Source organism: Ylistrum balloti, unplaced genomic scaffold (genome assembly GCF_031769215.1).
Source record: "Ylistrum balloti isolate Yb309-2 unplaced genomic scaffold, AGI_CSIRO_Ybal_v1 Utg369790, whole genome shotgun sequence".
In the NCBI taxonomy this organism is placed as follows: Eukaryota; Metazoa; Mollusca; class Bivalvia; order Pectinida; family Pectinidae; genus Ylistrum; species Ylistrum balloti.
The window spans coordinates 955,807-1,027,895 of NW_026781974.1; the positions used below are offsets into that span (position 1 = coordinate 955,807).

A 72,089-nucleotide genomic window follows, 5' to 3' on the forward strand; every position below is an offset into this window, starting at 1 on the left:
TTGTTATACTTGTCTGTCCTTTTGTCTTCTTTTCAGTCCTTTTATCTCCTTTGTTATATTTGTCTATCCTTTTGTCTTCTTTTCAGTCCTTTTATCTCCTTTGTTATATTTGCCTGTCCTTTTGTCTTCTTTTCAGTCCTTTTCTCTCCTTTGTTATACTTGTCTGTCCTTTTGTCTTCTTTTCAGTCCTTTTATCCCCTTTAATAACCTTGTCTGTCTTTGTCATCTTTTCAGTCCTTTGTGATACTCGTCTGTCTTTGTCATCTATTCAGTCCTTTGTTATACTCGTATGTCCTTTTGTCTCCTTTTCGGTCCTTTTATCTCTTTTGTTAAGCTTTTGTCCGCTTTTTTCAGTCTTTTATCTTATGTTACATTCGTCTGTCATTTGGTCTTCTTTTCAGTCCTTATCTCTCCTTTATACTCGTCTGTTTTTTGTCTTCGTTTCATATCTTTTATCATCTTCGTTATATTCGTCTGTCATTTTGACTTGTTATCTGCTATGTTATGCTGTGTGTCCTTTTGTCATATTGGTCACTTTGTTTGTCTCATTGCTAATTATGACCTGTCTCTTAGTCTCTCTTTCAACTTTTTAGTCCTTTTTGCAGCTTACGTTGTAATGATAAGTACTTTTATTTCTCATGCTGGTCTATCCTCCCCCACCCTTTCTGTATTGTGCTTGTTAATCTTTTTTGACATGTTTGTTATCTCTTTTAATCCATTGTTCCCTTTCTGACAATGGTCTGTCTTCTTGGCTTTGTTCAGTTCCTTTGTTACAATGGTCTGTCACCTTTGTTGTACAGTTCAGTCCCTTTGTTATGATGGCCTGTCTCCTTTGTTATGATGGTCTGTCTCCTTTGTTATACAGTTCAGTCCCTTTGTTATAATGGTCTGTCATCTTTGTTGTACAGTTCAGTCCCTTTGTTATGATGGTCTGTCTCCTTTGTTATGATGGTCTGTCTCCTTTGTTATACAGTTCTGTCCCTTTGTTATACAGTTCTGTCCCTTTGTTATGATGGTCTGTCTCCTTTGTTATACAGTTCAGTCCCTTTGTTATGATGGTGTCTCCTTTGTTATGATGGTCCGTCTCCTTTGTTGTACAGTTCAGTCCCTTTGTTATGATGGTGTCTCCTTTGTTATACAGTTCAGTCCCTTTGTTATAATGGTCGGTCTTCTTTGTTGTACAGTTCAGTCCCTTTGTTATAATGTTCTGTCTCCTTTGTTGTACAGTTCAGTCCCTTTGTTATGATGGTCGGTCTCCTTTGTTATACAGTTCTGTCCCTTTGTTATGATGGTCTGTCTCCTTTGTTATACAGTTCTGTCCCTTTGTTATACAGTTCTGTCCCTTTGTTATGATGGTCTGTCTCCTTTGTTATACAGTTCAGTCCCTTTGTGATGATGGTCTGTCTCCTTTGTGATGATGGTCTGTCTCCTTTGTTATACAGTTCTGTCCCTTTGTTATGATGGTGTCTCCATTGTTATAATGGTCTGTCTCCTTTGTTATACAGTTCAGTCCCTTTGTTATGTTGGTGTCTCCTTTGTTATGATGGTCTGTCTCCTTTGTTGTACAGTTCAGTCCCTTTGTTATGATGGTCTGTCTCCATGGTTATACAGTTCAGTCACTTTGTTATGATGGTGTCTCCTTTGTTATGATGGTCTGTCTCCCTTGTTGTACAGTTCAGTCCCTTTGTTATGATGGTCTGTCTCCTTTGTTATACAGTTCAGTCCCTTTGTTATGATGGTGTCTCCTTTGTTATGATGGTCTGTCTCCTTTGTTGTACAGTTCAGTCCCTTTGTTATGATGGTCTGTCATCTTTGTTGTACAGTTCAGTCCCTTTGTTATGATGGTCTGTCTCCTTTGTTATACAGTTCAGTCACTTTGTTATGATGGTGTCTCCTTTGTTATGATGGTCTGTCTCCTTTGTTGTACAGTTCAGTCCCTTTGTGATGATGGTCTGTCTCCTTTGTGATGATGGTCTGTCTCCTTTGTTATACAGTTCTGTCCCTTTGTTATGATGGTGTCTCCATTGTTATAATGGTCTGTCTCCTTTGTTATACAGTTCAGTCCCTTTGTTATGTTGGTGTCTCCTTTGTTATGATGGTCTGTCTCCTTTGTTGTACAGTTCAGTCCCTTTGTTATGATGGTCTGTCTCCTTTGTTATACAGTTCAGTCACTTTGTTATGATGGTGTCTCCATTGTTATTATGTTATGTCTCCATTGTTTTACAGTTCAGTCCCTTTGTTATGATGGTCTGTCTCCTTTGTTATACAGTTCAGTCCCTTTGTTATGATGGTGTCTCCTTTGTTATGATGGTGTCTCCTTTGTTATACAGTTCAGTCCCTTTGTTATGATGGTGTCTCCTTTGTTATACAGTTCAGTCCCTTTGTTATGATGGTCTGTCTAATTTGTTGTACAGTTCAGTCCCTTTGTTATGATGGTCTGTCATCTTTGTTGTACAGTTCAGTCCCTTTGTTATGATGGTCTGTCTCCTTTGTTATACAGTTCAGTCACTTTGTTATGATGGTGTCTCCTTTGTTATGATGGTCTGTCTCCTTTGTTGTACAGTTCAGTCCCTTTGTTATGATGGTCTGTCTCCTTTGTTGTACAGTTCAGTCCCTTTGTTATGATGGTGTCTCCTTTGTTATGATGGTCTGTCTCCTTTGTTGTACAGTTCAGTCCCTTTGTTATGATGGTCTGTCTCCTTTGTTGTACAGTTCTGTCCCTTTGTTATGATGGTCTGTCTCCTTTGTTATACAATTCAGTCACTTTGTTATGATGGTGTCTCCTTTGTTATGATGGTCTGTCTCCTTTGTTGTACAGTTCAGTCCCTTTGTTATGATGGTGTCTCCTTTGTTATACAGTTCAGTCCCTTTGTTATGATGGTCTGTCACCTTTGTTGTACAGTTCAGTCCCTTTGTTATGATGGTCTGTCTCCTTTGTTGTACAGTTCAGTCCCTTTGTTATGATGGTCTGTCTCCTTTGTTATACAGTTCAGTCCCTTTGTTATGATGGTGTCTCCTTTGTTATGATGGTCTGTCTCCTTTGTTGTACAGTTCAGTCCCTTTGTTATGATGGTGTCTCCTTTGTTATACAGTTCAGTCCCTTTGTTATGATGGTCTGTCACCTTTGTTGTACAGTTCAGTCCCTTTGTTATGATGGTCTGTCTCCTTTGTTGTACAGTTCAGTCCCTTTGTTATGATGGTCTGTCTCCTTTGTTATACAGTTCAGTCCCTTTGTTATGATGGTGTCTCCTTTGTTATGATGGTCTGTCTCCTTTGTTGTACAGTTCAGTCCCTTTGTTATGATGGTCCGTCTCCTTTGTTATACAGTTTAGTCACTTTGTTATGATGGTGTCTCCTTTGTTATGATGGTCTGTCTCCTTTGTTGTACAGTTCAGTCCCTTTGTTATGATGGTCTGTCTCCTTTGTTATACAGTTCAGTCCCTTTGTTATAATGGTCTGTCTCCATGGTTATACAGTTCAGTCACTTTATTTCCTGTGTAATGATCATCTGGGGTTCAGTACCTCGCATCTCTAGACATACTAATGTTCATTCACACATCTTTCAACAGCTTAATGCCTGTTCTCATGTCTTTCAACAGCTTAATGCCTGTTCTCATGTCTTTCAACAGCTTAATGCCTGTTCTCATGTCTTTCAACAGCTTAATGCCTGTTTTCATGTCTTTCAACATCTTGATGTCTGTTCTCATGTCTTTCAACAGCTTAATGCCTGTTCTCATGTCTTTCAACATCTTGATGTCTGTTCTCACATATCTCAAGATCTTAACGTCTGTTTTCTCATTTCTCAAGATCTTAACGTCTGTTTTCTCATTTCTCAAGATCTTGATGTCTATTCTCTCATTTCTCAAGATCTTAATGTCTGTTCTCTCATTTCTCAAGACCTTAATGTCTGTTCATATATATTTCAAGATCTTAATGTCTGTTCTCTCATTTCTTAAGATCTTAGTGTCTGTCCTCACATCTTTCAATATCTTCATGTCTGTCCTTACATCAACATATTAATGCCTGTTCTCACATTTTTAACATCTTAATATCCCTCCTCATATTTTTCAACATCTTAATGTCTGTTCTTATATCCTTTAACATCTTAATGTCCGTTCTCTCGTTTCTCAAGATCTTAATGTCAGTCCTCACATCTTTCAATATCTTCATGTCTGTCCTTACATCAACATATTAATGCCTGTTCTCACATTTTTAACATCTTAATATCCCTCCTCATATCTTTCAACATCTTGATGTCTGTTCTCATACACTTCAACATCTTAAAATCTCTTCTCACATATCTAGACATCTTAATGTCCCTCCTCACATCTTTTAACATCTTAATGTCTGTTCTTACATATCTCAAGATCTTAATGTCTGTTCTCTCGTTTCTCAAGATCTTAATGTCTGTTCTTACTTATCTCAAGATCTTAATGTCTGTTGTCTCATATCTTAAGATCTTAGTGTCTGTTGTCTCATTTCTCAAGATCTTAATGTCTGTTCTTACATATCTCAAGATCTTAATGTCTGTTCTCTCGTTTCTCAAGATCTTAATGTCTGTTCTTACATACCTCAAGATCTTAATGTCTGTTGTCTCATTTCTCAAGATCTTAATGTCTGTTCTTACATATCTCAAGATCTTAATGTCTGTTGTCTCATTTCTCAAGATCTTAATGTCTGTTCTTACATATCTCAAGATCTTAATGTCTGTTGTCTCATTTCTCAAGATCTTAATGTCTGTTCTTACATATCTCAAGATCTTAATGTCTGCCCTCACATCTTTCAACATCTTCATGTTTGTCCTTATATCTTCCAACACATTAATGCTTGTTCTCACATTTTTAACATCTTAATGTCTGTTCTCACATCTTCCAACATCTTAATGGCTAAGATTGGCAATACAAATGGAACCCCCCCCCACCCAAAAAAAAAAAAAATATCTTCTCTTGTGTCATATAAAAGTAAGTATTTCATACATATCTGCCATTTGATCTAAAATATCAAGTTCTAGCTCAAGTTTTGTTGTTTTGACTTGAGCTAACCTAACATGTATGTATTCACATATGCATTACATGAATTTAGACTTGAAATACAATTATTATTCCCTATCAATTTGAACTGACCTAAAATGCGACACATGACGTGGATTTAGACCTATTGTACAGAGCATATCTCAACATTAATAATCTATTATCTCTTAATGTATTTACATGTCCCTTTACCACTAACAGGTGAGAAGATTGTAGTGCATTTGTTATCTACATGTATATTCGTTTTGACTTAAGAATTTCAATGTCATTTAGAAACATTAAATGTCTGTTGTCATGTGACTAGAAGTGAACTTCAATCCTACTGTGACCTCATTCACATGTACTCCAAAGCTTAAAATCTGTACTTGGAAGAAAAACGTGGAGAAAAACTTGCATATAAAATATCCCTTAACCAAACTGTAATCTGAAATGTAACATGAACAGCAAAGGAAAATGTGAAACTTACATATGTTATTTATGAAAAATCCCTGTTGTATTTCCTGAGAAATACTGCCAACAAACATCTGCTTTTCAAAAAAAAAAAAGGCTGATTGCTTGCTAGCTGTAAGCTATACTATTAATGCATAACATAAACCATACAGGAACCTACAAGAGAAAATTGACAAAGATATATATATATAACTAGTGGTTACAGAGAAATATTGCTATGATTTAGCATCGCATTTGATTTTTCGGCGAATTCTTGAATTTAATTCTTGGGGAATTCAACCCACAATCTTATAATAACAGAATCTCCTTTTCAATAGTATGTTTCAGCTTCTCTCATATCATTGAGGGTCTAGCCAACATATTCAACTTCTCTCATATCATTGAGGGTCTAGGCTAGTCTTATTCTTTTTAAACATTTTACTACTTATGAGTACAAAGGAATGAGTCTACCACTGTAGTTCTTCCTTATACTGAATGTTTATTGCAGAGTATATGGAAGAACTACCATGTTGGACTCACTAATTTGTACTCATTATCTTGATTTTAAGTGACACACCGTGTATACTATTGGATCAACAGCTAGTTCATTGGGATTTCCACCGAAATTTACTCTTAGGGACGTTGTGCCTCCACCCCCTGTAGTGATTTTACTAGTAAGTTTAGTTGTTTTGGATAAGTGAACATCTCCTGATACCAGGACACAGACAGGCAATGCACAGAGGAATAAAGGATGAAGAGCAATTTAAACAACCCATCATCTGATCACAGCTAAAAACCATTGTAAACCAGCAATAAGAAAAATAATTCTACTGCAAATTCATTTGGAGAGATGTAACTAACATATTGTGCGAGTTCCTCTGTAAGGATACCACTCCTATTCCAACTTATTATCCCGTCACATTACAACTATCAAAATAGAATTACATTAAGCTTGTTAAGTAATCATTTTAAATTAAGTCACAAGTACCAATTGTTGACACTGTGGGAGAAAAATGTATTCAATTCATCACAAAGTTATACATCATGCCCATACATTTTGATAAAATTTAATGAAATAGGTCACACAACAAACACATAAATCCTGTAAAAATGTTCTAAGTAATTCTCATCTGTTTTCCGTGTTAATGCATGCTTTCACTAGAAATTACATTTTGGTAAAAGGTAAATGAAGATCTTGACAGTCTATGCCCACAGGTCAGAAAGTGCACTTGGTTGACTTCTTATTGGCAAACAATTTTAATTATTTGTGCACAATGTACATGCCAATTAATGCAACGATGCATGCCGGTTTACAAAATAAGTCCAGTTAAGCAGGCTCATTTTTTCTATGTGCAAACTTTTCATCAGCTTTATTCATCCAAACCGTCTCAACAAGAATTCGGTACACGTGTTTCATTAGATATATGCATTGCAAATATGGAGATGCAATCTTGCAACAATTATTATACCTTTTTCTAAACATCTTATTTCTGTCTCGCCGAGACGAAGTGGTGTAAGCCGACTATTAAAAGAATACTAACAATGCTCAGGGACGTACGTCCCTGCAATGCTCCAGCTTCAACATCAGTGGTATTTCGAGATTAAAATATGTGAAATTTGTCAGAACGAATGTCCTGATCAAGTTTCCAGTTTACTGTCAGTTACTGTATATTACTTCTCTTAATCTTCCCACCTACACTTTCTCGGTGAGCGATGGATTAATCGTTAAGTTAATTAGATTCTTATCGACAAAATAATTAACTAAGATCATTGTCTTCGGCCTACCAGGTCTCGAATTCAACGTCGATAGGCAAGGACTCCACTTTCGTCACACAAAAAAAATGTCAGTTGAAAATCAAGTAACAACATCGTCGGGTTTTTTTTCTCCGGTCATGCAGTTCGAATATGTACTCGTAAATTCGTCGCTGTAATATTATTTTCCATTATTGTACAAACCATCAATTAAAATATCGCGGGAAATGTGAAAATGCGTTGCCGAAACGCTGATTGAATCACAGTCTTGTAAAAGATTAGGTACGGGAGCTAACTCTATTTTTCCGGAAGTCTTAGTTCAAGGGAGGTTATTCTAACTCAAGTTCGAGAAATATCCGCATAAAAAACAAACAAAAAAAACACGCAACTAAACAAATGATTAATTTTGGAATACTTTTCAAATCCCGCTCGCATAAAATAATTTAGATAGCTAAATAATAATAATAATAATAATAATAATAATAATGATAACACAAACACGCAAACTTAGCTCTATGAAAAGGGAAGTTATTTTCTTACCGGATTGTTTTGAATGAAAAACGCTTAAACCAAAACATTGCAAGGGTTTGATATGTGAATATTTTCCTAATACACATATGTCGAAGGACTGAGTCGGTGAAGATAGTGTTAGATACAGTCTCGGTCACGCGGGTGATGGGTCGGTTTGGCTGTAGATAGTGTTAGATACAGTCTCGGTCACGCGGATGATGGGTCGGTGTTGGTGTAGGGAAAGAGTTATATTCGGTCTGTGTCACTTAGCCATGGCCCTTGGTGATTTGTCAAGACACAACTAACATAATATCACAGTATAATTATTTATTGAAATACAAAAAAGCGTAGAAATGATGTAACATGAAGTAATATGTGGAGAGACTACTTATAAAATTACGAATGTTCATGTTGACAATTCAACATCATCACTAGGCAGCATTATTTGGCACTTTTCTGATTTTGTTGGGATTGGAAATCGCGGCATTTTCTTGTGATTTCCTCTTCATCGCCTTCCTTTGTTGGATCAGGATCTATGTAAAATACACAAAGACTTTCGTAAAAGAATGCACTACGTCAATGGCGAAATACAGTGCCATATTAAAAAAACTGATACCTAAGCCTTTCGCTGTTTTACAATAATAAAAAAAAATAATAATAATAACATATCCAGTTTTCAACAATTAGCATTTTGATATGTATAATTATAAGCCTATAAGCACGCATATCAAGTCAATGTGAAGCGACATGCAAATGAACAACAGAACTCTATACCGCCAGTCAGGGACACGTGTAATCATAGAACTACGCGGCAAAGGTAAGGTGAAAAACAGGATGGCTATCGATTTCCGTGTGTATTCACATACCCAGCCTTCTAACATCATATCTAGGAATAATTTTTCCGGGTCAGAGATGAAGTTATTTGGTAATCGAAACACTAATTACTACAACTAAACATTTCCCAAGGCAAACAACAAATAAGATATCGTCACAATCAAAACACATTTTAAAAGGCTACTCTAAGCTGAACTGCCAAATTACAACATATACTGCTGAGTTTCCGATTATGATATAAAAACGGTAACTGTAGTAACAAACTCCCGATAAACACGTGTAATACACTAAATAAAACATAAACATGTTCAGCATCTGTGATCAAGATATTACACCAATTCATTTTTATTTTTTGATGTCAACACACTGGTTCATACTAACAAAAATATTAGGAAAATATAAACAAAGCATCTTACATGGTAAAGATGGCAGCTTGTTTTTGCCCTTCGACTTCTTGTCAAGAGAATGCTGGATTAGTAAGCCTTCTTGTATAATTGTTTCGTCACTTCCGGCATCCTCCATGATTTGTTCTCGTTTCGTGTTAGATGGACTGTCTTGCTTTCCGGCCTCAGCCATTATCTGGAATACGAATCAATATTCAACAACTAGATTAGGTACGCTCAACCTTTACACAGAAGCTTATTATCGACCCGTTGAAAGTACATGCTAGTATCATGGTCCTGTAACACATCCGTATACACCTACACACATACTTCTAATGACACACAAAACTCGGAAATACCACCGCGTGTGAATCGTTTTCCTTGTAAATACTTTTGTCTGCTCGCTATTTTTAAGAACTATGGAGACATGATTCATCGTTATTATTTTGGTGTCTTCTTTCTATTTGATTCCAAGAATGGGTGCTGTTCATTTCACAATGAAAATCGTATATTTCAAGACATAAACAACATCATTCAGTAAAAAATCTAAATGTGTTAAGCGACATTCACAAATGCAGATGATGTATAAATCTTGCATCTATCCTATTTTCGGAAGGTCATAGTCCTTTCTTGTTTGGTGGGATTTCCAGAATATTTTGCACATGACAAACAAACCTAAAATAGGACAAAATTTCCAGTGAAAATGTCAGACAGATTGCATCAAACTCCCCAGATGTCCGGCTGGATTTACCAAATGATTATATTTAGTTGTGTGGATTTCCAACAGAATGCGATACGTTCATTAAAAAAAATCTATACCACTCTAGGGATGAGCACGTCTCTTAAGCTGACACAAGCTAAAAATGAAAATAATTAAATGACAATAAAAGAAGGCCGGAAGAGTCGGCAACAAGGATAATTTTTAGAGTACAGGCATGCTCTTAAACACTGAAAAACGCTCATCAAGCGATATGGATTTTACTGACACTAGCGAATGGAGCTGAAATGAAGTAGCTATTGTCTGGCCTTAACAATGCCGTCTTTATTTTATTATGAAATCTTGTCTGATATAAGTGTACGTGAAAAAGATATTTGAAATGAAATTGACTATATTTTTCTCACATTATTTAATCGTCGGAATGCTTGTTTACATAAAGTAAATGCAGTCATACAAAGAATTCTTGGCAGCGAGCCAAGTAGAACGTGAGCTATTTCTAAAAAACCAAACAGTAGTGTTTTCAGAAAACACAAATGGTCTTGATGCTGACAAGTCCCCATGCATGTCTGAGCTTGAAAGTTTACTGCTACACCATCCAACGCTAGATAAAAAAAAACTCCCTGTCCCTGTAAATGCATTTGCCTTCTCACTATTTTCAAGAAATATGGAGACATGATTCATCGTTGATATTTTGTTGTCTTTATATTTTACTATTTGATTCCAAGGAATGCATGCTGTTCATTTCATAATAAAAATAATATATTTCAAGACATAAGTGGAACAACATCATTCCGTAAATAATTGCTAAATATGTTTAGCGACATTCACACATGAAAATCATGCAGAAATCCTGCATCTATCCTATTTTTGGGAGGTCATAGTCTTTCTTGTTAGATGTGTTTTCCAGAATATTTTGCACATGACATCAAACCTAAAACAGGACAAAATTTCCAGAGAGGAAGTCAGACAGATTGCATCAGCTTTTCCAGCTGGATTTACCAGATGGTTATATTAAGTTGTGTGGATTTCCAACAGTATGCGGTATTTCCATTTTTTAAAAATCGATACCACAATAGGCATGTGCACGTCTCTTAAGCTTACACGTGGAATAGCGTGATTTGTCCGCCATAGAATTCTTGGCAGCAAGCCAAGTAGAACATGAGCTATTTCTAAAACCAAACAGTAGTGTTTTCAGAAAACGCAAGTGGCTTTGTTGATGACAAGCCCCCATGCACGTCTGAGCTTGCAACTTTGCTGCTACACCAGCCAACGCTAGATAACGTGATTGTTCATACATAGATAAGTCCCAATCGATAACGGGCACAATACACAACAACAAAAACATGCTACAACAAGTACAAAATATTCCATCACCAAAACGAAAACAAAACTAAAATTAAGCGCCATGAAAAAAAAACAAAAAAACATACACAACTAAGAAAGTCTTAATCAAGCAAAAACGCTTTTCATTAATGATAGATGGACTCGAAACACCACTTTTCTGAGTCTGTAATGATTTGTAACATACCTGACTTAAACAATATCTTCTTGTCTTGACTTTATATCCCTTTGTATGTGTATGTATGTGTATATATGCGTATAGATAGAATGACTCATAGTCACGGCTTTATTTTATGGATTTCAACGATACGAAATTACGTGTTTTACCTACACGACAATAGCAAGTATATATGTATATATCATGTCTAAACTTAATTCACGGATAGGTGCATTGACCGTGCCTACAGGAACAATTTCAAGATAAATGAACTAATAGTTAAGAGGGGGATATTACTATATTTAACACATACTATGCTTGTGCTTATCATATTTCCTTTAATATGTCATGATATACGTGATTATATACGAGACGACCTCTATTGATTAAAACATGTAGGACTAACATATACAGGGAAATGATATCGGGTATCTAAGTTGTTCTATTCAGCCATATCATTAGCTAGTATACACTGCTGGAACGTTTAGTCAGTGATTTTTGCAGTAATCTGTAACCAAAGTGTTAATTCATTCGAATAGCGGTATTGTTTAGAATGAACTAGATAGACTTCTGAAATAATTAAATGCAAAAAATAAGTGAATATTGAGATGAATGCACCTCCCTATCTGGTGTTTGACATCTATTTAGGTCAATTTGGACTTTTCCAAGTTGTTTTCTTCATTATTCTCTCGTGTGTCTTTTCTAAAAAATTTCAATACACAACTGAGCTAAATGGATTCGAGTATGATTTGGTATTTAACCACTGAAGTATCGCACTAAAGATATATAGATTTAAAATAGATATAATTACCACTGGCAGGAGGCCAATTATTGTAGAATATGGGTTTACAGAAACCAGATAGCTATCTGGTCTAGATACTGACATAATCACAAACATGAGTGAGCCTGTAATTTATCTACTTGAAAGCTTTAGATAAAATTGCAGTCATAGCTTAGTACTTTAAACCGTCCTTGCTAAAATTCCAAGTGTTGCAATTTATGTTACTAAAATAAATGATATTCGGTAGATTTCTAGTTACATTATCGTTGAGATATTTGGTAATTGTCAGTGATGACGTGTTATAATAGTGTAACTTGCAATAATGTCATATCTCTGTATTATAGAAAGGGGCTGTGTCAACCCACAAATTCCTTTTAGTTACAATATCGTTACAATATTTGGTATTTTTATTTTTCAGCGTAAACGAGCTATACTCATCGCGAATAAATATTAATGAGTTTATGTGTTTCTCAATACGTATAATTGAGCTATGTTCAGTTCCTTTCGATGAGGGTTTAAACAATAAAACATTTTAATCTCTTAAAGTATACCGGTGATTTTTAATAATAAACATAGATGTTAAACAAGGATTAGAAAACTAGCTAAGAAATCTATGTTAACCTCTCTTAATTCAGTCAACAGCGTGACTATCACATATATGAATATTTACTAACATATTTGATGAAATAAGCAAAACAGTAAAATAGACCAAAATTATGAAATAAGGCAGGCTAATATGGAATCAGATACTATGCAGAAATCTAATAAAATATTTGTTTCAAAATCAAATTCAGTAACGATCAAAGCAACCAATATGTCAAATTAGTACTGATATTAAAACTTTGAAAGGCAACAATTAATCAACACATGAAATAGCACCAACTATTGCCAATAAAAAATGCATTATATTTGAAAGGAAGACGGACGAAATAGGCATTGATGTTGAGAAATATGGAGAACATGTCTACAACACAAAATAACAATTTTCTGCCATAAGGTAACCACTAGCATAACTAAAAATGTAAGTACGAAATTTGTGAAACAAATTTTCACTACGTGAGCTACATTAAGTACCGAGTGGAGTATGTGATATTTACCATTACTTTCATTTAGATAATTTGGAGTATTTTCGATGTTATCACTTGTTTTGAGTGCTTGAAGAAATTGCATAATTAAACAGATTATTTTAAAGGTGAATTGAAGGAATGAGAGTCGTGATTTAGCATGTTAAGTTCGATTTAAAGTCTGATTTTTTTATGTTTTGCGTAATTTCTGCGAAAATTCTGAACTAGTATTAGAATGGCTTATTATGTAGCAATTGCCACTGTTTCTAATTCTAGTCTATCACTTGGTTTCTTTAAGGACAAATACAATGCCATATTTCTAAGCCAACATTAAAACAAAGCCAGCATTTATTGATATTTTATATCAATAAATTACGAACAGCCATAAAGCTCTTTCAGACTTCTTCTAATGTATTGTAATGAGATGGTATCTTCATTAATATATATAACAAATCTATATGTATATATATATGACAAATCAGAATGATGTTTTCTATTCACTGTATTGAAATAATACGATTTTCTTTCATTTTAAAGGCAAATAAAGCGAACATGTAATATTTGGTTATTTTAGTTTATCCTAATTTCATACACTGCGAGTTATAGCTAACATCATATTTGCTATCAATTTAGGTAAACTGAACAAATATTGCGCTGCTAGACTGGATTACCTTTTCTCCGTTAGACACCACTTCTTGTATTTTTGAAGCGAAGTCTAATGAAGAGTAGAAACACCGTGGCAGGCAACCAGTCTAATGTTGCACAGAACATCTGTTCAAAACGGAACTTGTGGGATGTCAAGCGCAACGTAATGAAATATGACGTCAATAATTACATTACCGTTTCCTGCGCTTTGTAGAACATAATATTCACTGTTGTAAGATATATAATGCCCTTCAATATTTATTAATAAGCTGTAAATGATATTTTCGAAGAAGCACTCTAAGATATTACTTGTGGTAAGTACTGTAAAAGCACACACTTGTTATCTTACAATAACTCTTAACGAGTCAGTCAAAAGACGGAGTAATGAAATGCAAACTGTCTGTCTTTAACATATTGTGTTTTAGCTTCCATGAGGTTGTGTCATCAATCAAGATCGATATTATTTTCGGAACATTTACACAGTATAGAGAAAAAACTGTCGTCAACTCAAAATCTTAAAAATAAAGGCAAGCTTTAAAATAAAAAAAATTAAACAAATACCATCGTTAAACTAACACATCATTTATACTAATTTAGGTCAAATATAGACCTATCACGTTCCCGAAGTGAAGTAGAAGATGAGAGCAGAACTAGAAAAAAATAAAGAAAGAGCATCGGACATGTTGGTCACCATATCGCATGATCGATCTAACAGAATATTTCAAAGGATATCATGACGGTGACCCTACATTTTTCCAATAGTCTTCATTAACGTTTATCTTCCTCTAGCTTTCGAAATGCATTGATAGTACATAGGTTGTGAAAATGACCTTTAACGTTGACAATACTATAATTATTTTTTGTACCTTAATGTTATTAGCCTCCCCGATGGTTCCGTGTTTGTATACCTTTAGGAACATGACATTACTAACTTGGATTAACCAAAATCTACATAACGGGTGTTGCCGAAGAAACAGAAGTCACTTACTCTAGACTTATTCGCCTTGTAATACCAGTATTTTGGAAAGGTGAGAGTATTCTTCTTCATCACCGATACACCGACATCCCTGTCATTTTTATAATAATCATATCATAATCCTATTTCATTCAAGAAATATATTTAGATTAAGTTGATAGCCACGGAAACCTTACATCAATCCTTACCCACGTCTAATGACGAGGCACTATGTGATATACACACGTCAGTATTTCATATCAACGGTAAACGAATATGAACATTCCTCATGGACGCTGGGTTCAGGTTTCGGGCATGTTTTTCATTATTGTTCGTCAGGCTTATTGCTGAAATAAATGTATTTTCTAATTGAATTTATTTCGCTTTCTAGGCATCTGTTCCCACTATTTTTCTATTATTAAAAATGACGTAAAATTGAGACCTTTGAAAAATAACAATCTTTACAGTCTTTATAATAAATAGAATGAATAGACTTTAAATATCGTCGAGAAGAGTTCTATCAATATTGAACATTAGCTTGTAATCATTTAATGTTTATATTTATTTTATTGCAATACATTATTACAAGCTTGATGGTGATCTTCATTTTATTGATGTGATATCTTTATTTCAAATATGATAGACAAACAGAATCGTCAAAATAATACAACTGCTTTTTGGCATTTTTACTTTTCAAACAATACTTTTTAAAAATTGATTTTAGTGTAGTCGCGTATTAACTTTTATGTAACTGACTGGCCTGAGGTTTATGTAATTCAGAATTCATATCGGAGAGAGATCAACAGTTTTGTGAGATTATTCACAAAAAGTCACATTATCCCTTGATAGATAATCAATAAAATACTACTAGATTTCCCATTTCATATAATGACATGAAACATGTCAGAATTGTTAGTCTGTAATCAATCACACATGGGTTGAAAAGTAATGCTCCTAGATTAATTACTGACTAAGGATACAGATATTTGGATTTGAACTTGGAATGACTGGTCAACAATGACCTAATGAGATGTAAACTGTTCAAGTTTAAGCGATGAACCAAATACATATTTCTGTAAGGCAGGAGACTAAATCTTCTCTTAACAATACGATAAGAAATATGTCTTTATGGATAAGGTGTATACATTTTCTGAAGCACGGTTTAAACACACACAATGACTCTAACTGTATTTCACGTATATATAACCCGTGATTACTGAATGTATCAAAGTTCCTCTCAATGTTTACTTCACACGTAAAGGTATCAATCAGCCCATCCCACACAATGGAACAAACCTACGTCACGCCAGGAGCGGTTTATAATGTTTTTTTATAGCTTAGCATTAACTCATCGATTGAAGTAGTGTCAAACATACTTTAGAATAGTAATGCGTGGAAATTTCTTAAATGATATCACAAATAAATATAGAAAGAAGTACAAATGTAACAAGGGAACCCCAATTCATTTAACATAAATAGGCATCCTAACTCTAGATTTGTATTTAAAGGTGCTATTCACTTGAGTATCTTTGGTAAAATCTTAGAACATATAGTTTGGAAGAAAAACTCAAAATGTCTCACAACACTATCAAGATTTTAACACAGCTTAGTGATAGCTCTATGCGAGATGGAGAAAAGCACCTAGATAGAAGGTGTAAAGTAGATCAAGTGCCATGTCTGCTCAATGAACGAACGGTGGCTTTCACGTCCGTTAGAAAATGCAAGTGTAAAAAGTACAAAGACAAGACCAATGTATTGGTATATACAGTTGTTGACGTTCCACAAGATGGGATTGATATTCATGTTCACGAGAATTGTAAATACAGGATTACAGAGGAGATTGATGAGAATGATGGCCAGAAAGTATACAAGTTTGAGCTGGTATGTTATTGCCACAAGAACAGAGTTCGATGTCCCGGAGAGATGAACGAACCATGAAACAGAGATATATCCTCAAAAGAACGCTATAAAACAGATTTGATCTTTAAAACCTTAATGGAATTTATGTGTTTCAACGTCTTCAAAATTGGCAAAAAGTCGCGGGACGAAAGGACAATCAACGAGAAGCATGCATGTGTCACTTGACAGGAAGCGAAAACCTACTGCTGTTGGAAAGGATGTTTCCAAAAAAAAAGTAAATAGTAGAGTGTTAGAAAAGTAATGGAGAACATGGCAAGAAAGTGGATTGACTAAAATAATAATGATTTTACCGCATGATTTCGACTTAAGATGTACGTGCCATAAAACTGATATTGCATAATTTGACATGTTAAAGTATTTAATGGAGTCGATGATTACAAGGATATTTCAATGGACAGAGTGTCAGTTGGTAACTATTAAATCTTTAATGACAATTTTGTAACATATATTTGCAATTCATATGCATAATTGAACCTTAATTATCAATATTAGATATAAAGTATAAATGAATATTTTCATATTGTACCACACTTTTATATCAATATATTTATTGTTTTTTTAAAATTTGGTATTGATATTATTAAGACCGAAACAAATTCTAAATGACCAACGAAAAGAAACTGTTTCGAGGCAAATTGGTTTCTTTTTGCTAATATATGTGATGAAAAACTTATAGTGCATGTTGTCTTATGGAAATAAAATATCAATATTATATAAATGATTTTGTTATTTTGCTTTGTCTGTCATAATGATTTTTAAGGCTATCCCTCGCTCTTGTGTTGTCAATTATCATTATCAAAAGTTCATCAACCAACGAATTTGTTAACTTAGTGCTTTCTAATTGTCAACATTGTTTCATGCTTTTTTTCATAATAACCCTGCGTTCTTAGAAATGCAAACTGACGTCAGACAATGGAACTCTCCTCAAATGACAAGTGACAAATATAACAACCAATAAGTGCTAATGACCAAATATGGCTATAAGTGGCGCAATACATTTTTACAGATCTTTGTAAGTAATCCATGCATATACAATACACGTTAAGACGCATGCGTATTCAAATCAAACCAAACCCATTCGGGACTCTATAAGTTATCTTTTCATACAATAAACACACTTTAAACAGAATACGTTGCCACAACTTAGCATTGAAGTTGTATATCGAATAACATCATTTATAAGACCATGTCTAACGATATCGCACACGTTTTCTTACACTCGAGTGATAAATCCATGAGAAACGAAGTCGAGATTCATCTGAAAAGTACGTGTAAAATGAGGAAAGAGCCAGTGGTACTACAAAGTATCAATCATAGTGGATACGCGTTTTTTCGTTTATGCTTCTGTGGTAGCTATGAAAACAAGGAGTATGAACTACGAAAATGTTCACTTATACCCATAGCTGTTCCACAGAGCTGAATCGACGTACATGTGAATAATAACTGTAGGTATGATGTTACAAAACATATTACCGAATACGGCCATACGGAGTACAGGTTTACGGCTGTTTGTTTCTGTTTTAGAAGTAAAACATACAGAGGCGCAGAACCAAACGAAGGATAACAAAAGACTAACATCAAACTACTGACTCAATAACTGCGATTCCTGTGAGCAACGAATCAGATCTTTGTCAGTAATGGATTCATACAGCAAGACAATTTACAGAAATTAAGATTATTCGAACGAACAATCTAGTTGTGAGACAAACAGAATACGTGTACGGTAGATATAAATCAAAATTTGATTTTATATCACATTGATCAAAACACGAATATTTCGACTGAAAACGGAATAAAAATAACATTATAGTCAAGGCAGGTAATCTCCTCTAGATAAATAGTTACCCTAGTTTTTATATTTTTAAATAAGCAATATTTAATTCTTAATCTACATATCATTTACCCTCAATATAAATTGTTTGTACATGATATACAGAGTGTCTGGTGACTAGCATGACTGAGATTGAACAAAATGCCGTTGTCGGAAAGATTTTATCATATATCTTTTTATTCTGTGTACAAAGAGATAGAAGTACTTGTTCTTCTTTACCATACAACCACTTCATATCAACAATAAGTTTGTTGTTCATATCAAGAGCATAATTTCACGCATGGCATAAGAGAGTAAGATATTGTTTAGTATTTCTACAAGCACACTGTATTGATTTTTTTCTTTTCCTAAAAATACTGGTACGCCTACTTTCTTAACGACATAATTTTAAAATACAATTTGAGATTGATTTAAAAAGGTTAGTTAGAAAGGTAGGTTTTTTTTTATTGGATTTGATCCAAGTGAACGTTTTATGCGGGTTATGTTCTTGTTTATATAACACAAAAGACAAAAATAGTTTCCTGCATTCCTCCTTATAATTCTTCATTTCTATATTTCTATCTATAATTCGAAACATGACTACTGGAAATGTACGTGGACGCACTGCATTCCACATATCTACACGAGATTAATGTAAAGGGTTAAAGGTAATTGCGCAAGCGCAATTCACAAATAGATTGTGAGGCTTGCTTTCAAAAAGTATGAATTTTCTAGAAGTGCTAATGACGTAGATAAGTTTATAAATAAAAAAAATCCCATTGATACGCTGACTATATAAAACGACTCTATTCTCTGCTGTAATATTACGACCAAACATGGCTAATGATACAGTTGTTTTATTTAGATCACTAAGTGATCCGTCAATGCGAAGAGGCGAACTTCACAACAGTGATCTTTGTGATATGATAAAAGTATACGCCTATTACATCAACGATAGATTAAAAGCATATGCATTTGTTCGCAAATGTAAATGTGGCCGTTATGAAGACAAATACACAGTCTTAGAAAATTATCTAGTACAACAAGTGCCGCAAAATGGTGTTGACGTACACGCTAACAAAGATTGTAATTATAGGAGGAATGTTCAGTTCACAGCAACCGGAGGAAAGGAATATACGTTCGAAATATCATGCCATTGCCAACACCGAGACAGGACCAGACACGCGACAGAGTATTCTTCACCATAGAGAAAAAAAGAACTGAAACAATATTTCCATATCAAGGCGGCAATGACAATATACAGATGGGTGATTCATGGTCGATTCCCACAGGATAGACAAAGTGACAGTTATATTTGATAAAGTCAACATCAAAAGGAGAAAAATAAATTAAAGAAAGTAGGGGATTGCAATAAAAGCTTTAAAAATGTGAAGACTACATTGGCAGTGCAATGGACAATACAAACACGTGAAGAATACATTGGAAGTGTTATAAACAATACAAATATTCAAAGAATATCGACATTTTGGATAATATTTGGATATGTACATATCTCGATGCATTACCGGTAAAACAATCATTATAGAAATTTACAATTTTTTATAGTTTGTGACAATTTTTATATGGTGATTGAAAGGATAATTCTATATATTTTATTTTCATTTATTGAATTCTGATAACTTATAAATAACATCACGTTGACTATTTCATTAAATATTGATGTATTGTTTGTTTGAATAAAGATTTTTCAAAGTAATAATTCTAATAGTTTGTTTTCATCTGTAATAATACAACTACTGCTATATCTGATTATTTTTCTTAATTCTTGATATTTACCATAACTGCAACTCAATAACTCAATATCATAAAGATAACTAATGTCAATCCTCAGATGCAGATCCAATGCTCAACAAACGTACATTAAGGTGACATTAATGGTACTTAGGTCGACAGAATAAAAAACGGAACATATCTAGAATACATCCAAATGAAGAACAAAAATATTTATTACTTCATACACTGACACGTTTGAGATGTTCCTTTTTCACTTTTGTTCTTCGTATATATTAATCAGTAAGACCACTGGGAACCTCTATTTATATAAAATCAATATTGCTGGTATCCTTCGTACAAACAATGTGAGGCACCAAGAAAGAATATACCACAATGTCAATATTATCATAATCCAAAAAACACGCATACACACAAACTCACCCACACATAACTAATTACAGTCACATACTACCTACACATAATTAATACAGACACATCATACACAAACCTCACATAATTAATATAGACACATACACTAACCACATATAACTAATACAAACACATACAGTACCCACACATAACTAACACAACACATACAGTACCCACACATAACTAATACAGACACATACAGTACCCACACATAACTAATACACACAGCCTCGGTTGCAAACATGAAGGGAAAGAATTACAATTCTATTGATTTAATATCATTGATCTAAATATACTAGCCAATAGAAACCTACATTATTACCATACCATTTTGCATTTTAAAGATCCTAAGAAAATACACATATCCTCATTCACAATACTTTTGTCCTGGCCATAGACAACAAACATGAGTAATTCTGTTGTGTTACGTGATCTCAATTATTCACAAGTATCCGAGGAGCACGACGCAAAGTGCAAATACAAGTGCAAAGTTATCAAAGTACATCACAGATTCTTTGGAATTAAAATAAAAGTCAATGCATTTTTTAGAAAATGTAAGAAAGAATGCACAGTTTACCAAGGAGAGGAAAGGGATACTTTTCAGCATCTGGACAGCCAAACTACCTTTGAGTTTTCTGAGTTACCTAAGGACGGTGTAGAAATTCATGAAAATAACAAAAACTGTAAAATAGTATCTACAAAGTCAACTAATAAACATGGAGTAAAAACGTATGAACTAAGAACAGTTTGTTATTGCGGTGCGGCAAGTACTCATGGACCCGAGGACTGATAAAAGGCAAGTGTAGAAAGAGTAATGATGATGATTATTATTTTAATTTTGGCAATATTTTTATTTAAGTATAAATAAACGTCTGTATAGTCCTTATTTTCCCTATACACATGCGTACACTACCTTGAAAAAAAATAAATTCGCGTTGAAGTGTGTTTACCTGTCAAAACAGAACAAATCAGATTGGTTGGTGTGAAAATGTACATCAGCTTATCAACATAATTTTACCAGAGGAGGTTCATAATAGAAAATGTAGTTTCAAACGAGGAAATTTTGCGTAGTTGCTGAAAATGGAAAGAAGTTTAGAGTTACAGCCTTGTTTAGAAACTGTAAAGCACGCTGCAGATACTACCACAAGTACAACACATATGATCAGTACAGGAACAAAAGTATGTTACATTTGAAGAAAATTACCACAACGGATATTCAAATCCATCAAAACAAAGGGTGTAAAATAGCATGTCAGGAGAAACTAGACAACCATAATAAAGAGAATGAATTTGTACTAGAAGATTTTGTTATTGCTCACGGGGGTATACTATCCGGACAGATTACTGAATTGTAGATTGTAAGTAAATACAAACTTATACATGTTAAATTTTCTGATATCATTTAAAATTATAAGCGTTGATATATATTAATTCTATTGATTTCAATCCTTACAGTCATGTTCATTGTATTCATACATGTTCTGGCAGTCATGTGTGCTTGCTTGAAGATTTCGTATGGTCTTAAAATATTCCTCATTGATAGTTGAACATTCATGCGCATTCGTATTCGTATACGTGTCCATGATCGGTTATATATAAACCAAGGTACACAAATCCTGTCATTTCAAATTTGATTTGTCTGTCGTGTGTGCAGCTGTCATATAGCAACATTTCAACAGGTTACAGTTTTTTCTTTACAAGGTTGATATCTATATTGGGCAATGAGCAACGTCATCAAATTATCTGAACTTAACAGGCATTTATATAGTGAGACTCATGATGCCAAATGCCGGTTTAGAGCCAAGGATGTTTATTTAGAAGATGGAGTATCGTATCGGGTTCGAGCGTTGTTTAGGGACTGTCACATGTCTTGCAGACATTACTGGAAAAATAAATATTACTTTTACAAGGATGCCATATCTTTATGTGTTGATGATTTGGAATACAACAGTATTCAAATACATCAACGTAAAGGATGCACAATAGGATGTATAAAAACAATAAGGAATAACGGAGAAGAGAAGTTTACGTTAGAAAGAAACTGTTACTGCACACGAGGGAGAACTATCAGTTCAGAAAACTGAACCTCAAATTGACGGTAAAACAATTGCTTACACATGTTAGATTTTCTGACGACATTTTACATTCTAAGTGTTGTGATATTTATTTTAAATTCAATTGATTTAAACTCGCAGATAAAATTACGTATATCTCCAGCATATTTGCTGTTAGTTTTTGAAGATAATTAAGAACTGTTTTTGAAATAAACTGATTTTATTTACTTATAGTTAGCGTATAGTCATAAAAAAATCGAAAATATTTGATAATTAAACAGTCGCGTGCAATTGTACTTGAACACTTCGAAATTTAGCTGTATATGAAAACTTGAATTGAAAAGAGTTTTCTATATAATATTTCATATTTCTATACATGATATCATAAGAGACACATTTTCAGTATTTCTGTATTGATCCCCCCCCCCCCCCCCCCCAAAAAAAAAAAAAATAAAAAAAATACTGGTACCCCTACTTTCTTATCGACATTAATTACAATTAGAGATTCTTTGTTATTAATGTCATTTGTTTTCCTGAACGTACTGACAGAACAAATGTCAGTGTTGTTTTTCATTTCATTACATTTGGTATTTAAACTTTTAACAATAATCGAAAGATTTCGAAATTAGTTCATCAATAAAGAAATCATTCATTATTTCTTTCACAGGATGCTATAAGATGGATGGGAAATGGTCATTTGTACAACGAATACGGACCATGGTGAGGCAGGGATTCAACTGTTCAAACCTGTTGGGATTGACAACAATGTCTACCAGAGACACAATACAATATATAAGGACTGATTGGTGTACGGATGTCAAGCAGTTGTTAGTGAACACATCCCAATCACTACGACGTTGTAGAAATAAGACTCTTTCCAGTATGCACAACGTAACTGGTTTGATTTGTGCCATTATTAATCATTAATTCAACATTTTCCAAGTGTTTAATCATATATATATACATATATAATCATTTTTGAATTTAAAATTTTTAAATTCTAGTTTATTATGAACTTTCTTGATACTCTATTTTACTTCCTTTAGCTAATAACTAGCTTATTACTGGATACCGGTGGAAGAGAATTGTAGTGTGTGAAACTACTAAAAATTTTAATCTATGGTGACCATTTTATAATTAAAACTAGAGACAAGTTACATGAATTGATACTATTCGCATTTTGAAGAGATAACTTTGAAATAAATTAATTGATTAAAATCCTTCAATAAAGATATTATTACAGTTGATACTGTTTTGAATTTACTATCAACAGAATACCAAGCACTTTTACGTTTCTAACATTCCTGGGACTAAGCATATGATTATGTACATTTAGAAAGGAGGCGAAATATACCACGATACACAATTTTACCAAACTGTGTTAACTCGTTATAAACGTAAGTCACGCCACTATGAGTCGAAACACAAGCGTTCCAATACCTTAATACAATACCATAATGTGGTACTGTGCAAACAATAGAAATTTAAAAAAAAAATCAAAACAAAACAAAACAAAACAAACAAAAAAAAAAAAAAAAAAAAACCCAGAAGTCATTAATTTACCTAGAAATACATGCACCACACAAATCATTATACATGAATTCCAACTCTCTGTCTATTTACAGTTGAGTTGTAGTGAGTTACAATTATGTGTAGCATGCTATTCTCTATCACAATTTCATTGGACGATATAATTAAATTATATTGATAAATTTAGGTACCAGACAATAAGACCTAGGTACACTCTGCCAAAGAACCCAGGCTTACTTATCTCATTGGACATTCCACTCTTTAGCAGAGTCTACCCACAGAATGATTTACATATATAATGGTAAGCAATACCTATGTCCTACCGTAAATAAGTCACTCTGACTATCACGATGACCACCACGAATATAGATCATTATTTAGCAGAGCGCAGTACAAACTTCGAGGATGAAAAACATGGTAGTCCGAAATGCGGTTCCGAAGTTAGGTCACGAAAGATTCATTATAAAGGCAGACAATATGACGTTTTTTTTATATTGAGGAAGTGCTTATGTGAGAAATATACAGATGTTACTAAATTGGATGTTCTTGAAATAGAAATAGACAAATTTAAGGAAGATGGCGTTATCCTAACAACAAACAAGAATGGAAAGATGATAGGGACAAAACAAAAGGCGGTAAATCCTCCTGGGCCTGACTACTACGTTTTCAAATTCCAAGGGTATACTTCTGAACCACGAACAGTTCAACGATAAATGAAAAGCGACATGGCGACGTGGCGAATTGGTAAACACTGCTGGTGAGTTTCTAGTTTAAGGGTTTCAGGTGGTAAACACTATGGTGGGTTTCTTGTTTCCCTGGTTTTCCGTAGCATGCATTCCATGTTATTAAAAACACATAATAATGCGATTTTAAATTTTATTTGCATCTGTAACACTTGTAATACAAGAAATTAAAAATTAGATACAGCAGAGAAAAAATAATTATGTATACTAAGTGATGCAGCTATCGCGTCTTTCTAGAACTCATCAGTGATATTGAGGATAAAAAAATGGCAAATTACACACGATCGACAACATATTATATAATTACATTCAACAGATTTAAGGGAGAAATGACGACTGGATGAGGCCAATGTACCAGGGCTTTTGTCATTCAGTAGTAGTGCAATAACAAACATCCATAAGCATATTCTCAATTATTATAGTGTGGTTTTCACAGTCAATTGTTATTTATATGGTATTGCATACAAATAAAATGCAATTAGATAAATATTATTACAAAAACTAATAAGAACTATTTACAATGTTTTTATAATAAAAAAATATCAAATATAAGTCAAGATCTGCGTGTATTTTCATAAAGTTAACAAAGTAAAACAATTCTTCCGTAATGGCATTACATTGGAATAACATTTTAATGTCCACAAAGGGGGGAGTTAGTGGCTGCACAGAATATCTCAAACCCCATATCATACACCTGAAAGGTTTTATCCAGCGTCGGTCATTGGGTGTAGATAAAGCAGCATATAATGAGAACTATATGGGTTTCGATTGGTCGATATAAATATCATCCAATGCAAGTTTCTGCTAATGACGTTGTGTCCTTTGATGATATATAAGAATTACAATATTCAGTTAAAACCATATACCTTACTAAATAACACGAAAATGGCATCATCCCAACTACAGATGCGAAGTAGAGACCTTTCTGGGGAAATACATTATAGCCCATCCTGTGGGGTATTGACGAGAAGTGTAATATTGCCGATACAGAATATAAATTATGAAGTTACATGTTTGGTAAGAAGATGTGTGTGTAACCAATATGAAGATATGACATGGGTTGATGTCAAAAACATATCACAGTATACTTTGCCCAAGGATGGTATCATGTTTACCTTCAATGGACAAATGGAATTGGTAAAACAAAGAGGATATGAATATGGCAGGACATGGATATACATATTACGATTTCGTGAATATACTTCACGAAGTCGTCAATTCCAAAGATGAAGGTAAGCTCCCAAATATCATTTTGTGATGATTTTTAATGTGAAATAAAATCCTCAATGATATAATTAAATATGCGATTTTTTCTTTAAAGTAAGTATTAATTACATTTTTGAAAACTGAACACAATGGATACATAACAAACAAAACAGATCATTAACATGAAATCGTAGTTGAATACACAGCAAATAAAGCCATTATTATTAAATGATCGACAGGAAAGTATGCTATAAAGTCTGTTTTTGAACCATATAAACATTTATATTTGTGTGTTTTCATGTAGACATTCCTACAGTATATAAACTAATGCTACTTCATCAGTAGTGATCCAAGCATAAGAAAAATTAACTAAAACATTTCCTTAAATGAATTCACGATCAATTATTATTGAACAAAATTAACAATATATTTTGATGTTTTTTTTAATCACAGTTATCCACTAACGTCAATACCGACATAATGTAAACAAACCCGAACTCTTTCACCATCTCATAAGTATGCACAAGTTACTGATATATTTGAGAAGAGAGATAACTCTTATTTCGCAGTATACAGTTGTAAAAATACGTTTCAGTAAGTCTTGTTTTATGTAAAAGTTATTTCATATCATTTAACTTATGTAATTTATATAAGATCGTACAACAGACAAGCAAGTGAATAGCATATTTTATACAAATTTAGGGTTAGATACAGTAGATCCAAAACGTAAGTAAACTGCATCACACAACTGTTTCATCCTTCTCCGACTTGAAATTTGAAGCATATGAGACTACTGAGAAAATTTAAATTATAGAAAGAAAAGACTAATCTAGTCAAGGAAGTGCACCAGCCTATAATCAGATACATTAAAAATTATTACAATCAAATCACGTAAACATTACATACACTATATATCCTAGTTGTTAAAAACTTTATCGGTTAAAAGATGACAGACAATTCATGTCAGATTATAGACAGTGTTTTGATATAGATTGTATGTTTATTCACATATTCTTGCAGGTTTGGAACAAGGAGGACTTCCTTAACAATCCTGATTTTTATTTGAAAGTTTTGGCGAAATGGCTGCTCATGGAGAATGATTGTACATTTAAAGGAGGAGGGAAGAACATCTTAACTCACCATCAGTACAACTTTGGTTAACAGCACAAGAACATTTTCCTTGAAATGAATTATTCTAGTGTGATTTTATTGATTAAATAATGGATTGTGATTTTTGTTTTTGTTTCCTTTTCCTTTTTCTTAAAATACTTTTTATGCTCTCACTGCCTTGTTTTAGTTTCATACTAAGCAGAATGTGTGGCAAGGAAATTATGAATCGAAAACCTTGTCAGGTTCTGCAGTTGCACTTCAGGATACATTGAACACGTAATGCCTTTGTCTTCAATTAACAAAACATTAACGAACCTCTAATTATTGGAAATCACAAAATCGTCTGTATCAGCCCATTTCTTCGATTATTACGTACAATGCAATCAACGACGACGGATTCTCTCTTTATGATAAAGGCAATGATTTCGATTTCCCAACAGTAAATGTTCCTTTTTTGGAATGTAATATATATTCTTCCCCAACGATGTCAACATGTCATAGGTAATTCGGAATTCAAAGACTTGTTATACGTTAAAATAAATTTCTGGTGGCCATACTGAGCTCATCATTTGGCTTTGCTTTATCTAATATCCTAATCAGAATGTGTATTTAAATGGTGTTATTCACTCGTACGTCATTTGTAGGATTTTCGGAGTTACATGTAGAAAACACTGCGGGTGGATTTCTAGTTTCGGAGATACAGGTAGTAAACATTGCTGGTAGATTTCTGATTTGGAGTCGCAGGTGGTAAAAAATATTGCTGTGGGTTTCTAGTTTCTAAGTTGTAGGTGGTTAACACTGCTGGTGGATTTCTACTTTTGGAGTTTCAGATGGTAAACACTGCTGGTGGATTTCTACTTTTGGAGTTGTAGGTGGTAAACACAGCAGGTGGATTTCAACTTTCGGAATTGCAGGTTGTAAACACTGCTGGTGAATTTCTACTTTCAGAGTTGCAAATTGTAAACACAGCAGGTGGATTTCTACTTTCGGAGTTACAGGTGGTAAACACCGCACACCGCTGTTGGATTTCTAGTTTGGAAGTTACAAGCGGTAGGCATTGGTAGTGGGTTGGTAGTTTCGGAGTTGCAAGTGGTAAACACTGCTGGTGGATTTCTATTTCGGGCGTTAGAATCGGTAATCGATGCTAGTGGCTTTCTAGTTTTGGAGTTGCAGGTGGTTTTCTCTGTTGGTGGATTTCTAGTTTCGAAGTTGTAGTTGGTAAACACTGCTGTAGGATTTCTGATTCCGGAGTTGCAGGTGGTAAACACTGCTGATGAGTTTCTGCTTTCGGAGTTGAGGTGGTCAACACTGCTGGTGGATTTCTAAGTTCGGAGTTGCAGGTAGTAAACATTGCTGGTGGATTTCTACTTTCGAAGTTGCAGATGGTAAATATTGCCGGTGGGTTTCAAGATTCAGAGTTGTTGATGGTAAACACTGCTGGTTGGTTTCTACTTTCGAAGTTACAGGCGGTAAACAATGCTGGTGTATTTCTACTTGGCTGGTGGATTTCTAGTTTCGGAGTTGCAGGTGGAGTTCAGAGTTGCAGGTGGATTTCTAGTTTAGGAGTTACAGGCGGTAAACACTGCTAGTGGATTTCTAGTTTCGGAGTTACAAGTGGTAAACACCTGGTGGATTTCACACTGCGATGCTATTCGGAGTTGCATGTTGTAAACACTGCTGGGGGATGTCTAATATCGGAGTTGCAGGTGGTGGATACAGATGGTGCAATTCTATTTTCGGAGATGCATGTGGTAAACAATGCTGGAGAATTTCTAGTTTGGAAGTTACAAGCAGTAAACACTGCTAGTTGGTTTCTACTTTCGGTATTGCAGGTGATAAACACAACAAGTGGGTTTGTAGTTTCGGAGTTGCAGGTGGTAAACACTGCTGATGGATGTCTACTTTCGGAGTTGCAGGTGGTAAACACTGCTGGAGGATTTCTAGTTTCGGAATTGCAGGTGGTAAACACTGCTGGTAGATTTCTACTTTCGGAATTGCAGGTTGTAAAAACTGCTGGTGAATTTCTACTGTCAGAGTTGCAGGTGGTAAACACTGCTGGTGGATTTCTACTTTCGGAGATGCATGTGGTAAACACTGCTGGTGGATTTCTACTTTCAGAGTTGCAGGTGGTAAACACTGCTGGTGGATTTCTACTTTCGGAGTTGCAGGTTGTAAACACAGCAGATGGATTTCTACTTTCGGAGTTACAGGTGGTAAACACCGTACACTGCTGGTGCATTTCTAGTTTAGAAGTTACAAGCGTAGATATTGGTAGTGGGTTGGTAGTTTCAGAGTTGCAAGTGGTAAACACTGCTGGTGGATTTCTAGTTTGGGAGTTACAGGTGGTAAACGCAGCTTTTGGATTTCTAGTTTCGGAGTTGCACATAGTTAACACTGCTGGTGGATTTCTAGTTTCGGAGTTGCAGGTGGTAAACACTGCTGGTGGATTTCTAGTTTAGGAGTTGCAGGTGGTAAACACTGCTGATGAGTTTCTGCTTTCGGAGTTGAGGTGGTTAACACTGTTGGTGGATTCCTATGTGCAGAGTTATCGGTGGTAAACACTGCTGGTGGATTTCTAAGTTCGGAGTTGCAGGTAGTAAACATTGCTGGTGGATTTCTACTTTAGAAGTTGCAGATGGTAAATATTGCTGGTGGATTTCTACTTTCAGAGTTGCAGGTCGTTAAAACTGTTGGTGGATTTCTAGTTTGGGAGTTACAAGCGGTAAACACTGGTAGTGGGTTTCTAAGTTTAGGAGTTGCAAGTGGTAAACACTGCTGGTGGATTTCTACTTTCAGAGTTGCAGGTGGTAAACACTGCTGATGGATTTCTAGTTCGGGAGTTAGAATCGGTAATCGATGCTTGTGGCTTTCTAGTTTTGGAGATGCAGATGTTTAACACTGTTGGTGGATTTCTAGTTTCAGAGTTGTAGGCGGTAAACACTGCTGGTGGATGTCTATTTTCGGAGATGCAGGTTGTAAACACTTCTTGTGAATTTCTAGTTTAGGAGTTACAGGCGGTAAACACTGCTGGTGGATTTCTAGTTTAGGAGTTACAGGCGGTAAACACTGCTGGTGGATTTCTAGTTTAGGAGTTACAGGCAGTAAACACTGCTGGTGGATGTCTAGTTTCGGAGATGCAGGTGGTAAACACTTCTTGTGGATTTCTAGTTTAGGAGTTACAGGCGGTAAACACTGCTAGTGGATGTCTAGTTTAGGAGATGCAGGTGGTAAACACTTCTTGTGGAATTCTAGTTTAGGAGTTACAGGCGGTAAACACTGCTAGTGGATTTCTAGTTTAGGAGTTACAAGCGGTAAACACTGCTGGTGGATTTCTAGTTTAGGAGTTACAGGCGGTAAACACTGCTGGTGGATGTCTAGTTTCGGAGATGCAGGTGGTAAACACTTCTTGTGGATTTCTAGTTTAGGAGTTACAGGCGGTAAACACTGCTGGTGGATGTCTAGTTTAGGAGTTACAGGCGGTAAACACTGCTTGTGGATGTCTAGTTTCGGAGATGCAGGTGGTAAACACTTCTTGTGGATTTCTAGTTTAGGAGTTACAGGTGGTAAACACTGCTGGTGGATTTCTAGTTTAGGAGTTACAGGCGGTAAACACTGCTGGTGGATGTCTAGTTTCGGAGATGCAGGTGGTAAACACTGCTTGTGGATTTCTAGTTTATGAGTTACAGGCGGATTTCTATTTTCCCTAGTATTTCATATCATTAAAAACCAACACATATACCTGGCGTTCTTTTAAAATCATTCAAAGGAAAAGGAGGAGTTTGGCATTTATTTATGAAGATCGGGAATTTCTCAGTTGCATCTTTGGGTTTGAAAATAGGTTCTTTGAATCACTGACGAATCCTAAAAACATGAAACCGATGCAGGATGCTGTTAAGCTCATTATTTGGCTCTGTGATGTCACCTTTTAAGTTTGAATGGAATGGTTCTATTTATCGGTATGCAATTTTCTTTGACTGTTTATATTATGTGAAGTGAAAGTAGTCTGATATTCCTGATATACTGTTGCTAAAACAGTTTTGGAGATTAACGTTACTTCGGTTGACTTTGATTTGTATTCAATGAAACAAAAGACGTTATATCCTTGTTGATAACTTACTGTGATTCTCTTTGTAAGTTGTAAAGACAGTCGTTAATTTCTTTCTCTATATATGTTTGTTAGAATGATGATTTTGTTGACATTACAATAATTGTAGTAAACAGGACGTCCTGACAATTCAAGAGAAATCGAACCTGCAAAGACACTTAAACCTTTGTCATCGTAGAATATCACATCGTTTGATAGACGTGAAACCCTAATCTTAGCAATATTTGTAACGCTGTTCTTGGCTATTCCGAGAGAAATTAAAAAATGGATGTGACCAAGGGTAAACATATTACAACACGAGACTTTTGAATATTCCGAGAAATCTTCTTGAGTTTTGCACAGCACACCTACTGACACTCTCTTTCAGCATTCTGCTATATATATATATGGGAGGAATTGACGACTGCAAAAACACAAAGGACGGAAACATGTTGCGATGACCACAATCATATCAAAACAGAAAGATTCATTAACTTTAGATGACCAAATGCTTCCGTTTTGATAGATAAGGCCACTTGAGGAGTTCCTAGCTTAATTATTGATAAAAAAGAAAAGAAAAAAGAATAAATGCTGAAGCAGTTGCATTATATGACGGCGGTTACTCCAATAACAAGCATATAGTGTATCTATCACTAAATCTTTAAAATGTGAACCTTCACCAATACCTTGAGATGTGAACCTTCACCAATAACTTGAGATGTGAACCTTCACCAATGCCTTGAGATGTGAACCTTCACCAATACCTTGAGATGTGAACCTTCACCAATGCCTTGAGATGTGAACCTTCACCAATGCCTTGAGATGTGAACCTTCACCAATACCTTGAGATGTGAACCTTCACCAATGCCTTGAGATGTGAACCTTCACCAATACCTTGAGATGTGAACATTCACCAATACCTTGAGATGTGAACCTTCACCAATGCCTTGAGATGTGAACCTTCACCAATACCTTGAGATGTGAACCTTCACCAATACCTTGAGATGTGAACCTTCACCAATAACTTGAGATGTGAACCTTCACCAAACACTTCTTTATGTTAACCAATGAAATCTTCTCTACAGGAGATTAGATACAAACACTTCCTTATTTGAAATATGTTAAACTTGATGGAGAGTTATTTGTAAATATTATACAAAATCTAAATTAGCTTTTAATCAAGCTCTTTAAAAGGCTTGAAGGCGGCGAAAAAGAAATGGTCATTTAAATAGATTTACTGTTTTCGGTTTCTTAACTTAAATTATTCAAAAAAAATATTGAAAATGCCACAATATAGTAAATTTCGCTTGGGTTTTTTTTTATATATGCTGATGTTGTAAGTAATCAATTAATGCCATTCCTGTTAATGAGTAGTGACATATCTTTCTCTTGGCCTCTTCACTGTAACTCTAACAAATTCGGAATGGTTCATTAACTATAATGTGTGGACAGCAACAAGTAATCGACTGCAGTACCAATAAAACACACTCTGTAACTTGTTCTTTTGTTTACCTTTCAGAAGTATTCCTTTAACGCAGGTTATTAAAAACCTCAGAATATTGGTATCAAGTAGCAAATTCACTTAGTCTTGTATCACAGAAAATTGTTTATTTGAAGACCAAAAATAATTACATGAGACATTTTTTTAAAGATAGATCTTTCGAATTTTTATAGGCTCTAATTTCAAACGGTTTCAATTATTTTTTTTGGTTTTGCAATTTCAGGAAAGATATTATATTTTCAACAATTCCATAGAAATGCCTTCAGTTCGGTTTATTTTCAGACGTTATCTATTGCATAACATACCAATATATTTTAATTTGATTCTACTTATGGTTAACTTGGTAATGGAAATTCCAACAACTGTGTAAAAATACCGGAATTTCCATCGGTAGCGAATAAAGTATGTAATAAAAGAGTGACTGGCCCAATTCTGTCAGCACTTAAAATAACTCCTTTGAAATCGTTCGTATAGACATAATGTGATATAAATACATTGCATTGTATTACAGTCACGTCTGTATTGTAAGCATGCAATACTTCTACAAACTACTACCTAATAGTGTCACATACTTCTACTACTACCTAAAAGTGTCACATGCTTCTACTGCCTAATAGTGTCACATACTTCTACTAACTACTACCTAATAGTGTCAAATACATTGCCTAGCTGATACCATTTATTTTGCTTGACAATAACCGTACACGTTTTCTTTGATTCTACACGTTGTCTTGCTTGACAATAACCGTACACGTTTTCTTTGATTCTACACGTTGGCTTGCTTGACAATAACCGTACACGTTTTCTTTGATTCTACACGTTGTCTTGCTTGACAATAACCGTACACGTTTTCTTTGATTCTACACGTTGGCTTGCTTGACAATAACCGTACACGTTTTCTTTGATTCTACACGTTGTCTTGCTTGACAATAACCGTACACGTTTTCTTTGATTCTACACGTTGTCTTGCTTGACAATAACCGTACACGTTTTCTTTGATTCTACACGTTGGCATGCTTGACAATAACCGTACACGTTTTCTTTGATTCTACACGTTGTCTTGCTTGACAATAACCGTACACGTTTTCTTTGATTCTACACGTTGTCTTGCTTGACAATAACCGTACACGTTTTCTTTGATTCTACACGTTGTCTTGCTTGACAATAACCGTACACGTTTTCTTTGATTCTACACGTTGTCTTTCTTGTTTTACAACATCTTTTTATGATAGGTGTTTCTTTTGTAACATTGAGGTAATTTAAGATTTTTTTTCAAAAATCAAAGCATGGGAAAATGTCACCTTTAGGGCTTTAATGAAACCCGTAACAAATATAGAGAAATGATTCACGAGTCTCCACATAATTCAATATGGAAACCATATTAAAGAACTTTTATTCGCTTAGAGAAGTAAATCTAAATCTTACATAGGCTAGAAATTCAGTTAAATCATTCAATTTTCCACATGCTTCTGGCAACAGTTTTTGCAAAGAAATATTTTCCAACTTACAACAAACACGCAAACTATAACGATTTTGTTGGATACGATTTCATTTGATGATTTCCTTAACAAATGAAGGTGTTTGTAAACTTTCCAAAATAAGCTGAAAAGGCAAATATTCAACACAGACCTTTTAAAAGTAATTAATTAATATATTACAAACGAAAGGTTCCACACAAAATTCTGAAGACAAATTAATTATTAACAGTTGTCAGTATCAACACAGTACATGTATTTCTTTGAACGTTATGATTGGACAATGTTTTCTTTTGATGTATGTTCTTGTTCATAATGTTACGTTACTACATGTCCATGCTATTCTTCTCAAGTGCGTTGCCATGTGCAACATTTGCAACATCACAAAAGAACGCGTTTTAAACATTACTGAAGATAAAACATTGTAAAATTTATATTGTTCATTCTATGAAATTTAAATCAATATTCACATATCGAAGTCCCGCTATATCGAACTTTTTGACTTGGTCCCTTCAAGTTCGAAATACCGAAGTTTGACTGTATATTGAATTTTTTATGTATATATTATTTAAGGACTGTTGATTATTTCTTTAAAGAATGCAAGCGATAATTAAGATCTGTAACCTATAAATATGGTATAATATTCACTGAGCTATTTGTAAAGCATGAAACGTAAGAGGCCGTAATTCACAGTTCTCAAATGCCGGTCAATGTACAGTATTGAAGGGGTGCAGTCGTTGTATCGGATGCCAGTTCTCTTCGTTTCATTACGGACAATGTACTTGTGTGATTGTGAAATACACAAGATATCTAGCACGAGTTTGGAAAAGACAAACGATACTAATTAAGAGTAAGAAGTATTTTTGGCGCACTTAAAAAGCAATGATAAAAAAATTTAGGAAATTTATTGCGGGTACTGAATCCTCCTTTCTGTAGTTTAACGGTTGATTTCCTTAGGTCGCCTTCTAGGATTCACAAAGTAAAGTTCTTGCGGCTGTCAATCCTAGCAGTGGATTTGTTGTAAATTTGGAATTTTTATTTGTTGTTGCTTCAGAAGACGCAACTGGAAAAAACGACCTGGAAAATCACATATCGCATCTAGTTGTTTTATTATAAAGAAAGTGCCTTCTTATTTCATCATTATGCATATACTTTCCTTTCTTTTAAATGTTAGACATTATTATTTATTTTGAAGTAAGGCAAAACTAGATGTGAAGCTGGTTGAGATCACTATAGTGATTTCATTTCGTTCGACACGTATGCGTATACATGCGAACTGGATATAGTTTGTCCTTATCAAAGGGCAGCAACTCTTACATCGCATGCATGTTTGATTTTAATGTGAATCAGTTATATGCTGCAATCCTTTTTTTTATTTACTAGTGTATTTATTATCTATTTATATATAACAATATATTAAATTAGTTCTAATGTCAGGATATAGATTATTTATCATTAATATAAAACAATTGAAAACCAGCATCATAATCTTGATAATTTCCCTTGAAAACAACTGTTTTATTCATAGGTTGATGGTGGAGGGGCATATTGATCACGGATACAAATTAGAATGTAGAAGAGCTATCATTGTAATAAACACAAAGAATCACCACTCAGAAACTGGAAACAACGCGGAAATATTGCTCACTCCCAGAACTGTCAATGAAAGAAAATTTCAAATATTTCAACGGCAAAAATCTAATTCATAAGATGTCCGCCAGAGAACCGGAAGTAATTCAACTTAAAGATAGCTGTTTTCATCAGGAATCCCGTTTTATGAAGTCTGTTTAATTCTAGGGGTGCAAAATCACAATGATGTTTTGAAAACATACGCCATCCAATCTGCAGAAACGGATAATATATAAATATTGTTTAATTGAAAGCATTCGAGATCTAAGGTTGCATAGTTGTTGGAGCGGGACATGTGTAGGACTTTTCAAGATAAACATGAATAGAACTACCGACAACAGATAATTTATATACAAAAGAAGATAAAACGGCCTCGCCGCTATAGTTCATGGTTTACTTCAGTGTCTACTTTTAACTGTCTGGTATTTTCTAATAAAAAAACAATGGACAAAAACAGGCAACATGTCAAAGTTACACATTGGATGGTGATTTTTTTTGTGTGTGTATCATTTCTCAACGTCGTTGCTATCGATATTAAGAATGAAGATAGTTATGGGAACAGTTAAACGGAATGCTAAGTGAAAACACATGAAAAGACGAGTCATATCAATTAGATGTATAAATGTTGTAACGATTTCAGTATTCTGTACACTGGTACAAATGATGAAGTATTTATCTTTGACCTCTTACACTATGGTGCATTTTTCACAATGTCTTCAAGCAGCAATCTACAACACGGTTCACGCTGCTGTCAATATAAGCCGTCATTCTGGTGGTGGGTTTGTTATGTTTTCGTACTTGTGGAAATTGATTTAGAATGCTTTACAGAAGAAAACTTTTAGAAAAATAATGTAATTCAAATTTAGAAAATAATAAAATAGTAAAACGTCATTTTAAAATCTACTTGTTGACTTTATCTGCCAATCATAAAGCAATTGATTTCGTTTGAGATCAACTTATCCGTCGATTCTTCTTACTCTGATCAAGTAACGCTAAACTACTGGTGATTCTAACTGAGATTTCATTATCCCATTACATGTATACAGGAGAGCCAGATGTAGTGTGATGTCGTCAAAGGGTGGCAAATCCTATACCGTATTCCGTTTTAATTTTCGCGGGGGTTAATTTCGCAATGGGTAAACTATACACGTCGGGGTTATTTTCGCGATCAATTATGATTTTATTTCGTCTATAAAAGATAAGCACATCACAAAAATGTTTGTTCCACTCAAACTTCGATTCAGCAAGCGAGGTGTATTTGAAGTCAAGTGTAGAAATCGTTCTTTAACAAAATTGATTGATTAGAAAAATTGCTGAAACGATTTGAACTTTATACATATTGTTCAATGGAAAAAGGACCACATTTTTTTTCAAATAAATCCACACAATTAATATGAAATTAAATTGGGAATATACATTACTTCCAGCTTAACTAATATACTACAAGTTGTCTACCACGCACAATCCAAGATTTGCATGCAGGAATGGTTCCGAATGAAACACGTTGAGCTATCTTTGAGGACGTTCGTGATAGGCATTTGTATATTTGTATGCGAGTTATGCCCCTTTAACCTTAGAACACATCAGTAAGACAAAGAAGACTGCCGTCTGTATAATTTATGTTAATTAACACAAACCGATAAACAATTTACCGCACTCTGATACATAGTTCATAAATGGAATACATTTCTCCTTTCAGAATCTCATTGTTTCGTACATTTATGTTTGAATATAATAAAGAAACTCTTCTACTATCCCAATTTGAGAGGTAGGAAGGTTAAGCATAAGTATATATGATGAAAATAGTTTCCTCGCGATCATGTCAACATATATATATATTGACATCTCCTTAACGTTACTACGTTACAACACGCAAAAAAAATCACAATTCAAACTTCGAACCACGTTTTTAAAACATATACTTTAAAACATCTAGGCAGATAAATTACCTTAGTATGGCGCTTGGTCATTTATCACGTCTTGAGCGCCTCGAAAGGTATCTTATCCTAGTGAGCGCCGGGTCATTTATCACGTCTTGGGCGCCGTGAAACGGATATTACCTTAGAGGGGCGCAGGGTAAGTTATCACGTCTTTATCCAGTCTAATTTTAAACCTGATTTCTGTCCTTTGTCATGGTAGATTTGCTCAAAAGCTCCCAAAAGTTTGAACCAATCCATTGTATAGCCTTAAAACTTTTGTATCTAGAGTTACATCAATACAACTAAAATTGTAGCCATAGAAACATAACATTTAGATGAAAGCAGTCAATTTTTATTTCAGGAATTTATTAATGATCCAACTGTATCTTATTCTGTTTAAGATACAATAAGCTTGTTTATATCCCCAGAACTAAGACTGTAAAACAAGCCGTGTTTTATTTCTGCGACATGAAGTATTTGCCTAACTATGATGTTATATTGAAATTCTGATTTATGTATACCTCCCTCATCTGCAGCTGCCTCTTATAACATATATACATAGATTGTAACCATGTAAGCCTGACAGTACAGGATGAAGATTAATACATGGAAGCGCTCATGCTTAACACATGCACATCGTGTTTCTGATTATTATTCTCATATATTGAACCGAACACCGAGCTGTTGATATTTTCATTATATATATATATGTTTTATGTGCCGATAAAACATCACATATCTAGTAGCAATTTGTTTTTGTTTAACTCCGAGAAATATCTTTTGTGTATTTTCAACACTGTAACTTATTATAATTAATTTTAACGACTTATCGTGTCACGGTGGCCTTTGTAAATTTGGGATTTGATACTGACCATGATGTTATATCAATACTGATTTGTTATTACCTCCCTTGTTCGTGATGCAATGCTACATTTAGTCAATCATATCATTTAAGATGTGTATTTTCTTCTCTATATTTACTATAAACTGCATAACCATTTTATAAAATAGTTCTGAATTTATTATTTATTCATGTTTGGCGACTCAGTATTTTTAAATTCAATTTGTTGTAAAGGCTTATATTGTGCTGTCATGTGTATTAAATGTACCGATTTTTGATAAAGATTACTTAACTTGACATGAATCTATCTTCAGAGAAGAAATGACAGTTTATAATTGAGCACACTGTAAAGTATTCACACATGATAAGTCAAGCATGTCGATCGAATTTGGATGGCTCTGTAAGTTTCAATATTAGATTTCATCGAGTTCAAATCCTAAGGGCAGGGCAGACATTGACCAATGTTCGTCGCATTTTCCTGTGTCCTAGTGAGACTGCCAATAACGGGGAAGTGATTTAATATTCATTCAAGTTCAAATAAAAGCTACAAACAATATTTTCTTTAATTTATATTTTCATTTTATCATTTTGTTAAGGACATTAGAAAATATTAAAAGAACGTGCAGTTTTTATAGCAAATATCCTCTTTCTGCAATTTATACACTTTATAAAAACATCACCAATGATATTTGATTATCTCGATAATGTTTTTTACTTAGAGATCACACAGGGAACTTTCAGAGTGACTGATATCAAACCGTCTACCACGAACACTCCTTATTCAGCCTGCAAGAATGGCTCCGATTGAATGGAACGCGTTGAGCTGAAATCTGAGAAGGTTTGTTATGTAGACAAATCAACATCGTGATGCTGCGAAAGCTAGTCTCTTTTGCTTCATTTTTTGATATAATAAAAATCAATTTTCCTGTAGGATTGAAAGAGGACATTTGAGTTAACAGCTATTCGGGGGTTAATAAATCATTTTTCTGCAACAAGATAGCATGTTTACAACGGTTAAGTCCCTTATCTCTAAAGTACAGAACATTTATTGGAGATTTATTCGAGAGTCGATTACATATTTTTCTATTTAACCGGAAGTCTTTTTATGTCAATGGGGGCAAATCCGATTAATATGTGACTGTAGTATGAATAGATTATCCCGATTTAAATATGCTCGTCTCATATGAAAACAGGAGGAGTAATGACTGCAAAATTTTCTTCGCGAATACATCAAAGTGAACTGATGTTCTCATCCCACGTGTACACGCCAGACGAACGATGATCATATAAAAACCTCATAAGTTAAAGATTGCATGACCATGTGTTCCGGCAGTGCATGCGTCTTTTGCTTTATCGACGCAAGCAGCAGCCTGATCCCAAACTATGGACCGATTGGGCGATATCGCTTTCTAGCGTTGGAGTTAACTTGTGACCGACTTAAGATAGAACTTTTGGTTAGTTAAGTAAATTTCAAGTTCTGATTGATATTGCTTCCACATAAATGTAATTAAACCTACAATATCAGAGCCACGACTATTTTCTTTGATATTTAGTCAAATTATTTTCAAACTTTTAAAGTAACGGCCAACAATATTTCAAAACTTCTTGTTACAGTTGCCGGCAAACATATCTCAATAATTAGCAATGGTTTATAAGAGTTATTTCCCTTCATATGTAAGACAGCCTGGCCAACTATGAATATACTTCTAAAATCGGGGTTACTCACTTTCGCTCTCTGTACCCCTGGAACAATCGTCGATTCTCCAGGGGTTACACTCACTTTCGCTCTCTGTACCCCTGGAACAATCGTCGATTCTCCAGGTGTTACAGTCACTTTCGCTCTCTGTACCCCTGGAACAATCGTCGATTCTCCAGGTGTTACAGTCACTTTCGCTCTCCTAGAACAATCGTCGATTCTCCATGGGTTACACTCACTGTAAGTTTATAAGAGTTATTTCCCTTCATATGTAAGACAGCCTGGCCAACTATGAATATACTTCTAAAATCGGGGTTACTCACTTTCGCTCTCTGTACCCCTGGAACAATCGTCGATTCTCCAGGTGTTACACTCACTTTCTCTCTCTGTACCCCTGGAGCAATCGTCGATTCTCCAGGGGATACACTCACTTTCTCTCTCTATACCCCTGGAACAATCGTCGACTCTCCAGGGGTTACACTCACTTTCTCTCTCTGTACCCCTGGAACAATCGTCGATTCTCCAGGGGTTACACTCACTTTCGCTCTCTGTACCCCTGGAGCAATCGTCGATTTTCCAGAGGTTACACTCACTTTCTCTCTCTGTACCCCTGGAACAATCGTCGATTCTCCAGGGGTTACACTCACTTTCGCTCTCTATACCCCTGGAACAATCGTCGATTCTCCAGGGGTTACAGTCACTTTCGCTCTCTATACCCCTGGAACAATCGTCGATTCTCCAGGGGTTACACTCACTTTCGCTCTCTGTACCCCTGGAGCAATCGTCGATTCTCCAGGGGTTACACTCACTTTCTCTCTCTGTACCCCTGGAACAATCGTCGATTCTCCAGGGGTTACACTCACTTTCGCTCTCTATACCCCTGGAACAATCGTCGATTCTCCAGGTGTTACACTCACTTTCTCTCTCTATACCCCTGGAGCAATCGTCGATTCTCCAGGGGTTACACTCACTGTAAGTTTATAAGAGTTATTTCCCTTCATATGTAAGACAGCCTGGCCAACTATGAATATACTTCTAAAATCGGGGTTACTCACTTTCGCTCTCTGTACCCCTGGAACAATCGTCGATTCTCCAGGGGATACACTCACTTTCTCTCTCTATACCCCTGGAACAATCGTCGATTCTCCAGGGGTTACACTCACTTTCTCTCTCTGTACCCCTGGAACAATCGTCGATTCTCCAGGGGTTACACTCACTTTCGCTCTCTGTACCCCTGGAACAATCGTCGATTCTCCAGGGGTTACACTCACCTTCTCTCTCTATACCCCTGGAGCAATCGTCGATTCTCCAGGGGATACACTCATTTTCGCTCTCTGTACCCCTGGAACAATCGTCGATTCTCCAGGGGTTACACTCACTTTCGCTCTCTGTACCCCTGGAACAATCGTCGATTCTCCAGGGGTTACACTCACTTTCTCTCTCTATACCCCTGGAGCAATCGTCGATTCTCCAGGGGTTACACTCACTTTATCTCTCTGCAGAGAGTGTAAGTGTTCGTAACCCCTGGAGTATCGAGAATGTCTTAATACTGACATAGCAAGCAGCAGCATAATTTCCTGTGCTATAGATAATTAAGTGACTACGTAACACAGGGGTATTCAATATGATACTTTGGGAAAAGAAGAATGAAAATACTGTTTCCAATAAGATTGAACAGTTTTGACAAGAAACACATCTAATATGTAACAGTTATATTTAAAACCTCAGACTAAAATGTTAAGCATAAATGAAAATGGTATCAAAAGCTGAATTATAGATTTATGTCATTATGATGTAAACATCGAAAAGAGAATTGGTAAACGTTTTTAAGTTGTTATCTACTTGTTGACATTTTAAAATGTTGTTGTTGCTGTTGTTAAAACACAGATGTTATGGTATTAACAGGCCGTTGGCAACTTTCAGATAACTAATACGTTTCTGTCACAAACAGTCCTTAATTAGCGTCAATTAAATTTGCTTCAATAATATGAAAAACGTCAGAGAATTGTGACAGACATAAATAGGAAAACTGTCTCTTTCCCTTTGGTGTAGAAATGTGACTGAGACAGACAGGAATCCAGTCTCTCTCCCTTTAGTGTAGAACCGTCACTGAGACAGACAGGAATCCAGTCTCTTTCCCTTTAGTGTAGAACTGTGACTGAGACAGACAGGAATCTAGTCTCTTTCCCTTTAGTGTAGAACCGTCACTGAGACAGACAGGAATCCAGTCTCTTTCCCTTTGGTGTAGAACTGTGACTGAGACAGACAGGAATCCAGTCTCTTTCCCTTTAGTGTAGAACTGTGACTGAGACAGACAGGAATCCTTCACTTTCCCTTTAGTGTAGAACTGTGACTGAGACAGACAGGAATCCAGTCTCTCTCCCTTTAGTGTAGAATTGTGACAGACATGGACAGGAATCCAGTCTCTTTCCCTTTAGTGTAGAACCGTCACTGAGACAGACAGGAATCCAGTCTCTTTCCCTTTAGTGTAGAACTGTGACTGAGACAGACAGGAATCCAGTCTCTTTCCCTTTAGTGTAGAACTGTGACTGAGACAGACAGGAATCCTTCTCTTTCCCTTTGGTGTAGAACTGTGACTGAGACAGACAGGAATCCAGTCTCTCTCCCTTTAGTGTAGAACTGTGACAGACATGGACAGGAATCCAGTCTCTTTCCCTTTAGTGTAGAACCGTCACTGAGACAGACAGGAATCCAGTCTCTCTCCCTTTAGTGTAGAACTGTGACTGAGACAGACAGGAATCCAGTCTCTTTCCCTTTAGTGTAGAACTGTGACTGAGACAGACAGGAATCCAGTCTCTTTCCCTTTAGTGTAGAACCGTCACTGAGACAGACAGGAATCCAGTCTCTTTCCCTTTAGTGTAGAACTGTGACTGAGACAGACAGGAATCCAGTCTCTTTCCCTTTAGTGTAGAACTGTGACTGAGACAGACAGGAATCCTTCTCTTTCCCTTTGGTGTAGAACTGTGACTGAGACAGACAGGAATCCAGTCTCTCTCCCTTTAGTGTAGAACTGTGACAGACATGGACAGGAATCCAGTCTCTTTCCCTTTAGTGTAGAACCGTCACTGAGACAGACAGGAATCCAGTCTCTCTCCCTTTAGTGTAGAACTGTGACTGAGACAGACAGGAATCCAGTCTCTTTCCCTTTAGTGTAGAACTGTGGCAGAGACAGACAGGAATCCAGTCTCTTTCCCTTCAGTGTAGAGCTGTGATAGACAGACAGACAGGAATCTAGTCTCGTTCCCTTTGGTGTAAGACTGGACAAGCGGTACCGAACATATGTTTTAGACAATATCAGATAGTATATTTTTGTTAAGTTTGTCGATGGGTTTTGAGGACAGAAAATCACTTACTAAGAGTTGTAATCGATAGATAGGTACCCTTGTTAACAAGTAGTACATGTACTTAATTTTGTTCGCTGAGAAAAAATATCACTTAAACGCGTTTGTCTTACAAAAATAACAAAGGAAATACCTAAATGTCACAAGAATATTAATTTAATTAAACTTAATTTCTTTAACAACAAATGCCAAACAACCTTATTGGCCTGAATGGAGGCGTACAAGGGACCTTAGTGTGGGATGCCTTCGGAGTACCCGGGGAAAGCACACGTGGTCTGGCAGGTGATCCCTAACCTTTTCACGTCCGTTCTGGGAATCGAACCTCGGACGCCTAGTTGAAAGGGAAGTGCGTTTCAACTTCTACACCTAATCCCACAAAACTCAAATTCGATGAAACTATGGTAAGATATGCACAAAAGAAATATTTATATTGAGACCTGAAATCAAGGAGACCCCTGATAATGTACAAGGAGAATCAGATTAGGTGTTACCAAAGACTAAGCATTTTGTGCCTCATCAACGACACCAGCCATGTAAATTTAGGTCAGTCCATGTTTATGAGAACAGTTGGATAGGAAAGTTTAATATAGGCAAGCAGAAGCTGGACGTGTTTCTCACGCTGTCAAAAGCGTATTTCCTTATATCAATAAAATGCAGCTAACTGAAATAAGCCCTGAGGGGACTTTATACGTCATACCTTTAACTCTGGGATACTATCGTTTTGTATTTTACGGTGGTACCTTGCATGTTTGTACGTTCTCACTAATATGATAAAATGATACACGTATCTATGACATTGAAAATAACCTAAAGTAGTTTTTAAAAGTATAAAGATATTTAAAAAAAAATCCACACGGGAGTCTCGTCAAGTGAAAGATACACTCGACGTACTGATCCGTAAAATTGTGGAGCGTCCGAAATTATCTTCTAAGATATAACGATAAAACAGGAATGTTAATTTGTGTATGTACAACTAGCGGTATGGATCAGAGCAGATGATTTAAACCACTCGATATTACCTTAGGTACTAAACATGTTAGGATTTAAAATGATATATATATCAATTTGTGTAAATACTTTATAAACAGTGTGGATGTTTTATAAAGATACTCTATGATAATTGGTGTAAATATTTTATAAACAGTGGGGGATGTTTTATGAAGATGAAGTATGATAGTTTGTGTAAAGACTTTATAAACGTTGGGAGATGTTTTATAACATGTCAAGGTCTATTTTTAGCAATTGTGACCTTTTTTTATATAATATTCTAAACATAAATTGTTCCATACAAGTTTTATCCCCAAACATTTCTAAGCCCAACAGAGTGAAAAGAGGGAAGGGTTAATTGATGAACGTGAGGACGGGCTGTAAATAAAATAAACGGTCAAATACGGGCGAATAAAAGAACAAATTGATTTAATTTCGTTCCTTAAAATGTACCAATTGCAAATCCCTGATCAGGAAAAGCATAAAGTGATATAGTCTACTAGTCCTACTTTACTTGGCGGCGTTGTTTATATACATGTGAAGTAGAGAGTTTCTGTGGAAGCCAGTATCGTTTTCTTATTTTAATAGAGAAACCCCAATCTCGCTATATTAGACTTTGACCTAGCTCTTGGAAACAGACCTTGTTTCCCATTTAGAAATGTTTTATAAAACAGGTTTAAACATAAAACATGTCGAAAAACCACAGAATTAGTCTATCACTTTAACACCTATAGAATTATGATTACATTTGCTTTAATAGTACCAAAGCATCTGAATAGCAAAGATTTCCGCGTCCGAGTTTTCAGGTGAAGGATTCATTAAATGAAATTTGACGAGGACCTCCTTCACCTTTCGGGAAATTTCTTTCTAGTTATGTAGGAAAAAGTATTGCTGTTTCCATGTTGGATGTTTTCTTTTTCAGAAAAATGTTAATGCTTATTTTACCAACTTTGGTTTGATGAACAATGGCTAGTAAACAGTAAACATATCCGAAGGAGGCTCTCCCTGTTTCATTTTATTTTTTGCTAATTTTTCATTCAAATATTCTTCTTTCAAACATTGATCTTAAGATACATTTAAGGACGTCCTTTAAAGAGTGCGTTTCTTTTGTTTTTATATAACTAAACAAATATTTCACAATCGGATAACAACAATAGTTACACTTGATAATACCGTTATAGCTACAAATACTTGTATGCCGAAGCTACAATATATAAAGTACATTTATTTGAAAATGTCTTTTCAACAGGTAAACTGACAATAAAACAGTACAATTACAAAAAAAAAAAAAAATAAGTGCCCTCAGTGCTACAGGGTCAAGGAATACACACACGACAGAACAAAATAACTATACATTGTGAATGCATCAAACATAGGAATGTTTTTAATTATCTCCAGGTAGTTGTAGTAGAGGTACTACGATAACAATCCCAACAGTCGGAGATAAAACAAAGATAATAACTTCAACACTTTGATAAAACTGTCAAGCATGTCAAAACAAGTACTGAAGTAGGTCTAATGGTAGGCAACAATAAAGTTCATGTTGTAAGGTCACACTGTTTTATACTCACACAGAGGACACTACAGGGGACACATATCTAAGTATATCACTTAATTTGTGTTGGTGAGGTCCGAAAAAAAATGTGAAATATTCATTGGCAAAATGGGGAGGTGAGGGGGCTAGGAAAAGGAATGGAATAGTGAAGGATATTAAAAGGGTCAACTAGGGTCCAGAGACGATTAGGAGAGGAGAGTGGAGAATGAGGGGAAGGGGGGGGGGTACAATTGTAAGAAAAGGAACGAATAGGGGAAGGTTGGGGTCGGGATGTATGGTTGTTATGTTTGCACAAAATGTCATGTAAATTGTACGATTCAATTACATAATCGCTTCTCAACTCACGGAATCAATAGGATCTCATTTAGGTGCATAACATTACGTACAGTGTACTTTGATTTGTATGGTTCTTGGTTGTGGTCGTTGACGAAGCTGAAGACGCTTACCTTCATGAACAACTGGTCTTATTCTTAAGAAAGCAAGATAAAAAATATGTATTTTCTTCAAGTCGGTAATGTCAATGGAATAGAAGTTTTTATGACAGACAACCAGTTGAATACAAGAGTTTGACGTTTCGATGACTACGCGGTCACCCCCACCTTCACCAGGAAAATGATAAGTGTGGAGCGTGCTAGCACTGACGTACGTAGTGTACTAGATGGTAAGGAATCGACCAACATATGTTTGGAGAGTAGGGAAGAATCTTCCTAAATCATCCTCGATACTCCAAAAATTATGATCACATTCGATCTCGTCCTCATTTCTCCAGAGGTTTCAATCACTTTCGCTCTATACACCACTGAAACATGTCATGCAAAAATGAAGGTTTCAGTGCGAGTGCGACATCTGGTGGACAAGACAAAAAGACTTGCTCGATCCTATGATATACATTAATTGAATCTCGAGGGCGCATAACGGTATATTGTGATGTGATTGTGAAGTTGGGTGTCTTTTTTGTAATCTTCTTAAGGAGTTATCGGCCTGTGATTGGTCAGTTTTCTTCTCTTGGAACCAATCAAATTACTTCGTTTGTGCCTTCAAATTGTGTCATAACATGTTCATGGAGTGCTTTAACATGGATCTATATTTTATTTCTACTTTATTTTCACCTGATGTCAAGTTTTGCTCTTGACATTGAAGAACTGTTGTTCAATGAGCTGAAGTCATATCCAGTTTGTCTGTTTAAAGCTAAATGTAAACCAACACAGAGAGAAGTGACTTACCTCAATAACAAACACTATGATCTTTGGATTCTGATTGAAAAAGAACATAGTGAGGTCAAAGCAGCATACTGTACATGTACAGGAGGGTAAGCTTACAATTAGTCAACAAGATTCAGATAATAAAAAATAACTTTGTTCTATGACCTGCCCTCGTCTTATTCAAAACTTCACTTCTATTTCTATTTATATTTCAATTCTATTTGAAATAGCATCCAAGGTGGTAAAACTACATATAAACTTTCAGAAGCTGTCATCAGTGAACGTTTATATACATTTTTTACGGCAAAGAAAATACACATATACAGTCACTGTATTACAGACAATACATGTGTATTTAAATATGATCTGCATTTCTGTAGCGGTCGTCACTCCGACAATCACCCCAACAGCAGTGTTTCACCATGTTTACATTGGAATGTCGGACCCAACCGGAAGTGCAGTTTTGTCGGGTGTTCCCTATATCGTTACAAAAATGCCGCTTATGTAATTCAGAAATGCAAATCAACTATTTTAAGCATTTGCATTCGCAATATTCTAAATATATTTAGTTCTTGTACAATGTCCGAGAAACACGGAAGTCATTGTTGTTTGTGAAGCGTTCAGTAATGAATGCATAGACAGACCACTTATCCACAGAGACCACGTTCCTGCTAAGGTGAGGTTGCTATAATTGTTGCCTTTATTGTTAATGTATTCGAGTTTGATGCGAGTTATTTCTCTTTGTGAGAACTCTTTTTGTTGCAAGTTTGATCGTGATGTTTTAGTAGTACAACTCGGTCCCAACATTCTACGAAGTTCTCCAATAATACCGGCAATCACAGTGTAAGTTGAAGTTTATATATATATATTTATGTGTGATATGAATTATCACCAAGAAAAAAAATGTAAGTGAAATTGTATCGTGTTGATGGGATGTTCTTTGTAAAGCATTATACTTGAATGATTTTCGCTTTCGCTTCTCATTTCACGGAATACATGTGTAATAATTCAATACGTTTTCATGAAATGATCTTTAAAACCAAGGTTTAAACTCTTTATCATACATTTTACCATTTGTAGCCTTTCATCGCAAACAGGCAACGCGTCATCTTCAATTCTACTGATTTAGAAATCCGAAATACAGCATCGAAGTTGATAAGGTAACGGGCTGGATCATTCCAAGACTTTACATAAATGTTTGTATCTATTCAGACGAAGATATGTTGAGACAATGTTTCGGTAATTCAGTTTGAAACTAATGCCAATTTGTTGTAGACTACATATTGCTCAAAGTGCAATGAGATCAGTTAGTTACTTATTAATGATGGTTTCCATTAATTTCAATATTTTCTTGAGTATATAATGCATTCTTAAAATGAAATCACACTTAAAAGAAATGGATGTTTTGCCAAATTCTTTTTAACTATAGAACGGAAATGATATTATATACACATTGGAGGATTGTTTCAGGACATATAGAAGAGGAGATAAGTTATCTACACCTGACTTAGCTGACATCGCAATCAAGGATACTCCCGAAGGCGTCCTGGCTTACAAAGTGTTTTTCTATGTTGATGTCATCAAAAAAGTATTATTTTCTCTATAAAATTTGTCATGTTCAGGTTTTCTCGCTTCAATCAAATTTCAGTTTGGATGATACCCTACTGATAATTTATGTTTAAAAGTAGACTGAGACATAGTAATGTATAGCAATAACTCGTATGTCATTCTACCTATACGGTAAACCTTGTTTTTTTTTGGGAGACGTGAAATCTAAACCGCTCTCTTCTATAAGTAAACATGCCCTTCAAAACTTTGTTATGATCATTATCGGGAATCAGGTTACTTCAGGTATGTGACCGTCACGAATTGTTAAAGGCAAGTATCAACTCGCAACGAAAGAATTCCCTGTACTGTGATTAAACGCTATTGTCAATGGGCCACATAATGCGAACATCAACTGACTGAACGAAAAAACAAGATGATATTGAAAGGTTTTCGAGTGAAAATAGGTTTAACGCCAGTCAATAGATGATTGATCAAGTGTCAATTATGCATGTTCGTTAATTTGTAGGACCGGATTTGGATGAGCATTTCGATTTACAGACTGATGTTATTTAACATTAAAATGAGAAAGTAACCTCGATAAAAACGTTGTAAAATATGGTATTGTGTATTTTACTCTTTGGGTCTTATAACATTGTGTTAGTTCATCGTTAGGATGGTCATATAACATTGTGTTAGTTCATCGTTAGGATGGTCTTATAACATTGTGTTAGTTCATCGTTAGGATGGTCTTATAACATTGTGTTAGTTCATCGTTAGGATGGTCTTATAACATTGTGTTAGTTCATCGTTAGGATGGTCTTATAACATTGTGTTAGTTCATCGTTAGGATAGTCTTACAACATTGTGTTAGTTCATCGTTAGGATGGTCTTACTACATTGTGTTAGATCATCGTTAGGATGGTCTAATTACATTGTGTTAGTTCATCGTTAGGATGGTCTTATAACATTGTGTTAGTTCATCATTAGGATGGTCTTATAACATTGTGTTAGTTCATCGTTAGGATGGTCTTATAACATTGTGTTAGTTCATCGTTAGGATGGTCTTATAACATTGTGTTAGTTCATCGTTAGGATGGTCTAACTACATTGTGTTAGTTCATCGTTAGGATGGTCTAACTACATTGTAATATTTCATCGTTAGGATGGTCTAACTACATTGTGTTAGTTCATCGTTAGGATGGTCTTATAACATTGTGTTAGTTCATCGTTAGGATGGTCTTATAACATTGTGTTAGTTCATCGTTAGGATGGTCTTATAACATTGTGTTAGTTCAGGATGGTCTTATCATTGTTAGAATGGTCTTACTACATTGTGTTAGTTCATCGTTAGGATGGTCTTATACATTGTGTTAGTTCATTGTGGTTCATCATTAGGATGGTCTAACTAACATTGTGTTAGTTCATCGTTAGGATGGTCTATACATTGTGTTAGTTCATCGTTACATTGTGTTACATTGTGTTAGTTCATCATTAGAATGGCCTAACTACATTGTGTTAGTTCATCGTTAGGATGGTCTTATAGCATTGTGTTAGTTCATCGTTAGGATAGTCTTACAACATTGTGTTAGTTCATCATTAGAATGGTCTAACTACATTGTGTTAGTTCATCGTTAGGATGGTCTTATAACATTGTGTTAGTTCATCGTTAGGATGGTCTTACTACATTGTGTTAGATCATCGTTAGGATGGTCTAACTACATTGTGTTAGTTCATCATTAGGATGGTCTTACTACATTGTGTTAGTTCATCGTTAGGATGGTCTTATTACATTGTGTTAGTTCATCGTCTTATAACATCGTTAGGATGGTCTTATAACATTGTGTTAGTTCATCGTTAGGATGGTCTTATAACATTGTGTTAGTTCATCGTTAGGATGGTCTTATAACATTGTGTTAGTTCATTGTTAGAATGGTCTAACTACATTGTGTTAGTTCATCATTAGGATGGTCTTACTTCATTGTGTTAGTTCATCGTTAGGATGGTATTATAACATTGTGTTAGTTCATCATTAGGATGGTCTAACTACATTGTGTTAGTTCATCGTTAGGATGGTCTTACTACATTGTGTTAGTTCATCGTTAGGATGGTCTTATAACATTGTGTTAGTTCATCGTTAAGATGGTCTAACTACATTGTGTTAGTTCATCGTTAGGATGGTCTCACTACATTGTGTTAGTTCATCGTTAGGATGGTCTAATAACATTGTGTTAGTTCATCATTGTGTTAGTTCATCGTTAGGTCTTATAACATGGTCTAACTACATTGTGTTAGTTCATCGTTAGGATGGTCTTACTACATTGTGTTAGTTCATCGTTAGGATGGTCTTATAGCATTGTGTTAGTTCATCATTAGGATGGTCTAACTACATTGTGTTAGTTCATCGTTAGGATGGTCTTATAACATTGTGTTAGTTCATCGTTAGGATGGTCTAACAACATTGTGTTAGTTCATCGTTAGGATGGTCTAACTACATTGTGTTAGTTCATCGTTAGGATGGTCTTATAACATTGTGTTAGTTCATCATTAGGATGGTCTTACTACATTGTGTTAGTTCATCATTAGGATGGTCTAACTACATTGTGTTAGTTCATCGTTAGGATGGTCTTACTACATTGTGTTAGTTCATCGTTAGGATGGTCTTACTACATTGTGTTAGTTTCATAACATTGTGTTAGTTCATCATTAGGATGGTCTAACTACATTGTGTTAGTTCATCATTAGGATGGTCTTATAACATTGTGTTAGTTCATCGTTAGGATGGTCTAACTACATTGTGTTAGTTCATCATTAGGATGGTCTAACTACATTGTGTTAGTTATCATTAGGATGGTATTATAACATTGTGTTAGTTCATCGTTAGGATGGTCTAACTACATTGTGTTAGTCTTACTACATTGTGTGTTAGTTCATAACATTGTGTTAGTTAGGATGGTCATTATACTACATTGTGTTAGTTCATCGTTAGGATGGTATTATAACATTGTGTTAGTTCATCGTTAACATGGTGTTAGTTCATCGTTAAGATGGTCTTATAACATTTTGTTAGGATGGTCTAACTACATTGTGTTAGTTCATCGTTAGAATGGTCTAACTACATTGTGTTAGTTCATCATTAGGATGGTCTAACTACATTGTGTTAGTTCATCGTTAGGATGGTCTAACTACATTGTGTTAGTTCATCATTAGGATGGTCTTATAACATTGTGTTAGTTCATCATTAGGATGGTCCTATAACATTGTGTTAGTTCATCGTTAAGATGGTCTCACTACATTGTGCTAGTTCATCGTTAGGATGGTCTTATAACATTGTGTTAGTTCATCGTTAGGATGGTCTAACTACATTGTGTTAGATCATCGTTAGGATGGTATTATAACATTGTGTTAGTTCATCGTTAGGATGGTCTTATAACATTGTGTTAGTTCATCGTTAGGATGGTCTAACTACATTGTGTTAGTTCATCGTTAGGATGGTCTAACTACATTGTGTTAGTTCATCGTTAGAATGGTCTAACTACATTGTGTTAGTTCATCGTTAAGATGCTAATCTCATTCCATCAAACGTCATTAAGCAAAGATTAACTGATTTGCTTATTTTGCTATGAAAGTTGTAAGAAATTACACATCCGAAGTTAAGGTTATGTTTTCGTTCTTGTCTTGTGAATTTTTACTGGTTTATTTTTCAGCGCCCGAATTTAACTGGTGAAGTACTCCTTAATGAGATGTCAACCTTTACACTTGTTACGAGTAGTAACAATACATGCACCATGCATTGCTACCGGAAGCATAAAGAAGGGAAGTTTCACTTAATCTGTTAGAGCGTTGGCTTCAGGTGAAGATCCTATATGAATGATGGCTTGTTCTAGGGCTGCAGAGAGCGAAAGTGATTGTATTCACCAGAATATCGGGGAAGGGAGATTACTGTTTCTGATGGAGAAGTGAAACGGACCTGTCGGTCCTGTTGTGTCCTTGGACAAGACACTCACTTGTTGATTTAGATGACACGTGACAGACCTCCCGTGTACTGTCCAGTGAGGTAACCAACAACTATAACAAGAAAACTATCCTATTTTCTTATTTACATGAAAAGATATGTAAACACATGTGCATGCGTAATAGAAACAATTTTTACCTCCAAAAAAAGAAAGGAAAAAAGAAGGAGAAAGGAGATCTTGGCGATGTGAAGGAGAAAGAAGATCTTGGCTATGTGAAGGAGAAAGGAGATCTTGGCTATGTGAAGGAGAAAGGAGATCTTGGCGATGTGAAGGAGAAAGGAGATCTTGGCGATGTGAAGGAGAAAGAAGATCTTGGCTATGTGAAGGAGAAAGGAGATCTTGGCGATGTGAAGGAGAAAGGAGATCTTGGCGATGTGAAGGAGAAAGGAGATCTTGGCGATGTGAAGGAGAAAGAAGATCTTGGCGATGTGAAGGAGAAAGGAGATCTTGGCGATGTGAAGGAGAAAGAAGATCTTGGCGATGTGTAGGAGAAAGAAGATCTTGGCGATGTGAAGAAGAAAGGAGATCTTGGTGATGTGAAGGAGAAAGAAGATCTTGGCGATGTGAAGGAGAAAGAAGATCTTGGCGATGTGAAGGAGAAAGGAGATCTTGGTGATGTGAAGGAGAAAGGAGATCTTGGTGATGTGAAGGAGAAAGAAGATCTTGGCGATGTGAAGGAGAAAGGAGATCTTGGCGATGTGAAGGAGAAAGAAGATCTTGGCGATGTGAAGGAGAACGAAGAGCTGACGGATGTAATACAACGCCTGGTATATACACAGGCTTACTCTTGTATAAAATAATCATGAAAGAAGCACTGTGTGTTCTAAGGTTAAACGGCGGCAGATAAGTAAACGAATACCTTAAACTCACCCGTGGAGAACTGCAGCTTATCAACCATGTTTTGATTCTGTGTGAATATTCACAGCACGCAAGCTATACACGACATATGATGATTAAATGTAAGATTTACTATTGCCGATTCATGGTACATATATTTCGTGTTTGTCTGAAAATTGTGTCTTTTATACCGGTTATGAAATGTCATACATAACACTTACATTATTTTCCTTACATGTTCTTTATCTACTGCCGGTTGTAATTCGACCTACACGAAAATTATTTATTCGTTACTGACAAGTTTCGTAAATGAAACCAGTAAACCGACTGCACTGTGAACGTTTCTATGGCTACAATTATGACGCACGATTAATGTCATTTACAGTCCTATAAACTATATATATTTCTGTAATGTTAAATCATGTAAAGAATTGGAAATTAAACACATACAGACTTATATAACTTTTTATGAATGTCAGATGATAATCGGATAACTTGTAGCTGGTGATCAGAATATTTCTCAGTTAAGCCGCTGGTAATTTTAGCTGTGTCCCACTTAGGCCTTGATCCATGACGACGAAGCACTTGTGAGAAAATGTTATAAGTAAAAATTACACGTGTTCTAATTTAAGACTCGAGTAAAAAATTATTCATGTCGAAGCACTGAATGAAGCTAGGTTTCTCCCAATATCAGTGCGATATTTCATTTATTTTATAAATACGCGATCTACTCCTCGTAGAAACGCTTGAAACCTTTGTGCTAGTAATTGGGGCATTGCAGGAAAGATATAGCCTAGTTAGCATATAACCGTTGCAGTGATATTGCCAATATAGGGAGGTCCATCTCGATTCGGTTTTAGCTCACAGTGCTCTTCCACTGTTGGTAAAAAAATAACCGAATCGTCCAGCCAGACATACAGTGTATCCTCTGTTGTTTTATATACATTTAGGGATCAAACTTCCCTTTCGATGTGTCCATTCGAGCTACAATGAACTGACAGATATTGTATATGTACATGCATATTCTATTGCACTTGCACATATTTCTGACAACCAACACTGTAACTTGCAGTTTATTCCACATAGTTTCGGATCAATATATTCTATATTGGGTATATAAAAACGAGTAACCATGGTAACTCAAAATAGTAATAGAGTGTTATGGCTACAACAACTTGAACAATGCCTAAACACAGTAAATATAAGAGTTTAAACGTTCAACTGAAAACGCACGAACAAACCATTATTGTGAATCTGTCGCTTCTTACAAATGGAAAAATATTGTTTTCTTCAGAGTGTGTGGATAACAACTTTCTATAGATGTATAAAACAACATCTATAGAACTTTATCCTATTGTAAGGATGCACCCATTAAACGTTAACAGCGTGGATCAAAACCTTGAATTATCAGATTTTTTGGGAAAAAACTATATTCGTACCATACAATCGCTGGACTTCGTCAAAGAAAAGAAATACTTATACAAAGGGACTCCCAAAAAAGGTAGCCTGTCTCAAAAGCTGTAAAATAAAGAATCATATGTCTATGTAGATGAACGCCCGACTCGCCGACATGAGAATACGATTATCTGCATTGTCCAAATACATAAGCATATATACTATAGTGTAGGGTATATTGATATAGCCTTTATATTGGCGGGGTATCATAAAATCATCAAAGAGACATTAATCTGTATGACCCTCGACCCAACTTTCGCAAGCAATACCCTCCAGGAATAAGTTTGATCTATGTCATAATGATTATGGTATACCTATATCAACTCGGGTTAATCCTTCTGAGTCAATTAAAGGGAGCTCACAAAGTGTGTGTGATGGTGTTTGTATGTTTATAAAAGGGTTGGGGGCAGATGGTGTTCAATTAGATGGAAATGTCCAAAAGATGACAAGAGGGAGCTTGGTTTATGGTTTGTATCGACTGAGTACAGGCGCTCTAGCGTTCATACCACTGTAGCGCGTTTACAATGCTCACGTGACCCTATTAAGAGAGTGCAACCGTGTGAATTCGATTAGGGCTGATAACTTAATTGCAGTTTTTCAGGACAAACCAACCTGACAGAATAGTACATGTCATTAAATATGTCCCAACACGGACAACATGTGTAAATCAATAATATCGTCAGACTTTAGTATAAATAAAAGTTCTTGCTTATACAAAGCTGTCTCAGCTCCGTTACATAGGGAAGTCAACCTGTCCTTAAGTGGTATATACAGCGGTGTCAACCTGTCCTTAAGTGGTTATACGATGTATTATTCTCTTTATTGCCTCCAGAGATGAAGATTACAGAAGAATGTTGAACATATATACAAAGCGTACGATACATATATAAATGATTACAGAATACGAATAACATAGATACACACTTTATGCTTTAGGAGTAGGCATATCAAGTGCAAATTAAGCGAAAGGGGGTATTTTAAGGTATACCCAAAGAGTTTCAAAATACAATTTTCTGACACAAATCAGGTAAATTATAATGAATTGTTAAGTCACATGACTCCTACAAAATGTACATGGACTATTTGTTATCCTTATCATTATATATATTAATTATAATATAGTTTACACATCTTGAACACACAAATACAGGATTTTATCCTGAATTCAATCAGCTCTTCTGCACTAATTTGATAGTTTACATTTCCTCCAATCAATATATGTAATAACTGAAGGTATGGGAGAGAGTGTAAATAAACACTAAACAGTATATCTGTGGTATTAATTATACAGCACCACAGTTGGTCCCTCAACTCGGAAGTATAAATACACTGTAGCACTAGATGTGGCATAGGGTCTTGATATAGAAACCCACATTTGTGACATAATTCCATGGTAGTCAAGCTACGAATGGTTACCACTATTTTCATTATGTAATGTATATATTTTCTGTATTGAGGAAATCGAATTGCTAACTTCCATAAGATACTAGGTTTGGGTTGGTTATGTATTTCTCTAAACCTTGTAAAACCATCATCAAACTTCATACGTTCCTTTAGATTGTACTCTTCATATTTCATTACAGCATTATATACTGTTTTTTTTAATATAATTGTATTTAATTGGACTGAAAAGCATAGATATACTGGTTACCGTGTACGCATGATACACTTTAAGTAAGTATGCTATAAGAAATAAGGGGAATATTGAATATTTTAACACGAGAATAAAGATATTTTAACAAACAATATCAGTATTGACGAGATGTCATTCGGCTGTCATACCCATTATATTCTGATATCCCATACTAACTTCCTTTCGTTTCATTCTAGTGATGAGCTTGACAACCGTAAGGACCAGGAATTGTTCAGTCCCTATCCATATGAGTTGGAGTTCTGTCCCTTTAGTTGACAATCTTTTTCCTATCTTTTTTATTTTCTTGTGCCTCTAATGAATTGCTCATTTTGAGATTACCATTCCTGTCCTAGTGTTAAATTTGCTTGGCAATATCATATCAGTGTGGATTCAACTGTACTACAGTTTCTTCATTTTTCCTGACACCAGATACAGCCTCAATGAGCGTAGTGTTAAGAATTCTCTTTCTCAAAAAGACACTTGACATATAAAACAGTCCCATACCCAAAATTATGAATCTTCACTGTTTAAAAAGTGTTCTGGGCTTGAAAATATGCACAAACGTAGACTAATATGTTTTCATTCCGCTTTTTATGCAACTAATAACTGACGGTGCTGCTCACATAAAACGTGTTTGACGGTACTGTTTCCCCTAAAACAGATGTTTGACGGTACTGTTTTTCATAAACATTGAGTTATTAGGTGATTTTTTACGTAAAATATGTATAGTAAAACAAAAAAAATCTAAAGCAAGTGAAGTAGGTGATGCGTATAGGATATACTCGGGCATTTCCTTCGACGTAAAAACAGGAAGTTGTCAAATTGACGCAAATAAATAACGGACTAATGTCAAACATTACACGAAGATCCCCTTTTAAAAATATTTATATCTTTTCGACACCAAATTGTCACTCTGACTATTGGTTGGTGCGACATGCAGTACCTAGCGAAACAAAACCAATGTACTATTGTTAATAGCCGTAACTATACCTTCTTACTCTTCCAGTAGGTCATACACCTATGTATATACTATCTATATATTACAATATATATTAAACATATATATATATTAGTCTTTCTTAATTTAAGTATTCGTCATGTTACCATTACTAGAATGAAAATAAAAAAGATATGTTGATTTTTACTTTTCAATTTTTTCAACTTTTTTTTTATGAACAAGCCATTACGCCGCATTAATAGTGAAACTAATGACGTGTGGACATCTACACTTTCCTTTGTTCACATAGATCACAAATAGGATGGCATGTTGTGATTAATTAACACAATGTATGATGCACGTGAAACACACCGACTCACACGTGCAAACACAACTAAATAACAACTCAACGTTATCGATCACTGAAGCGTAGCCTAGCACCATTGTAAATGAAAATGGTGACTGAATGCTCCGAACATTCGACGCCGTAGTAATATGACTGGTTGTAACGTGTTTGTCTTATTCGATTGATTATCAAATCCTCTATAAGATACAGGGTACAAGGCCAAATAATAACATATCAACCATTCATCTTACAACTTATGTAATTGATGAGAAACAAAATTGTGAAAAATGAACAGATTTTGACATTTTCTTATGCATATCGTTCAGTATAGTGAGAAGCTGCAATGTAACGTTGTGTAACAGGGGCGTGTACGTCTTTAAGATATAATTCAAGATGGCTGCATGCATCGGATATACATGTATAAACCTGTGGAATGATGACATAATTATTTATAGATCAATCTATAATACTGGGTTTCCCACTACTTATCAGAATACGTATATAAGGAAAAATCAAATCAGACTCACCGTAAATCCCGGCATCTTTGAATGGTAATAATCCAAAATATAGAAAAATCGAAGTTGGATTTTGTGCCTGCTGTCTTATTCACTGTATACTGACACGTATCATTGATACCTCATCATCCTATAACACACAGATACCACCAAATTAATCAGCACTAGTGGTCAGCTATAGAACAAGAACTTTCCAACGACAGCTGTATCACACATTATCAGTAGAAATCTGCCTATTTTTAACAAATACTAGAAAACGAGCCGATGAGATACAATGGCGGCTATAGCTACATACACATACATGGCAAAACAGAGGCCTTTTGGGATAACGTGTTACAACATGCATAGGTAGGTAAACACATAGTATCTCCTACTTATTAAATTGTTTTGATTTTCACCTATTTTTTTAAAAGGCAAAACATGCAATACAAATTCAAACCGCGATATACGTATACGTTTCACTGTTTACTTTTATTGATTTCGTTTAAAAATCATAAGATTTTCTATAAGTATTTCTACTGACCATTGAAATGATCAATAGGACGCTTTAAACATTTATAAAACAGGGAGGACTGATTTGTTGAAAAGAAATAGCAAAGAAAATGTTATATAAAAATTAAAAGTTATATTGATTTTAGATATTTCTAAAATAAATAATGTTCATACATATATATGAATGATATTGTAATGAAGATTTTCCCATGTATCCCTCCTAAGAAAACGTAATGCTATACTTATCTAAGTAAAATACTTCCCTACTCGCTTAAATGTACATTGTCATAAATTGTTATTTTTTCCGCGTTGTAAACCGGGGTGTTTCTTATATTTCGCACACAAGGGCCTGTCTTACCGATGTTTAATGAAGACAACAACATATATATTAGTGATTGTCCCGCGATGACATCTGGTCAAGATTTGATGAGAAATTTTAGGAAAGTTGATCCTCGCGTTTTATATAGTTGATGTCTACATGCTTTAGCTGTCATACTACATAATTTTATAAGAGTTATCTCCCTTCCTAGGTTTCGTTTTCCTTGTTTCCAAGTACTTGGGTTTGCAGTTAGCATGAACTTGAATTGTGAAGATGAATATTTCCTATTTGATGATGAAACGTTATATTTAGATACTAAATTCGAGATAGAAATCGGAAGCTGTGATCAGCATTTATTTCCTCTCAGCAAAAGTAAAGCTGAGGCCCATTAGGGGGTAATTATAATATTTTATTGATTTATTTTCGCTTAGCTTTAAGTTACTTTGCTTTTTGTGTTCGATCGTATGTGCAGCGTGTAGGCAGCAAATAGGTTTTAGTTTAGGTACACATATCTAATTTTATGAAATCAGGCGGAATTAAACACAAGTTTAAAAACGTATCAACGTCCTCCGAGTCTCATATTACATACATACAGGAGATACAAATGACAGCAAAATACTCTGTTGCTTATTATCATGATAATAGATTTATAGATAAAATGAACATTGAAATAGCAGATGAAATGATTCGTGTGGCACCCATGGTTTATGTTATTAAGTATGATAATGACGCTTAAAATATGATAATACACTTCTGTTAATAATAAATCTGTAACTATCGAAGCACAATGAAATCGACATGATTTAACAACTAACCTTAAATGTTCTATCTAATCAAATGCCTGTAGCACCACTCCTCATAAACACATGATCTGTAGGTCAATTTTAATCATCGTCTGACAACCCTATCAAGACGGACCCATTTTAAGCGAAAATCATAGCGATATCGTCGTGTTTTGACATATACACCAATATCATTATTGTTACTATTGTTGATGTTCCTATTTAAAGAATAGTGAAATGATTTGAATTCTTTAAATATTCGTGAACTTCAAGAAATATATCTTTATTTACGTTTTAAAAAAGTACACCTAATCTGTGTAACAAGACTTCTATATGTATCTCTCAAATTTTTACTGTGTCAGAAATAAAATACTTATCGTATAACACTACACGGCAGCACGGTATAACATAATCGTGGTTCGTATGACACTACACGATAGCGTGGTATAACATAATCGTGGTTCGTATAACACTACACGATAGCGTGGTATAACATAATCGTGGTTCGTATGACACTACACGATAGCGTGGTATAACATAATCGTGGTTCGTATGACACTACACGATAGCGTGGTATAACATAATCGTGGTTCGTATGACACTACACGATAGCGTGGTATAACATAATCGTGGTTCGTATGACACTACACGATAGCGTGGTATAACATAATCGTGGTTCGTATGACACTACACGATAGCGTGGTATAACATAATCGTGGTTCGTATGACACTACACGATAGCGTGGTATAACATAATCGTGGTTCGTATGACACTACACGATAGCGTGGTATAACATAATCGTGGTTCGTATGACACTACACGATAGCGTGGTATAACATAATCGTGGTTCGTATGACACTACACGATAGCGTGGTATAACATAATCGTGGTTCGTATGACACTACACGATAGCGAGGTATAACATAATCGTGGTTCGTATGACACTACACGATAGCGTGGTATAACATAATCGTGGTTCGTATGACACTACACGATAGCGTGGTATAACATAATCGTGGTTCGTATGACACTACACTATAGTATAACATAATCGTATGACACTACACGATAGCGTGGTATAACATAATCGTGGTTCGTATGACACTACACGATAGCGTGGTATAACATAATCGTGGTTCGTATGACACTACACGATAGCGTGGTATAACATAATCGTGGTTCGTATGACACTACACGAGAGCGAGGTATAACATAATCGTGGTTCGTATGACACTACACGATAGCGTGGTATAACATAATCGTGGTTCGTATGACACTACACTATAGCGTGGTATAACATAATCGTGGTTCGTATGACACTACACGATAGTATAACATAATCGTGGGTATAACATAATCGTGGTTCGTATGACACTACACGGCAGCACGGTATAACATAATCGTGGTTCGTATGACACTACACGATAGCGTGGTATAACATAATCGTGGTTCGTATGACACTACACGATAGCGTGGTATAACATAATCGTGGTTCGTATGACACTACACGATAGCGTGGTATAACATAATCGTGGTTCGTATGACACTACACGATAGCGTGGTATAACATAATCGTGGTTCGTATGACACTACACGATAGCGTGGTATAACATAATCGTGGTTCGTATGACACTACAATAGCTCGTGGTATAACATAATCGTTGTACACATAATCGTATAACATAATCGTGGTTCGTATGACACTACACGAGAGCGAGGTATAACATAATCGTGGTTCGTATGACACTACACGAGAGCGAGGTATAACATAATCGTGGTTCGTATGACACTACACGATGGCGTGGTATAACATAATCGTGGTATGACACTACACGATAGCGTGGTATAACATAATCGTGGTTCGTATGACACTACACGATAGCGTGGTATAACATAATAATAACATAATCGTGGTTCGTATAACACTACACGATAGCGTGGTATAACATAATCGTGGTTCGTATGACACTACACGAGAGCGAGGTATAACATAATCGTGGTTCGTATGACACTACACGATAGCGAGGTATAACATAATCGTGGTTCGTATGACACTACACGATAGCGTGGTATAACATAATCGTGGTTCGTATGACACTACACGATAGCGTGGTATAACATAATCGTGGTTCGTATGACACTACACGATAGCGTGGTATAACATAATCGTGGTTCGTATGACACTACACGATAGCGTGGTATAACATAATCGTGGTTCGTATGACACTACACGATAGCGTGGTATAACATAATCGAGGTTCGTATGACACTACACGATAGCGTGGTATAACATAATCGTGGTGGTATAACATAATCGTGGTTCGTATGACACTACACGATAAGCGTATGACACTGGTATAACATAATCGTGGTTCGTATGACACTACACGATAGCGTGGTATAACATAATCGTGGTTCGTATGACACTACACGGCAGCACGGTATAACATAATCGTGGTTCGACACTACACGGCAGCACGGTATAACATAATCGTGGTTCGACACTACACGGCAGCACGGTATAACATAATCGTGGTTCGTATGACACTACACGATAGCGTGGTATAACATAATCGTGGTTCGTATGACACTACACGGTGGTTCGTATGACACTACACGATAGCGTATAACATGGTATGACACTACACGCAGCACATAATCGTGGTTCGTATGACACTACACCAGAGCGAGGTATAACATAATCGTGGTTCGTATGACACTACACGATAGTGTGGTATAACATAATCGTGGTTCGTATGACACTACACGATAGCGTGGTATAACATAATCGTGGTTCGTATGACACTACACGATAGCGTGGTATAACATAATCGTGGTTCGTATGACACTACACGATAGCGTGGTATAACATAATCGTGGTTCGTATGACACTACACGATAGCGTGGTATAACATAATCGTGGTTCGTATGACACTACACGATAGCGTGGTATAACATAATCGTGGTTCGTATGACACTACACGATAGCGTGGTATAACATAATCGTGGTTCGTATGACACTACACGATAGCGTGGTATAACATAATCGTGGTTCGTATGACACTACACGATAGCGTGGTATAACATAATCGTGGTTCGTATGACACTACACGATAGCGTGGTATAACATAATCGTGGTTCGTATGACACTACACGATAGCGATGTATAACATAATCGTGGTTCGTATGACACTACACGATAGCGTGGTATAACATAATCGTGGTTCGTATGACACTACACTATAGCGTGGTATAACATAATCGTGGTTCGTATGACACTACACGATAGCGTGGTATAACATAATCGTGGTTCGCATGACACTACACGATAGCGTGGTATAACATAATCGTGGTTCGTATGACACTACACGATAGCGTGGTATAACATAATCGTGGTTCGTATAACACTACACGATAGCGTGGTATAACATAATCGTGGTTCGTATGACACTACACGATAGCGTGGTATAACATAATCGTGGTTCGTATGACACTACACGATAGCGTATGGTATAACATAATCGTGGTTCGTATGACACTACACGATAGCGAGGTATAACATAATCGTGGTTCGTATGACACTACACGATAGCGTGGTATAACATAATCGTGGTTCGTATGACACTACACGATAGCGTGGTATAACATAATCGTGGTTCGTATAACACTACACGATAGCGTGGTATAACATAATCGTGGTTCGTATGACACTACACGATAGCGAGGTATAACATAATCGTGGTTCGTATGACACTACACGATAGCGTGGTATAACATAATCGTGGTTCGTATGACACTACACGGCAGCACGGTATAACATAATCGTGGTTCGTATGACACTACACGATAGCGATGTATATCATAATCGTGGTTCGTATGACACTACACGTTAGCGTGGTATAACATAATCGTGGTTCGTATGACACTACACCAGAGCGAGGTATAACATAATCGTGGTTCGTATGACACTACACGATAGCGTGGTATAACATAATCGTGGTTCGTATGACACTACACGGCAGCACGGTATAACATAATCGTGGTTCGTATGACACTACACGAGAGCGAGGTATAACATAATCGTGGTTCGTATGACACTACACGATAGCGTGGTATAACATAAACGGTGACGAGGTATAACATAATCGTGGTTTGTATGACACTACACGATAGCGATGTATAACATAATCGTGGTTCGTATGACACTACACGATAGCGTGGTATAACATAATCGTGGTTCGTATAACACTACACGATAGCGTGGTATAACATAATCGTGGTTCGTATGACACTACACGGCAGCACGGTATAACATAATCGTGGTTCGTATGACACTACACGGCAGCACGGTATAACATAATCGTGGTTCGTATGACACTACACGATAGCGTGGTATAACATAATCGTGGTTCGTATGACACTACACGATAGCGAGGTATAACATAATCGTGGTTCGTATGACACTACACGAAAGCGTGGTATAACATAATCGTGGTTCGTATGACACTACACGATAGCGTGGTATAACATAATCGTGGTTCGTATGACACTACACGAGAGCGAGGTATAACATAATCGTGGTTCGTATGACACTACACGATAGCGATGTATATCATAATCGTGGTTCGTATGACACTACACGATAGCGAGGTATAACATAATCGTGGTTCGACACTATGACACTACATAATCGAGTATGACACTACGGTAGCGAGGTATAATAATCGTGTACACGATGGAGCACCCAGAGTATAACATAATCGTGGTTCGTATGACGCTACACGATAGCGTGGTATAACATAAACGGTGGCGAGGTATAACATAATCGTGGTTTGTATGACACTACACGATAGCGATGTATAACATAATCGTGGTTCGTATGACACTACACGATAGCGTGGTATAACATAATCGTGGTTCGTATGACACTACACGAGAGCGAGGTATAACATAATCGTGGTTCGCTGATGGACACTACAACGAAGCGATTTACATAACAAAACATAATCGTGGTTCTGTATGACACTACACGATAGCGTGGTATAACATAATCGTGGTTCGTATGACACTACACGAGAGCGAGGTATAACATAATCGTGGTTCGTATGACACTAGTCAGACGTTTTATCTCTTATCTCTTGAACGTGACGCCTAAATATCTCATTATCTCAATATCTTTGACAGCTTTGTACACTCTTAATTAATCAAATAGAAGTTCTTTAACTGTGTTTTTTTTCAGATTATGTTAGTAAATGGTGCTATAAAACTTTTATACATTTTAAACATCCAATTGAATATAGATAATATCTGATATGTGTTATAATTGAACGGCAAACCAGTCATTTGGGTTTTAATTAAGAATCAACAGTATTATAAAGACTTGACAATTCTTTCCAGAACAATAGGCCTTCATTCCTAATAGGATTACTGATAGATATATCTGTACCTGGGGACGGGTGTTCAGAACGGTAATAGATTATATTTCGATAAGTCATTTAATTAATATCATACTCCTCAAAGTTTACACTTCCTACAAAGCGTCACTAAATGTATATCAAACGCCTCAGAGTTTTACACTTCCAACAAAGCGTCACTAAATGTATATCAAACGCCTCAGAGTTTACACTTCCAACAAAGCTTCACAAACGCCTCAGAGTTTACACTTCCAACAAAGCGTCACTTCATGTATACCAAACGCCTCAGAGTTTTACACTTCCTATAAAGCGTAACTAAATGTATATCAAACGCCTCAGAGTTTTACACTTCCTATAAAGCGTAACTAAATGTATACCAAACGCCTCAGAGTTTTACACTTCCTATAAAGCGTAACTAAATGTATACCAAACGCCTCAGAGTTTTACACTTCCTATAAAGCGTAACTAAATGTATACCAAACGCCTTAGAGTTTTACACTTCCTATAAAGCGTAACTAAATGTATACCAAACGCCTCAGAGTTTTACACTTCCTATAAAGCGTAACTAAATGTATACCAAACGCCTTAGAGTTTTACACTTCCTATAAAGCGTAACTAAATGTATACCAAACGCCTCAGAGTTTTACACTTCCTATAAAGCGTAACTAAATGTATACCAAACGCCTCAGAGTTTTACACTTCCTATAAAGCGTAACTAAATGTATACCAAACGCCTCAGAGTTTTACACTTCCTATAAAGCGTAACTAAATGTATGCCAAACGCCTCAGAGTTTTACACTTCCTATAAAGCGTAACTAAATGTATACCAAACGCCTTAGAGTTTTACACTTCCTATAAAGCGTAACTAAATGTATACCAAACGCCTCAGAGTTTTACACTTCCTATAAAGCGTAACTAAATGTATACCAAACGCCTCAGAGTTTTACACTTCCTATAAAGCGTAACTAAATGTATACCAAACGCCTCAGAGTTTTACACTTCCTATAAAGCGTAACTAAATGTATGCCAAACGCCTCAGAGTTTTACACTTCCTATAAAGCGTAACTAAATGTATACCAAACGCCTCAGAGTTTTACACTTCCTATAAAGCGTAACTAAATGTATACCAAACGCCTTAGAGTTTTACACTTCCTATAAAGCGTAACTAAATGTATACCAAACGCCTCAGAGTTTTACACTTCCTATAAAGCGTAACTAAATGTATACCAAACGCCTCAGAGTTTTACACTTCCTATAAAGCGTAACTAAATGTATGCCAAACGCCTCAGAGTTTTACACTTCCTATAAAGCGTAACTAAATGTATGCCAAACGCCTCAGAGTTTTACACTTCCTATAAAGCGTAACTAAATGTATACCAAACGCCTTAGAGTTTTACACTTCCTATAAAGCGTAACTAAATGTATACCAAACGCCTCAGAGTTTTACACTTCCTATAAAGCGTAACTAAATGTATACCAAACGCCTCAGAGTTTTACACTTCCTATAAAGCGTAACTAAATGTATACCAAACGCCTCAGAGTTTTACACTTCCTATAAAGCTTCACTTAATGTATAACAAACGCCTCAGAGTTTACACTTCCTACAAAGCATCACTTAATATATATCAAACGCCTCAGAGTTTTACACTTCCTATAAAGCGTAACTAAATGTATACCAAACGCCTCAGAGTTTTACACTTCCTATAAAGCGTAACTAAATGTATACCAAACGCCTCAGAGTTTTACACTTCCTATAAAGCGTAACTAAATGTATACCAAACGCCTCAGAGTTAACACTTCCAACAAAGCTTCACTTAATGTATATCAAACGCCTCAGAGTTAACACTTCCTACAAAGCTTCACTTAATGTATATCAAACGCCTCAGAGTTTACAATTCCAACAAAGCGTCACTAAATTTGTTTCAAACGCCTCAGAGTTAACACTTCCAACAAAGCTTCACTTAATGTATATCAAACGCCTCAGAGTTTTACACTTCCTACAAAGCGTCACTTATTTAATGTATATCAAACGCCTTAGAGTTTACAATTCCAACAAAACTTCACTTAATGTATATCAAACGCCTCAAAATTTACACTTCCAACAAAGCGTCACTAAATGTATATCAAACGCCTCAGAGTTTACACTTCCTACAAAGCATCACTTAATATATATCAAACGCCTCGGAGTTTACACTTCCAACAAAGCGTCACGTAATGTATAACAAACGCCTCAGAGTTTACACTTCCAACAAAGCGTCACTTATTTAATGTATATCAAACGCCTTAGAGTTTACAATTCCAACAAAGCTTCACTTAATGTATATCAAACGCCTCAAAATTTACACTTTCAACAAAGCATCACTTAATGTATTTCAAACGCCTTAGAGTTTACAATTCCAACAAAACTTCACTTAATGTATATCAAACGCCTCAAAATTTACACTTCCAACAAAGCGTCACTAAATGTATATCAAACGCCTCAGAGTTTACACTTCCAACAAAGCGTCACTAAATGTATATCAAACGCCTCAGAGTTTACACTTCCAACAAAGCTTCACTTATTTAATGTATATCAAACGCCTTAGAGTTTATAATTCCAACAAAACTTCACTTAATGTATACCAAACGCCTCAAAATTTACACTTTCAACAAAGCATCACTTAATGTATATCAAACGCCTCAGAGCTTACACTTTCAAGAGTAGATTATAAAACGTACCTTAAACCCTATTGGAATCAGGAATTTAAAATGTGCATGAAATGATGGCTCGGAAAAGAAATCAATGAATAGTTGATCATAAGCCAAGATAAGGTAAGGTAAAACGTTATAGAGGGTTCAAGGATACCAAAGACGTTTACTGACGGCTTTTAATCAATACATATCTAAACAATACAAGTTAATATAATCATGTTATAAAGTAGGAGTGTATACCATCCGATTGGGGGATCATTGTTACAATACAGGAAGGCAATAATAAGCCTAAAGAAAACACGAATAACTAAAGGGGGATAATTCTGTTACCAATTATATTCAAAGTTCTTTTTTAAATCTGTTCTTGATTCTGATACGTTTCCATGCAAACAACAATCAGTTTCCCAGTAAGGTTTATATAATTAATGTTCACCGTTAAATTTACTGGAATTTTTAAGGCATAATTTAGAAAATGGTGAAAAACGTGTATGTAATTTTTTAAGGTAGTGATCAGGCTTTTTACACAGTATGGCATACCGGCCTATTATTCAAACTTCGTGAAATTTAAGTTTAAAGCGTGGAAATTTTCCAAAAGGAATCTATTTTTATGTCAAAAGTGGCTTTTATCAATCAGTTGCTGGAAAAAATAGAGCAAAGCGGTAATGGGTTCAGTGGTAACCGGTATTAGAGTGACATAAGCAAGCTTACGATATATGTATAAGTTTTGATAAATTTGATTATTTAAAATGGATTCAAAACGAGTGCGAAGATTACAGTAGGAGAAAGAGATCCTTGTTTTCGTCTACTTAAAGCAATATAATGTATTAATAGGAAAAACGAAAGTGAAACTACTTTGAGTTTGTATTTATACGTCAAGCTTTTACCAGAAGTTGAAGAAATAAGAGATTACATACATATGAACAAACAATGCGTGCTTGCAATAGATAAGGAGTGGTGTACATATCAACGAGTTAAACCCAGTAACCTCTTGTAAATTTATCAAACAAACTGTATACAATATAATAATATTTTATTATAGTGTCACACATCATAGTTTACAATAAAACACATTGAAATATTGCCAAACATAATGATATCCAGTCGGGCTCGGCTTAGTAGGTACTGTTGAAAGTTCATCATTATCAAAATAAAATGGTTTTTTTACGTTATACATGTATCAGTAAAATTTACAATATAAAAGAGACCGTCTGCGCCTCATCATGAGATAGATTGATTTTGATAAAAGATATTGAGTTTTTTTCAGTTTGTAAGGTACACAAAAACATCTTCATCACTACATAGTGAAAAAATCGTTACATAACGCACAGGCTTTTTCAGAGAGTGTAAATCTGCTATCGTTATTTATAGGGCATTCACAGAGAAAATACGGTTCGTTTTCCATAGTTTTTTTACACTGAGATTATCTAGTCCTCGTGTAAATTTACATATCGACCAGTCTCTGTCATAAGAGGTAGACATCCGAGTTGTAGTTGGGATAAATGGTTATTATACCTAAAACCTGCAGCAACTATATTGGGCACAATATCAATGTTACTCATTTTTTACTTCACGTAGTACTGTTAAAGTGTAGAATATTCGATATGTTTAGCACAGACGCAAGATTTTTCTCTAGTGACTCCCATGAATTTCCTCTTCTTCACGACCAAATAAACATTATATGCACCATTCTGTGTGAATCAGTGTTTTAGAGACGAGTGTACATTCTGAATACCTCCTTATGTTGTTCTGATAAACACGACGACCCGCCCATATCACACATGTTCCAATATTAGAGGCGTGTTTCCTTAATCCTAAGAATACTTTCATAGCACGATTCTGTAAATTGTTAATATGACGTTCTGAAAGGCCCAATTACCTGACCATACATTAGAATGGGTTGAACAAGCGGCTCGAAGAGTTTGGTGCAGATGCTGTAGGTTATTCCTCCAGCGGAGTAGAATTTACTAAGAAGGACTCCAAAAGTGCTGCTAGCAGATTTTCCGAGTTCCTGTACCGCTAATTTGAACGTTAAGTGTTCTTCAAAGCATAAGCCAAGACGTTTGTATTTGTCTTTGACTTCGATAGACACATTATCCAACAAGATCTATTATAGATTGAGATGGATGACTTACTATTTTTTACTGAAAGTTTCCATTTTTTACACCACAAAAGCACGTAATCCATGAGACTCTGGAGTTTTTTGGACGTCGACGCCATAATTACAATAACAACATACAACAATGGTCCGTCAACGTTGATACCATTAGCGAAATCACCAAGTCTTTCAGTAAGGCCGTTTATGTATATGGAGAAAAGTGTCGGCGAGGCCAAACATCCTTGTTGTAGGCCGATCTGGACGTTAAATATATCAGTATGGTGGTCTTAACTTTAACGCAGCACCTGACGTCATCATATAGGGGCTGTATATAGGCTACGATCCAAAGTATCGAATACCTTTTTAAATCTACAAAGCAGACAAATGATGGTAGTTTCGACAGTTTACGATTATTTATAATCGTAAACAGAGAATGGATATGGCCTTGACAACTCCGGTGGCGACGAAAGTCATTCTGTTCAACACAATAATACTGCTATCATCTAACTACTTACTAAGGCGTTGATTTAAGATATCAGAGTAAATTTCATATGGAGTGGTCAGTAGATTAATTCAATGAATTTCGGGGATCAGTAGAGTTTGGTTTTACAATAGGATTAATAAGACCTTCCATTTATCAGATACATATCCGTTAAGAAAGCACTCGCTGAATATTGAAAATAATATTTTGATACAACTATCATTTTTTAATACCTCATATGGGAATCGGTCTATTCCAGAAGCTTTGTTGAGTTTGAAATGTTTCACTGCCTCCTTATCTCCATCCAATGCTATCGGTAGAATTAGACAGTATACGTTGACACTGACGTACGCTGTGGTATCTATAGGAGTGACGTCACAGTATATATGTCTGCATTGTGAGCTGTGGGTTTTACTGTAAAAATAATTACTTATGTTAGAGAGAGCTCAAAAATGTCCTGTGAAAGCAGTACGAGGCTTTAATAATAGAACGTTTACTGATATGTGTTATGGACTTCTCGCACGGACATCCATTTAAATATAGGCTATGAAACATTTCAATTTTATGAAAAAGTACATGTAATTTTCCTGTTTATTCAAATAAAATTGTTCGAAAATAATATCAAACGGGTAATTTTGAAACGTAGCAAATAAAATGCATAGTTGATATGAAATTTGAGGTCGTAATATTTAAAAAAAAAAGTAGTTCTGCTATGATAACTTTATAGTGATAATCACTATTCATATCAAATAAATACAGATTGGGCTGGTAGCCAAGCCTGAGAAAAAAAAGGTATTTCGAATTCCTTAATTACAAACCAAATGAGTACTGTTTATATTTCGACATTCAGATATCTACCCAGAACAGCATCCTTTATTCCAGATATGGTCCGGCATTTCAGATAGATATTGTTACAAAATGTATAGTTAACCATTAACTGATTATATGAGATTCGTTGATACAAATATTTAAATAATAAAACAACAATCTTGAATGTCTGGCTACATGACCTAAGAGATATCAGAAGCTCCAATGTCGATACCAACAGTGAGCCCGAATGATATATCTATCTGATAGAGAATGAGATCAGCAGGTCAGCGTCGTACTCTTAAAATAGATTTACTTTCACTTTTGCACTCGCCTG

At 35.5% G+C, this 72,089-nt stretch overlaps 1 protein-coding gene and 1 long non-coding RNA gene across 2 annotated transcripts; one reads left to right on the top strand and one right to left on the bottom strand.

Annotated features, from left to right (window-relative positions):
- Positions 1–8,033: 8,033 nt before the first annotated feature.
- Positions 8,034–58,962, bottom strand: LOC132544328 (uncharacterized). The gene is made up of 3 exons (XM_060207910.1): positions 58,683–58,962; positions 8,972–9,134; positions 8,034–8,254 (listed from the first exon to the last, which is right to left on the bottom strand). The coding sequence occupies exons 1-3, from the start codon at positions 58,695–58,697 to the stop codon at positions 8,163–8,165; spliced, it is 270 nt and encodes an 89-aa protein (XP_060063893.1). The 5' UTR covers positions 58,698–58,962; the 3' UTR covers positions 8,034–8,162.
- Positions 25,694–27,256, top strand: LOC132544334 (uncharacterized). Its single transcript, XR_009553995.1, has 2 exons — positions 25,694–26,051; positions 27,046–27,256. It is a non-coding gene; the product is annotated as an uncharacterized LOC132544334 (long non-coding RNA).
- Positions 58,963–72,089: the final 13,127 nt, after the last annotated feature.

Bases quoted from the DNA above. Each gene is read 5' to 3' on its own strand.
- LOC132544328 (XM_060207910.1), bottom strand. The intron at 8,255-8,971 runs GTAAGATGCTTT...TATTTTACATAG, and splicing joins CAAGCTGCCATCTTTACCAT to ATCCTGATCCAACAAAGGAA.